Source organism: Lactuca serriola, chromosome 6, assembly GCF_051521515.1.
Source record: "Lactuca serriola cultivar US96UC23 chromosome 6, Lser_US96UC23_V15, whole genome shotgun sequence".
NCBI classification, from domain to species: domain Eukaryota; kingdom Viridiplantae; phylum Streptophyta; class Magnoliopsida; order Asterales; family Asteraceae; genus Lactuca; species Lactuca serriola.
In genome coordinates, this window is record NC_136413.1 from 151,262,018 (window position 1) to 151,328,736 (window position 66,719).

At 31.5% G+C, this 66,719-nt stretch overlaps 7 protein-coding genes and 3 non-coding genes across 13 annotated transcripts; 3 read left to right on the top strand and 7 right to left on the bottom strand.

Annotated features, from left to right (window-relative positions):
- Positions 1-1,294: 1,294 nt before the first annotated feature.
- Positions 1,295-3,207, bottom strand: LOC145057092 (Haloacid dehalogenase-like hydrolase (HAD) superfamily protein). The gene is made up of 5 exons (XM_079004860.1): positions 3,050-3,207; positions 2,260-2,374; positions 2,027-2,178; positions 1,692-1,953; positions 1,295-1,604 (listed from the first exon to the last, which is right to left on the bottom strand). Exons 1-5 carry the CDS (start codon positions 3,082-3,084, stop codon positions 1,422-1,424), a joined length of 747 nt encoding a protein of 248 aa, XP_078860986.1. The 5' UTR covers positions 3,085-3,207; the 3' UTR covers positions 1,295-1,421.
- A 4,829-nt stretch (positions 3,208-8,036) lies between these two features.
- Positions 8,037-9,717, bottom strand: LOC145058815 (protein PLANT CADMIUM RESISTANCE 11-like). The gene is made up of 4 exons (XM_079006703.1): positions 9,309-9,717; positions 9,148-9,219; positions 8,566-8,874; positions 8,037-8,265 (listed from the first exon to the last, which is right to left on the bottom strand). The coding sequence occupies exons 1-4, from the start codon at positions 9,592-9,594 to the stop codon at positions 8,180-8,182; spliced, it is 753 nt and encodes a 250-aa protein (XP_078862829.1). The 5' UTR covers positions 9,595-9,717; the 3' UTR covers positions 8,037-8,179.
- Positions 9,718-12,573: 2,856 nt separating this feature from the next.
- Positions 12,574-14,375, top strand: LOC145060265 (uncharacterized). The gene is made up of 5 exons (XM_079007960.1): positions 12,574-12,706; positions 12,773-13,239; positions 13,327-13,696; positions 13,883-14,171; positions 14,216-14,375. Exons 1-5 carry the CDS (start codon positions 12,574-12,576, stop codon positions 14,373-14,375), a joined length of 1,419 nt encoding a protein of 472 aa, XP_078864086.1.
- Positions 14,376-15,225: 850 nt separating this feature from the next.
- On the bottom strand, positions 15,226-17,954 carry LOC145057093 (tobamovirus multiplication protein 2A-like). Of its 2 annotated transcripts, none has more exons than XM_079004861.1 (7): positions 17,798-17,954; positions 16,799-17,080; positions 16,422-16,521; positions 16,101-16,181; positions 15,917-16,021; positions 15,622-15,831; positions 15,226-15,505 (listed from the first exon to the last, which is right to left on the bottom strand). In XM_079004861.1, exons 2-7 carry the CDS (start codon positions 17,023-17,025, stop codon positions 15,398-15,400), a joined length of 831 nt encoding a protein of 276 aa, XP_078860987.1. In that variant the 5' UTR covers positions 17,026-17,080; positions 17,798-17,954; the 3' UTR covers positions 15,226-15,397. The 2 variants fall into 2 exon arrangements, with proteins under 2 accessions (XP_078860987.1, XP_078860988.1); XM_079004862.1 differs by lacking the exon at positions 17,798-17,954 and adding an exon at positions 17,396-17,717.
- A 16,792-nt stretch (positions 17,955-34,746) lies between these two features.
- Positions 34,747-39,892, bottom strand: LOC145057094 (putative methyltransferase PMT14). Of its 3 annotated transcripts, XM_079004864.1 has the most exons (8): positions 39,616-39,892; positions 38,885-39,019; positions 38,021-38,681; positions 37,689-37,899; positions 37,321-37,603; positions 36,350-36,736; positions 35,760-35,837; positions 34,747-35,190 (listed from the first exon to the last, which is right to left on the bottom strand). In XM_079004864.1, the coding sequence occupies exons 3-8, from the start codon at positions 38,657-38,659 to the stop codon at positions 34,953-34,955; spliced, it is 1,836 nt and encodes a 611-aa protein (XP_078860990.1). In that variant the 5' UTR covers positions 38,660-38,681; positions 38,885-39,019; positions 39,616-39,892; the 3' UTR covers positions 34,747-34,952. The 3 variants fall into 3 exon arrangements, with proteins under 3 accessions (XP_078860990.1, XP_078860991.1, XP_078860989.1); XM_079004865.1 differs by lacking the exon at positions 38,885-39,019 and having other exon boundaries at positions 38,021-38,698; XM_079004863.1 differs by lacking the exon at positions 38,885-39,019 and having other exon boundaries at positions 39,616-39,891.
- A 2,656-nt stretch (positions 39,893-42,548) lies between these two features.
- On the top strand, positions 42,549-45,023 carry LOC145058780 (Peroxidase superfamily protein). The gene is made up of 4 exons (XM_079006681.1): positions 42,549-42,764; positions 43,383-43,574; positions 43,854-44,019; positions 44,366-45,023. Exons 1-4 carry the CDS (start codon positions 42,549-42,551, stop codon positions 44,791-44,793), a joined length of 1,002 nt encoding a protein of 333 aa, XP_078862807.1. The 3' UTR covers positions 44,794-45,023.
- A 661-nt stretch (positions 45,024-45,684) lies between these two features.
- LOC145057095 (S-norcoclaurine synthase 1-like) lies at positions 45,685-47,457 on the top strand. Its single transcript, XM_079004866.1, has 4 exons — positions 45,685-46,312; positions 46,397-46,641; positions 46,806-47,130; positions 47,208-47,457. The coding sequence occupies exons 1-4, from the start codon at positions 46,043-46,045 to the stop codon at positions 47,445-47,447; spliced, it is 1,080 nt and encodes a 359-aa protein (XP_078860992.1). The 5' UTR covers positions 45,685-46,042; the 3' UTR covers positions 47,448-47,457.
- Positions 47,458-50,531: 3,074 nt separating this feature from the next.
- LOC145060655 (small nucleolar RNA Z101) lies at positions 50,532-50,626 on the bottom strand. The gene has a single exon (XR_013686870.1). It is a non-coding gene; the product is annotated as a small nucleolar RNA Z101 (small nucleolar RNA).
- Positions 50,627-50,696: 70 nt separating this feature from the next.
- Positions 50,697-50,785, bottom strand: LOC145060665 (small nucleolar RNA snoR14). Its single transcript, XR_013686879.1, has one exon. It is a non-coding gene; the product is annotated as a small nucleolar RNA snoR14 (small nucleolar RNA).
- A 104-nt stretch (positions 50,786-50,889) lies between these two features.
- LOC145060666 (small nucleolar RNA snoR14) lies at positions 50,890-50,978 on the bottom strand. The gene has a single exon (XR_013686880.1). It is a non-coding gene; the product is annotated as a small nucleolar RNA snoR14 (small nucleolar RNA).
- Positions 50,979-66,719: the final 15,741 nt, after the last annotated feature.

The window sequence follows — 66,719 nt, forward strand, 5'->3', positions numbered from 1 at the left end:
TAACTTTATTAAATGAATTAACAGATTTACCCCTGTGTTACATTTAATTCCATCGTATGTGAACTAATAATGAGGGGTATTTTAGTAAAAGTGATATTTATTTTTAGAAAGTAAACTATTATTTTGGGACAAACCAAAAAGGAAACATGAAATATTAATATGGGACAGAGAAAGTAATAACTAACAATATTAGTTTCAAATAGTTTTTTTTACTTAATGAGCTTAATATGTTAAGTAGTTGATCTATACAACTTTTTTACTTGACCCGTACATAATGACTTGTTGAGTTAACTGAGAAAAAAAAAACTTAATATATTAAGACACTAACCGTTTACTCATTTCTCTATCCTTACAACTCAATTCACATTGAAATTGATGAATATTGTGACAACAAAGTTGGCACGAAATGGGAAAATGGTCATTTAGTCTTAGTCAAACAATTTACTCGATATAGGTAAAGAAAAGAATCTTTATGTATAAAATATTTTATCCAAATAGACGTTATTACTTGGTTAACCATGCCAATATTGGACTTAATGTATGGAGAAAAAAAACCACCTAAGTCTTGTTTAGTATTTGAATATCCTAAAGAGAAGAGCTAGGGGATGATACATCACTTTCTTCATTTCACATCTCTTGATTGCCAAAAAGGTTTCACTTGCCGTATGCCATAAGTTGAAACAAATAGGTCCCATGGATAACACCAGTAATGTTTTTCTTTTGTTTACATAGAAAAGACTAAATTATATTCTCATTTATGTTTCTTTAAAACAAGAAATGACCCAAATATTATACTTAACAACTATGTCTTTGTCATCAACACCGTGTAAATGATACAAAATTTGCAACTTTTGTCCATAAAAAAATAAAACAACACAGGACAAAAAAACTCATTATTGATCTCTTGTCTGTACAAAAAAGACGTAAACGTCTTCATCATACAACAGTTATATCTAAAAATATAGACACAAATATAATTATACCAACTCGATTCAGTCTTTTTTAACGGAAGAGTTTAGAACTATTACGATACCAAGATTGTCAAGTTAGAGTTAATCAACGGTCATTTACATGTTTTTTGTTAATAAGACAAAACAAGTTGTTTTGCATTTGTCAGTGTATGTCAGTATCCTGAATTGATGTCAATGAGACAAAAGTTGCACTTATTTGTCCACCAATAAAAAAAAAAAAGAAATAAGGCAGGACACGGACTCGCCTCTCGCTGTTGATTTCTCGTCTATATAAAAGACGTAAATACCCTCCTCATACAATTTGTAAAATACCCGAATCGGTCTTTGCTAAGGGAAAAGTTTGGGATTATTATGAATAAGGTAGCCTTTTCCAATTTAGGCGAACAATGATGTTGTTTGATTCTAGATATACGAATGTGTTTTTTTCAATGATCGATATTTTAAGCTATTTTAAGCGCCACTTGTCTTTTTTCTATCAATTTCTTCTAAAGCTGCCCATAGTTGTGGATCTTCATAATTTTTTATGAGAAGTGTCGGGTTTGCAGTCATGAGCATGTGTTCCGGATTTCTAGTTGATAACCCGACAACTGGCATTCCAGCCGCCACACCAGCTTTTATCCCAGAAACCGAGTCCTATAACAACAATGTAGTTTCAGTTATCATTGTAGGGGTAAATCTGACAAAAAGAATTTTCCAAGAAAAAGGGAAATTAAATAATACCTCACAAATGAAAGTATGGGCTTTTGATACATTGAGAAGTTGAAGAGCTTTTAAGTAAGGATCAGGTGCTGGTTTTGGGTGCTCACATTCATCACCAATGACAAGACAATGGAAGAAATCAGTAAGACCAAGAGTTGAAATCATGAGCTCAGCATTTGGCCTTGGGGCATTAGTAACAGCTGCTCTTTTCAATCCATGATCTTCAATCCATTTTGTTAGTTTGTATAAACCCTTTATAGGCTCCACTTTTTCCTTCACCAATCTGTATACAGAAAACAAAATCAAACACACAGATAGAAACATATACAAAGTGTCAACAAGAGAAGAGGGCTTACTTCCTAAAATAAGCCTCTTTGTCTTCACAGAATTTTAATCCCCTTTGGATATCATCAGGGAAAAGGACAGCTGCAATGTCATCGTTATGTTTTCCAGCAATGTTCTTAATAAAGAAATCTTCGTCTATTGGAACCCCACCATTGAAACCGATCTGGTATCATGAAACATTTATCAAGATGAAAGTATTGTAATGGGGCTTATGAAGGGAGAAAAAGGTAGATGTAAATGTGACCTCTTGAAGCATTTCTTGAAAAGCAATGTGGTGGATTGGATCTGAATCACAAAGAGTTCCATCAACATCGAATAATACTGCTTCGAGTGGAGCAAGTGCCACAATTGTAGCTTTGCTGTTGTGAAGAACCAAAGAATGGAGTCAGTAAGTGTAATTCTTATTTTGTTTCTTTCATATGGATGCATTATGCATATACAGATTGCAGATAAACCGAATTGTATAGATTTCACTTGATTAAAGCCAAAATCGAGTAGGTAAAGTTATAATTGTCTCATTAGTCAGTTTTGGTATTGGAGTATTGGTTACTGAAAACGTAATTATTCAGAGCCATATAATCGTGTGTATGCAAACACCCCCAAATTGGAACCACAACACGAAAAATGTGAAAACATTCTCTCTGTTCAAATCTAGTAAAGCCTAGGAGCATTGTTACACATGGAAGAAGGTTTCATCAGCTAAATTCGATTCAATTATAAGTATTAAATCGCTCAATATGAGAGGGAAAAATTGGATGCTAGTCTTGAATTCACGATGTTATTAGATGAATCATGAACATGATTACATCATCATATAAAGTGAATCGGACCTAACAATCGAACACACTTCTCATGTTAATTAATCACAAATCAATCAGCGATTCCTCGATTCAAAATGAAAATTACGTACAAAAGGAATCGTGTTAGTGAGCATCGGCAAGGTATATTTAGAGCAATCAGATCAAATTATCAAACAACTACGTAAACGAACTCTAGAACTGATTTACAGAGCGATCATAAGTGGAATTGTTTACCCGTTCTCTGAAATATCACTAGCAGACGCCGTCATCGTTCTGAAAGGTGTGGAAGAACAAATCTGAAATCTGAAATGTGAAATCAGTAAACCACTCGAAATGAATCGAAATGGAATCTTGAAACGAATGTGCTTCGAAGTGTCTGTCTATGGTAGTCTTAAAAGAAGTTCCAAAACGTGACATTTGTATGGTGGCTCTTATTCTTCCACGAAATTCTCGGTAAATAATAAGAAGTTAACTTTTATTTTAAATAATATGTTTTATTTTTTTTAGTTTATTTAATATCAACTTCTTAATATATTCCATAAACAGTAGCTTGTTGCCGTTTGTCTATGGAACTATCATATTTTTAATTGCAATTTCTTTCCTTTAACCACTATCCGGTTAATGAGATGAAAGTCAATATTATAGGAAGAAATTTTCATTATAATCTACTATTTTTTACTATAATAAATGAAGGTTTTTTTGCCACATGTCATCTTTTCATTCATTTGGACACATGTCATTTTCTAAAATTTTTAAATTTTCTATTTTCCACTTGTCATTTTATTGTATTTTTCATTTTATTAAATTAAAATTCCATATTTAATATGTAAGGTAATATATATGTAAAGTATTTATTAGAAATGGTTTATATATATGTAATGTATTCAATATATTAAAGTCTTACTAATTTTAATAATTTAAATTTTTTCTCATTTTTCTTATAAATTCAAACTTTTTCAAATTGTTAAAATTTCATATTTATTTTTTTTAGTTAAACCCATGTAATATATGGGTCTCACACCTAGTTTTAATATATAATTATGGTTTAGTGTCTTCTATGAATAACATGAATTTTCATTTACATGACATTCTATCCATTCTATGAAATAATATCTTATTTTCTATAATAATGGATTCATTTATTTAGGAATTACATGTGATGTCATATGTGATGTCATGTATGTTACTAAAATTCATATCAATTTTAACACAGTTCATACCGAAAATAAGAGACACGGTGGTTACACTGCAAATTTCTTTGAAAAACAAATGATTTTAATTAACCAAAATAAAATAGCTGTTTAAACCGCAAAATGACCAAAATGTAATGACTTTGTTATATTGTCATTTTTTTAACAACCCATATTTTTTACCCAATCATTGTTTTTATTTCATGTTTTGGGTAATTAGGAATTAATTGTTTCTATTAAGAATGTTTCTTTGTATGTTATATATTATAAGTTTTTTTTTATAAAAGACCGTTTTTTTTCCGTTTTAGACTTTTTTTTTTTGTAAAAAAACAAACTTTTACCTATTACTTGTTATTTCAGCCCCGAGTAGGTTATCAACAAGTAAATTTTTTTTTTATAAAAGACCATACATTTTTGCATTTTTTTTCGTTTTAGACCTAATTTTTTGAACTTAACTTTAACATATTTGTTTATTATTTCATTAGTGGAGACGGTTACCAAAAGGTAACTTTATATCCCTAATTCATGTGTGTCCTAAGCATCGATAACCTAAAAGACTAACTGATTCCAAAACCATATGTCATGTTTCTGGTTGTTCTTCTTCTTGTACACCATATAGGGTCCCCCCTGAAATGGTTTCTTCAAGCTAGGAACATAAACTTAGTAGAGAATACTGAAATAAAATTTTGTTATTGTGAGGATGAAATTCATCTTTTTACCTCTTGTCCCAAAGCAATTTTCACAATATTTAGTTTGTTTGCAAATGTTGTCCCGACATTATTTTCACAATGTTTGATGATATAGTAACTGTGACATTTTTTCAAGTAATTTGTTATTTTTTTACCTATAAGGTCATTTTGTCTCAAGTATTTATCAATATTTTACAATGAGTATTAAATTTATCTGACATCATATATATGGAGGATCATAGACATAAGCTATTTTTTATTTTTTGTAACCTCCAACATGAAATTACATCGCTTTGGCATTCACATTAGTTTCATGTTGAATGTTACCAAGGTAAAAAAAATAGCTAATATACGAGATCCTCCATACATACATGTCGAATAAATTTGGTACTCATTGTAAAACATTGATAAATACATGAGACAAAATAGACATAAAGGTAACAAAAATGTCAACTTACTTGCAAAATTGTCCATTTATACTGCCAAAAAAATTACTATAAGACATTTTGAAAATAATCTTGGGACAACATTGAAAACATACTCAATCTTGTGAAAACAACATTGAGACATGAGGTAAATAGATGAGCCTCATCCTCACTAAAATAATTTTATTTCAGTATTTCTTACTAAGTTTATGTTCTTAGTTTGAAGAAGAAATCATTTCAGGGACCTTATATGGTATACAAAAAGAAGAGGAAGAAACATAAACATGACATTTTAGGTGATCAATGCTTAGGATACATGTAACTTAGGAGGATATAGGTTTACATGTTGGAAATTGACTCCATTAACAAAACAATAATGAATAGGTTAAAATTTGGTTTGTTTTGAAAAAAAATAGATTTAAAACAGGAAAAAAAAAATACAAAATATAGTCTTTTATAGAAAAAAAAAATCAAATTACTTGTGAGGGTTGAAATAATAAATAATATGTCAAAATTGGGTTTTAAAAATATAGGTGTAAAAGAAAAAAAAAAATGAAAATATAAGGTATTTAAAGGAAAAACTCTATTATACTGTGTAACAACTATATGATCTGCAAACGCTGCCTTAAGTTGTGCCAAGGTAAATTTGGTTTTATAATAGATAATGAGTAAATCATGCTATTATTTATGTTAAAAGTATATTATCGATAAGTATGAGTCTTGCATAAAACATGTTTTTCCTTTTTGTTTATTGACATTAAAATGTTTTTATCAATTAGAGACAAAATTGTAAAAATGGTCTCTGTGGTGTACATTTTTTTGGAGTATTGGTCCAAACCCCGATTTTTTTAGATTGGTGGTCCTTTTGAGCTAATTTCGTTGCGGATTTGGTCATCCGATAAACCGAAATGACTGTAATGCCCTTCTGATTTATTTTTTATGTTTTTTTCTATTTAATTTAAATGAAAAAGAAAATAATTAATTAATTTGGGCCGACATCTCTCTCTCTCTCTCTCTCTCTCTCTCTCTCTCTCTCTCTCTCTCTCTCTCTCTCTCTCTCTCTCTCTCTCTCTCTCTCTCTCTCTCTCGCGCGCGCGCGCGCGCGCGCGCTAAGAAAAAACCTACATATCTTCTTCTCCTCAACTCACATATAACTCAAAGCCATTAAAAATCAGATTAGCAAAAAGGATGATACGAAAGTAACGAAATTGGTGGTGTGTTGGGTTTATAAAAAGGAAAGAGAAATGTTTTAGGACTCGATTCGGTGTTTTTTATTGATAGAGCTAAAGGGGAGATGGAGATCTGTGTGATCTGCAGGTGACGAAAGAAAGTACAGAGGGTTCTTGATGGGTGATTTCAGAAGGAGATGGTGAGAGGGGATGTAAGTCCAAGATGAAGAACGGTATTACAACATCAGAGAGGATCATTGATTTGGACCTAGAAGACAAGAGAGATACGATTGATTCAGCCGCTTCATCTTCATCCAGTGGAAACCTCTCTTGCGAGATCTTAAAAGGTATTTTGGTGCTCTGCTCCGATTGATTCAGGGGTAAAAGGATAAATCAAGATGCACCTGTTATGTGTTCAAGAACTGATCATAACCTAAATCAAAAATCAAAGTTGCAGGTGGTTGAGGAAGATGATGATGGACCACGAAAAGAACCAAACCCACCAAAGCGTTGTGAAACCGAAGCCGAAGCCTTGTGAAGGGTTTCTGCAACAGGAGAATTTCTCAACGAAGATAATTGAGAGCATTTCGCCTGAGGATTTACAGCCGATTGTTAAGATCTGTGTGGATAGTCTGAGGTCGAGTTATGGAGGAATTAGAACGACAGGTTTCTTGTGAAGGAACAGACGTTGCTTCAATCGGATTGTTGGAAATACCCTTTAGCTCATATTTAGTTTATGTTTATGTGTGATTGAGTTATGATCGATGTTTATTTAGGGATTCAGAAAAGTGGATCCGGATCGATGGGAGAAAGAACAAATGAAGACGAGTGTGTTTATGATTAGAGAGAGAGAGAGAGAGGTGGACCCTTTTTTTTTAATAATTAAAATAACTATTAAATTTAAAAAATTGAAAAATAAATACCCTAAGGGTATTATAGTCATTTCACTATTTTGAGGGACAAAAAACGCAATAAAACTAGCTCAAAAGGACCATTCCCGAAATTCGTACAAAATTTGGTTATACATGTGTGTCTATACAATGTGATTATTTTTTGAGATTATCTTTATTTAAATAGCATTTCAGAATGGGGAAAAGCGATATCTTCTATCATATTACTTACTTGTGAACTAGTCAAATCATTGTGTAATATACAATGAGTGATAATCAACTTTTATTTTTTAGTTTGCTCATTAAAACTTGAAACTATGAAAAATGACGAAATAGTTAAAAAAAAAATTTGTTTTATTTAAAATGAGTGGTCAATGGCAAGATTTTATTTTAGAGTAGACCAAATAATATACAAAATATGAACAAGTGACAAAATTCTTTAATCTTAATTTCTTTTATTTAACAAAAATGTATATTATACATATAATATATATGTAACTTTACTTTTTTGTGGGTGGGCCAAGGCTCACTCTTGCCCTATATTGACTACACCCGGTTGATTTTTTTTTTCTTTCTAACTATGGTTGGTATAAATGATTTTTCTTTTTTTGAATGTTCAAAGATCTTTGTTAATGATTTTCAAAATTAAGTGACTAAATGAAAAAGTAAACCATAGTTGTTTTTGCATTATCTAGAAATCAATCTATACAAAATAAAACCCAAATATTGGTATATGACATATATGACCAAACTAGTGCAAAGTGTCCATATAAAACTTTGTAAATAAGATCTAAGTTTTACTACTCAACATGACTCTTGAAAAAATGACACTGCGTGTATTCAAGTTTTATCGAATACTATACACTAGCCTATTCACAAAACAAACTTCATGCCAAAAGCAAAAACAATACCTTTACAATGCTTTGTAAATCAAATATGATACAATATGTACATTGTTTTGTACCTAACCATTTCCTCTTTTTCATGCACTTGAGTTTTCTTTATCTGGACATCTCTTGTACCATAGGAGGTGCTTGTCGATACATTGTAGTTTCTTGCCTATACCTTTCCCTGTTTCTCTCCCATCCTATAAAAACCAAAAAATATAAACCATATACATGTATGTATAAACTATACATTGTGTTTGTTACGCATGACATAACTGTATTGGGTTGGACTCGATAAGTTTTCTAAGGCTTAGATAATAAGGATGAGATGAAGATTAATGTCTTTTTCATAAATGAGATTAAAAGCAAACCCATGTCCACTTTTTGGAGTGGGATATAATCATACAAAAATGCAATTTGTGTCCTATTAACATTAGAATTAGTTCTAATCCAATGCATGTCAAATGATATCTTATTCTCCATAATATGAAAAAGGGTACCTTGGAAAACTATAAATCCTTGATGTTCGAGTTGACGATATTGTTGACATAGTGCACACTGATGACACCATAGATGAAGACAATAGTCACTAGACAAACTTCCCTTTAGATTCCATTGTCTTCTCATTTTGGTGCGATATAAACCATTATAAAATGTAGCTAAAATAAAACCAACAATCCACCCTTGATAACCCATGGCACCGAAACATTTATGTTTGAATAGTATAAGCCATATATAATCAAGAATTTCCATAAACCCTATTTGGACCACATATAAAAAACAATAAAGTGATCCCGGTTCAGTCCAACCTACAACATTTCAAGTAAATAATAAATTAGATGTTGCAACTTTTAAACGGTTAAAATGTCATAAATATGTAGTAAATCATTTTTTCAGTAATTGTTATAAAATGATATATTCGAACATAAGCAGCTCAAACTTTTTACTTTTTATATGATTTTTAATAGTATTTTGTAAACAAGACCGTTGAAAAAACAATGGTTTTCAATATGGGTTGTTATAAATATATGACATAATACAATTTTATGTAGAGATTTTTTTTTTTCTTTCAGAATGCTGACTTGTTTCTCCTTCGTTAACAATTTCTGCAATCTTCCCAAATGCAACACATGGACAAAGAAGTACCAAAACACCTGAAAATTGTGGAAGAAATTGAAATTAACTCAATAAATAGGTTAGAATATTAATAAATTGTTGAAAATAATATGTATTGAATTCATACTTATTTTGAAGTCGGAAAAGCAATCGTAAAGACCAACTGCCCAACTATTTGGTGGGTTAGGATAATAAATTGGTTCTTGGCCGGCGGCAAGAGGTGTAGGAAGAGGAAACGGCGGAGGAATGCCACCGGAATTTGGCCAAAACATCGGCATCATTTGGTTGCCATTTTGCACGTTTGATGATCGTGGTGATGTAAATTGGCTGTTGATGGTTGTTGTTGGTTGCATAAATGGCGGTGGCGGTGGATTCCGGTGGTGGATTTGAGATTGATTTGGGGTTTGCTTCATTGTTTTTTATTTGAAGAAAGGAAAGAAAATAACGTATTGATAGGGAACAAATGTTCTTATGAGATGAATTAATCTTTTTTCTGAAAGTTATACATGAAAATTTGATGATTGTTTTTGCTTTTGTTTGGAAAGAAACAGACGTGATTTTGGAGATTTTTGAATGATTATCTAAAAGCTAACAATGTATTTGGACAAAATCTCTAATTTTAGGCTCTTCAAAATACTCTTATACCCTATAATCTTTATTACTTTATTATAATAGTAGTAATAACTAAGTACAATATTTTAATATTATTAAAAAAAAACTCAATGTATTATTTTCTAATGCTAAAATAAACTATTATATTATTAGGGTTATATTATAACCCGTGTGTTACACGATGATTAATAGTATAACTTTTATGTTATAAAAAAAAAAAACAAATTATTTGATTATACAATCGCAAACAAATTTTATTTTACTCTTCATCACCATCTATCATTTTGTTCCCCAACTCTAACTCTTTCTGTTTTATCTTTTAAACTTACTATGAATTTTGTCATTTCTTCTTTCAACTTCAATGTTTCACTTTTTCCTCTTCGCCTTCTCGCAACTACTTTCCAACTTTTAAAATGTTTCAATGCGACATGACACAACATATTTACAACATCTAAATTTTAAAGTGAAACCCAACACAAAAATAAACAGATTGATACAACACGATAATTAAAAGTGTCGGGTTAGGGTCAAACTCTCTCAACCCATGTAATGTCTTGACACAACATAACATGCTTGTCGGGTCTAATTTTAGGACCAACAATCCAGATTCTTTATTTTTATATTGTGATTAATCTTTAACTTTGACAAAAAAAAATTGTAAGATATTTGTACTCATAACGTGTGACCAGTGGCGAAGTATGTATGGGGCCAGGAGGGGCAGTGCCCCCCCCCCCCCCCCTAATTTTTAGGTTAGAAATAGGAAATATAGTTCAAAAAATTTAATTACAAGGCCTATTATCTTCAAACTTGAGCTTTGGCCCCTCCCGAATCAAACTCCAAGCAAGCATAGTCTGACCGAATCAGACTCCAGAAATCACGTTCGGTTCTTCCCCAATTTCGTTGAATCGCTGCTGCTTGATGTCGCTGCTGTCGCTGAATTGTTGCTCGCTGAGTCGCTGTTGGCCTGTTGGTCTCACACTCTCACTCTCGCTATCGCCCATCGCACCAAAAATCAGGTATGGAATCCCGAATTTTGTTCTTTCTTTTCCAGTTCACTTGTTCTTTGTTCTGAATTCTGATTGAATGTTGTGTTGCACGTCTGCACTGTTGCTGTTGTTGCCTGTTTGCAAGTTACTCCTCTTTTCTCTCAATCTCTCGGTCCAAACTCCAAATTAGGGGTTAGAATTTCTCCTGTCAATTTGTCAATTTGGTTTATCTGATTTGGTGTAGGAATTAGGATAGTAGGATTCTAGAATTTCTCCTGTCAATTTGTCAATTTCTCCTGTTTGCACTGTTGCCTTCTGTTTGCACTGTTGTTGTTGTTGCCTTCTGTTTGCACTGTTGTTGTTGTTGCCTTCTAGTATATTTATTCTAGACAGTGGACACCAAACTGGAAGTATGGAATAGAAAAAAAATTGATTTTGTTATGCTTCAAACAAAACTTATTAACTGAAAACAAAGATGGATGAAAACCTTAGACTATTTTTATAAAATTGATTTGGTTGTCAATTTGTGAATTTGATTTGGCTGTCAATTTGTCAATTTGATTTGGTTTTACTTTTCAGTTTTCACACACTGCTAATTGTTAAATGAGTTATTGGTTATTGTTCTAATTTTGATTTTGATTGAATCAGTTGTTCCTTCATTTTGATTTTTATAGATATAATCATGGGAAAGATGAAAACCTTAGACTATTTTTACAAAAGAAATGCAGATGATAAAGAAACTAATCATGAAAATGAAGAGAGTAAACATCAAAAAGCTTCAACAAGTGAGCCACAACCGCAAGAAACGGAAAATCAACAAGAGAATGAGCCACAACCGCAAGAAAAGGATAAACAACAAGAGAATGAGCCACAACCACAAAAAAAGGAAAATCCTAATGAAGTTGATTTGAAGAATCTAGAAAGAGATCCCGCTAAACGAAAGCAAATGTGGGATTATCCGGTTAATTTAAGAGAACAAGTGAGACGAGCTTATCTGAATTTAGGAGCTTTCCAAATACATCTTAAGGAGTATCAAGCTAAATGTTCAACAAAACATCCTCGTAGATTCAAATATTCTTGGTTCAACATTTTCCCTAATTGGCTAGAATATTCTCCAACAACACATGTTTCTTATTGTTTTATTTGTTATACTAGTTTATAATCCGTGAGAACTACGGTTATAAAATTAATTAAACTTTTATATTAAAAAATCAAAATTACTAATCAATTATTTTAAATAAATTATTACTTAAGAGATATTTTTTTTAGTTATATAGAATTATAATTGTTGATTTAAACAAATATGTAAAGTTATATCACATTATAATCTGTATTGATTTTATTTTATTTTTTAACTTAATGTTATTAATTTAATATAATTAGAATGAAAAATTTTAAAATTTGAAATTTAAAATGGAGAATCAATTATTAATTTAATGTAATTAGAGTGGAAATTTTAAAATTTGAAATTTGAAATTGATAATTAATAATTTGACAAGTGGCATGATATGTTACATATTGTTATTAATGAGAAATTCTAATAGTATGACATTTGTCAATAGGAGAATAAACCTATTCATTTATTAGAATAGGAAGAGGAAGATATTTAATGATAAACCAAGTGTGTGTCATTGTTACGATGCATTTACTGTTAAAGGATCTGACAATTGGAAAAAAGTTAATGACGGGAAAAATTGTGCATTCTTGAAACATATTGGTTGCTCACAACATAGAAATGCTGTTGCATTTGTTGAAAACTTGATGAACCAAGCAGCACACATTGAAAATATCATAATGAAGCAAAATGAAGCGCAAATATTGAAGAACCGTTTACGCTTAAAAGTGTCAATTGACACAGTTCTTTGGTTGACCTTCCAAGCTTGTGCTTTACGAGGACATGATGAAACTCTTGATTCCAAAAATCGTGGTAATTTTCTCTAACTTCTAAAACTTCTAGCATCGTATAATGATGAAGTTGCAAACGTTATATTAGAGAAAGCTCCTTATAATTCAAAGTATACTTCTGCGGACATTCAAAAAGAAATTCTTAGTATTATTGCAAATAAAGTTCAAAAGCATATTCGTAGTGAAGTGGGGGATTTATACTTTTGTGTCATGGTTGATGAGTCACGGGATGAGTCTAAAAAGGAGCAAATGGCGATAGTTTTGAGATTTGTTGATGTGGAAGGAATCATCCGGGAAAGGTTCTTGGATTTGGTTCATGTTAGGGATACGTTATCATTAACCTTGAAAACAAATATGTGGAGACAACTTTTACACTATCAATTTGATGTTAGTAAAATTCGTGGTCAAGGTTATGATGGTGCTAGTAATATGAGAGGGGAATGGAATGGATTACAAGCACTTGTTCTTGAGGATTGTCGTTATGCATATTATGTTCAATGCTTTGTTCACATATTGCAACTAGCCTTGGTGGCTGCTTCAAGGGAAATTATTCTGGTTCACTAGTTTTTCACAAACTTAATTTTTACAATTAACGTAGTTTGTGCTTCCAGTAAGCGTCATGATGAGTTACAAAAATAAAAGGCAACTGAGATTGAACAGTTATTGGAACTAGGTGAAATCGAATCAGGTAAAGGATTGAATCAAGTTGGGACATTAAGAAGAGCTGGTGATACACGTTGGGGTTCTCATTTTCGTTCTGTTTGTAGTTTGCTTAACATGTTTGCTTGTACTCGTGTTGTTCTCCAAGGAATAATTGATGACGTATCTGCTACTTATTCTCAACGCGGAGATGCTGATGCGGCTTACTGTTATCTGAAATCATTTGAGTTTGTGTTTATTCTTCACCTGATAAAGGAAGTAATAGGAAAAACCGAAATACTTTCTCAAGCTCTACAAAAGAAATCCCAAGATATTCTTAATGTCATGGAGTTAGTTTCAGCAACAAAGGAGGGTCTAAATAATTTTAGAAACAAAGGATGGAGGTCTTTACTTGCACAAGTAAAGTTTTTTTTTTGTGAAAAACATCAAATAAATATGCCAGATATGAATGCTCCATATACTTCTACTTGATACCGGCCTCGAAAAACAGACAATCATGTTACTTTTGAACATTTTTATCGAGTGGATTTGTTTACAGCCACATTGAACAAACAGTTACATGAGTTGAATAGTAGATTCAATGATCGGGCGATGGAGTTGTTGAGACTTAGTTCTACTTTAGTTTCTAAAGTGATTAACGTTGATCAAATTTGTCTTCTTGTTGAGAAGTATTATCCTGAAATTTTTACGGAGCAAGAGAGGATTCAATTACGATATCAATTGGAGATTTTTAATATTGATATCACAAAGAATCTCAGACTAAGTGGTGTATCAACTATTGCTGACCTATGCAAGTGTCTTGTGGAAACTCAGAAACGTAAGACATAGTATTTGCTTGATAGAGTGGTTCAGTTAATCTTGACACTTACAGTTTCTACCGCAACAACAGAGAGGGGATTTTCAGCATGTCGGATGATTTTCTCGCAAACAACTTGGTGATTTACATAGAAAGAGAAATTGTTGAAAACATTGATTCGAAGTCTGTAATTGATGAATTTAAAGACATTAAAGGTCGTCGGGCTGAGTTGTAATTCTTTTTCTAGGTGTTTTTGGTGTTTATTTGTTCAAAACAATTTGTTTTTTTAAGAACGTTAATTTCAATTTATAATACTTCCCCCCCCCCCCCCCTAGTTAATTGTTCAAGCTTCGCCACTGCGTATGACAATAAATTTAGAAAACCTTCAACAACATATCACTATTTTTTATAATATAAAATTTTAAAATAAAATGCTCAAAACTGAACTAGATAATATAAAAATTCTTAAATTCCTAGATTATTTGAGAATAATTAAGAAAATATCTATTATTTACTTACAAGAGAGTTGAAATGTATCGTTATTGCTTGTTGGTAATCAATTGTAATTTTGCAAGATAACAACAATTATGAAATATGTTTATTGTTGGTAATTAATTGCAACAATGCTATGAAGTGGAAAGGTTAGAACTTAGATTTTATTTTTTGGAGAATATATCATTATATATTTTTTTCAAAATAACAACATTTTTAAAAGCATTTATCAACTCTGAGTAATCACTACATGATTCACTTGTCATTGTATAATTCAATAAATATTTAATATACGATAGGTGAGAAAATATATATGGTTATCAATCAGTTCATGGTATCGATTTTAAACATGTAATCGTTGTATGTATTGTATTTAGCTATAAATTTTGCATAACTACCGAGAAAAAGTTAGAAGGATGACACAAGTGATTTTAATCAATTATATTAAAATATATAACAATATAAAAACCTGATTCACGATAGATTTTAGTCTTTAACTAGTTTAGAATCTAGAATCAAAACTGATTTTTCTTTATACTCATTTCAATCCAATTTTAAACCAATCCTAAAACTAAAGTCATGTCAAGTCAACATACACAAGATAATATGTTAACTTAGGATAAAAAAGCAAAATTACAAGAGTTAAATAAATAAATAAAGTAAAGCAAAGCAAACTCCTGAAACTGAGTTTTATACACACTCAACAAAAACATAATCAAACATAAATAAAACAAAAAATAGGTTTCAAAAAACACACACACATTCTCACATGATAGTGCATCGGCTTTTTTCCTCAGTTGGCTGCACGTTGACCTGTTGATACCTGTTTGACTCATTTGGGTTGTATGTGAACTCCGATGTATCAAGCCCATACTGTTCTCACACACACACACACACACACACACACAAAACCAAAAATAAATAAAATTAGCTATAAATACAACTAAACGAAATCAAAAGAAAAATGTTTTAGAATTTTAAACACGCACCTTTTCCCTCATTCGTGCACTCCATGCGTCATTTCTACTAGGGCGGCTGTCTAGGGTTCCGGGGACAGGGACACCGGCGGCAGGTGGTGGTTGTCTTCCAATCAACGGCTGTCGTTGCTGCCTGGGGCCCGCTATGTATTCATCATCACTATCATAATCTTCTGGACTATTTGCAGCTCTTACCATAAGCGCTAACAAGAACACAAGAACCTAAAAAGTCCACGTGTAATCATTATATAAATAGTAATAGCAATAAGGGCATTATGGTAATTTTCAAGATATTAGTGCCTTTTACCTGCAATACAACAGCTCCAAGAGCAACCCATCTGCATATATTCCAATTCTTCTCAATAAATCCATACATCATGTTGAAATCTCCCGTTTTGTCATCCGGAATTTTCTAAAAACACATTTGAATTTAAAAAATCAGATAAATTTTTAATACAAAATATTCAAAAAAATATTTAACGCAAACTCACGGATCTCCAGCTTTTGTCAAAGAAGATAAAAGCAGCACATCCCACTTCCACCATAATCAACAAGATCACAAGAACAGAGTACTAAATTCGATTAAAGAAATCAAATAATGACCGATTTACCCTTCTACATGTAACACTATAACTCCAAAATTATAGCGATCAGACTTTTTATTCTTTATCCATTAAGACAAGTTGTTATAGGCTTATCGATATTCAACCTTTATGGTTATTATCTCTTTTTTATCACGAGGGGTATTACAGTAAATTACATGTGTAATTATGTTAAAAATATGGATTTAATGAAGCTGTTAAGTAGGATACACAAGTTAGGCAACATCCACTTCGAGTTGCTGCTCCAATGCAACCAAAACAAGATATCACAAACAGAATTGCACCAACACCAACAAATAGATAAATAAACCTACATAAAAAAAATGTTAATTACTTTAATTAAAATGTTTTATTAGTTAAAATAACCATTTTGACATGATATAATTTGGAAAAATGTCTGAAACTATAATGGTTTGATTGGAAAAGAAACAAAGTCGTACTTTTTTCTGTAAAGTCGTACTTTTTGCAGTACGTCAAAAAAGAAAAACATCAGATTAAGTCCATTAAGTAAAAAAGAAACAAAGTCAAAAAAGAAGAAACATCAGATTAAGTCCATGAAGTAAAAAAGAAACAATAAAAAATCGTACCAAAGAGTAGGCAAATTATCAAAAATGTTGTTGGAAGACAATGTTATAGCCATTAACATAGGTCGACCAAGTTGTATTAATTCATCATGTTGTGGGCCCCAGTCATCTTTAGCATTTTTGTACATAATAAACATGTAAACACCATATCCCACCATTGCAAGACCAAGAAGTGTCAACAAGAAGTTTAGGAGCTTCAATAAACACTCCAAACACCCCTTACAACCCATATTTTGTGTTTGATTATCCTCAAGTTGATAAAACCACAATCGTATGACTTCAATCCTACATTATAAATAGCCAAAAGGGAATCGAATATAAGATTAGATATAAGAAAGAAGGTGAGGAAATACAAGTAGATATAAGAAACCTTAATTGATTGAAATTGAACATAAAAATGTTTGTTTAATGACCTAACTAGCATAGAAAATGTTAGTTTAGTCATCAAAATTAACAAAATAAGATAACTAGTTTCAATTAGGGCTTCTTAATTTTCTTTTAACAACTACTTCCATCATAAGGATATTCAAAATCAAGGGGGTGTTTACTTCTTTGCTTTTCTGGTAAGCATAGAGATTTGATCACTCATAAAAGTCATACCTTTAACTCAAAAGAATCAATTTTGATCACCTTTCGTAGTATATATATCCGGTTAGCTACAAGATTCTTCTGTCAATTTTTTCTCAAAATTATGCAGCTTAAGAACAACAATATGACCTAAAACCTAAATTTTCCACAGGCTAAGACATGAATTTTCCGTGAAACCAAACAAGGTCTCGTGAATTTTACAAACATAATTCGACGCATTCAGAATCAGGGGTATGTAGATCATCGCAGGAAAACCCAATTGATTCATGACACCAACATTGGATTCATGATTCAAGGAAATTCAACCCGATCTTAAAAAGTAAAAAGAAACAAGAATTGCAATAACCCAGTTGAGAATTTTGATCGAGAAGAAGAAATGAACCTAAATTGCGGATGATCGGATGAAGTACTTACACATATAGGCAGCAAAAATGGCTGAATTTTCAGATTTCGAACTGGAAGACGAGAGGAAAAGGGTGTGGGAATAAACTGAAACCAGATGTCAAAAATCAAAAATTGGTTTTTTTTAAGAAGATTTTTATCCCAAAAATGTTATTCAATTGCTGGCCCCAATTGTTTTTCTTTGTGGACCAGGGAAATGAGACACCACAAACCGGCGACCACCAATAAGAAACTTTACAACCAAAAGTAAATTATTTAATTAATCAATAACCTAGATTTCATGATTATCTTAACGGGTAATACACATAAAAAAGTTCATTCTACTACATGAAGTTATTGAAAAAGTCATTACATTAAAATAATTTAGCAAAGGGTTTATGTCATAATATTTAATAAATTATCTAAAATATTTTTAAAATATCATTAAACTAAATAAGTTGTTAAAAGATAATGCACTTTTATTATTGTTTTTAAAAGACTATTGTAATTGACATTTATATGTTTTATAATGGTCTTTTAAAAACAAAAAACAAATGTTTGTTACATTCTAATAGCATTTATAGTTCAATAATATTTTCGTCATCATTGGTATATTATTATTTGGGAAAATTTCATATACACCCTAAATAAAGAAGGAAATATCATGTTTGCCCTATTTAATTTCTAAATATCGTATATACCCTAAATAAGCATCTATAATATCATATTTGCCCTAAATGTTTTTTTTAAATATTTTATAATCATTTTAAATCATTATTTTTATACATCGACTATTATACTCCTTTTATAAAACTATATTTAAAATTTCATATATACTCTGGATTTGTCAAAATATCATATTTACCCAAAATTATCATTTTATGACTTAGTATAAACAAAAGTGTTTTAATCGATTAAGATCTTATTTTATATGTTTATTATTAAAAAAAAAATTATCGATTATATTTGTCATTAGAAAGATAAATAATAAAGATGATAAATGATAAGGTAGGGTATTATATCATCTCACCATTGGACACAACACTCCAACGTAACAATCTTTTACTCACTCATTAATATGTCCTACTTTATGGTTTATAAGTTTTTGTTTGAAAATTTCGTACTTTCGTTTTTGTAGTGTTAATGCAAATCTATATAGGGTATTAGTAAAGGAGCTAGCACAGATATTGGAAAGGCTCAGCATATAGGTGTATAATCACATAAAACACACTTCATGCATGTATAAGCAAGAACCAGAGATGAAATCACTAGAGATATGAATGACGTATTACCTGGTGTCGAAGCCGCTAATATTAGAATGGCTAATCGGCTATGATCAGTCGAGGTTTTCTGGAGTAGATAACGACGGGGCAAGAATGATGAAGGCGACGATTGCATCTTTCATCAACGTAGGGATTTGGTAATTTGTTTGGAAAGGGGTATTATGGTCAATTTGTTTATTTTTTATAATTAAAATGATTTTAAATAATAATTACTAATTATAAAAGTATTAAAATTTAAAATTAGGGCAAATATGATATTATGGTTGTTTATTTAGGTTATATATGATATTTAGATATTAGTTAGGGTAAATATGATATTTCCTTCTTTATTTAGGGTATATATGAAATTTACCCTTATTATTTTTTCCTTTCAAAAGCTTAAGGTTGTCACGTAACCGATTTTAAGATGTAACCATCTAATGAAATTGAGCATATCTTTAATTTGAACAAATAGATTAGTATTTCGTTAGTAGCATATAGAAAATTTAAGTATCTATTTAATTTGAGTCCATACGTGAAAGGATAATTATATGAGTATATCCATGTTTATGTGTGTGTGTGTGGTGGTGGGTGCGTGGAGGGGGGAAGGAAGGAGGGAAGGAGGAGGAGGGGAGGGAGGGGTTGTTTGTGTGAAGCAATAGTGTAATGGGTTTAGATCCAACACGAGACTATTGCTTTAGAACGACAATGCACACCTCTAATCTACTCGTATACTACTTTTTAAATTCACTTATGTCACATACGGAATTTAAACCCTCGTTATCATGAAATGATGACATCTACCATATTGTAGATTTCAACAAGAGATTGTTAACATCTGTTTGTATAGATTAATGGAGTATGGAAGGTTTTGGCTACTTACTAACATTTTCAGTGAGAATATATTGACATAATGTAACGCCCCAAAATACCAACAAAAATTTTCATTTTTAAACCATCAAATCCATACAAACGTTTGTTCCAAAACCAATCAGAGTAAAATGTATCTTTCAAACATCAGAGTAAAACAATAATAATCAGTTCGAAAAAGCCATCAGTGGATGTTGTGCGGTGAAGTCCGGCCCTTCCCTTTGAAACTGGATGTACCTGAAAATATTAAACTATAAGCATAAAGTTTAGTGAGTCCCCTAAAATACCGTAAGCATAAAGCTTACGGATGCTAGAATGTGAGCATACGAGTTGTCGACCGGGCTAAGGTATCCTCTTGTTATGTTATTATGTAATCATATTTTATAGCGTAATTATGAACAGTTGTTGGAACCCGAGTTAGTTATAAGAATACATAATATGATGCTATTATGAACTCTGTAGTAGATCTAACATGTGGATTCCACATATTGGTTAATGTGGGTTATAAACCCTAACTTGTGGAATTGTTAGAAATATGAGATTTAGTTAATAACTTATGGTGTTAAGTTACTTAGCACTTGTATTGTGGAGTTTAATTAATTTGGTGACAAATGGTCACGAAGTTTAGCTTGTAGTAGATTGTGACAAGTTCTAAGGAACTTGTTATTTTTTGATTAGGTGTTAGTAAAATGGCAAGCCGAGAATAGAAGAAGCTAGAGACCAAAGCAAAAGTTATTATTACTAACTATCCAGATGAGTAACTATACTCTAATAACTAATGTTCTTGATATGTGTTGTTACACAATATGTAAATTTATATTGTTGTTGTTAATAAATTGTATATTATTGTGGTCGGTGAATATTATTATGATGTAGAGATACACATATCAAGTGGCAATTAATATATAAACTAGATGGTGAATATGATGTTATTATATAGAGCGATAACGAATTTTATAATTACTTTGGGCAAAATACGTGCAAAGTAGTGTATTACAACATGGGTGATTATCAGTTAGCCTCATCGATGTTTCAAGGCAACAACTGTTGGTGTAAAATGTTGTTTAAAGTCTTATATGGTTTCATAAGACAATAACTTAGATTGAGTACTTGTTGGTGTAAAATGTTGTTTAAAGTCTTATATGGTGTCATAAAACAATAACTTAGATTGAGTTGTAACATATCAAATTATAACAGGGTAGGATAAGAAGAAATATGTGTGTTGTTCTAAAAAGATATCTAATTGTAAAGTTTTATTTTGAAATGGCAAATTAATTTACTCATAATTATCATCACCTAAGTCTTAAGCTAGACTTGAACTCATGATCTCTCAAATGAGAGAGTCACTCATTACCGTTACACCAAAAACATTTTGGTAAGTTGAAGAGTTGTGGTAATTTTAAAATAAGATAAGGGATAGGATATCTCTATTATAATTTAAAAGTATTATCTATAGGAAATAAACTTGTTGAGACTTAAGAATACAATTAAGATACTCTTTAACAAAGGGAAACTCAAATTATTACAAATCAAAATTAATATTACAAATATATCTATCAACAACTTCAATTGGTATTATTTTTATTGGAAAAAATATCTACAAATACAATTGGACAAAAGGGGTTCGTCAAGTGAAGACATATATTAGTATATTACATAAGCTCTCCATCAAGTCAACAACCACTCCCACAAAACCCATCTTATCAAAGATGGGATAACATTATACAAAGTTTAATGTACAATGAAGATATTTTTTTTAATCAGCATATGATTTCAAAGTTGAAATTTGTTGGATTCAAAAAAATACTTCATTTTAAATGTGTTTATTCTGAGTTATCATCATTAGACCATTTTGATGATTATCTACTTTAATAAATGAAAAAGTTTTTGCCAAATGTTATGTTCTCATTTAGTTTGACACATGTCATTTTGTAGGATTTTTTGATTTTTTCTTTTTCCACTTGGCATTTTCTTGTGCTTTCAATTTTCTTAAATACAAAAGTAATTCCATATTTTATGCGAGTTTATTTATGTTATGTAAAATCATTAAATTAAATTTCAATAATCATACCAAAATAAAATACCTACAACTACAGATTAGGAAATAATCAATTAGGCAACAATCAATTATTTCATAATTTAATATTTATACATCATAATTTTCACTTATACAATAACTTCTTCAAAACAAAAAATATTATGAAATACAATCATAAACAAAGAAAATAATTTCCACTTATTAGGGTAGATATATTGAAAAACTTGATGCTCAATATTTTATATTCAATATTTTTTTAATAAATCCGTGAATTACACGGGTTTCACACCTAGTAACTAAAATTTTAACTAATATCTAAGAGACATATATATATATATATATATATATATATATATATATATATATATATATATATATATATATATATGTAACATTTTATCTCATTAAAAAGTGGAATAATGTGTGGGTTGATCAAGTCTTTTATAATTCTATTTTGAGTATAAATGTGAATTTAGAAAATCAATATAAGTTTTCTTGAAAGATCTTTGGGTAAAATAACTTGGTGAAGGAAGGAAAAAAAAACAAGTTATTGAATAAATTTCCTTGAAACGTAGTTTTGTTGACTAAAGTTGTAAAATTACTTAGTTTTTTTTTCATAATGAATATATTTTACACATTTATTCTATTAACAACTAATAAAAATGTTTGTTTTTTTAAATAATATGTAAAAAAACTATATAAAACTTTAATCTACAAATCTTATTTTTCTAATTTTATAAGATATAAATATAAAAAAGTTAGAAGCATTTTTGTAATGAAATATCATTTATTATATATTAATTAAGTTTTATTTATTTTAATTTGTTGCCTTTTAGAAAAAAAAAAATTGTGTATATATAATATTCTCTATTTTAAATTAATATCAAATATGTATATTTATATAAAGAATAAGTAAATTTAAATCAGAACATATATATATATATATATATATATATATATATATATATATATATATATATATATATATGGGGTGAGTTTCAATAGAAAACCATAATTAACCAAAGAACCAAAAAATCAATCGTGAGCGTCGGAAATCATAACGATCAATGGCCAAGGAAATAGATGTACACTTTTAGATTAGACGCACTCACACCGGATTATACCAAAAAATTCATCCTTTACAAAAAAAAAAAAACTCACCATTTTTTTTCGTTCAAAATTTTTTTATGCCATGTTTTTTATCGAAAAAAAAACGAATATATCTTTGTTCAAGATTTTTTCGTCGTCTTTCCATAGAGATCCATGATGATATATAAAAAACGAACTTTTTTCAAAAAAAAAAAAACTCACTTCATTTTCTTTGATGAAAAAAAATTAAGATAAATTTTTATCGAAAAAAAATTAATAAATATATCAAAATTCATATTTTTTATACTTTTTAAACATAGATTCATATTCATATTAAAAAAACGATATTTCAGTTCATATTCACATTGTGAACCTATTCAGATTCATATTGTAGATCTGTTCAGATTCACATTGTGAACCTTCTCAAATTCACAATGTGCATAATAATAAGTCAGATTCACTGTAAATCTGAATTGGATGGAGCTTTTTCATATTGTGAATGTTAAAATTTGAAATATTTACAGTTTGGATCCACACTGTGAATCTACACTGATCGAGGTTTTTTTTTTGTGAACATTCTCAAATTTACAGTGTGCATAATAGTAATTCAGATTTACAATGTGAATCTGAACTGTTCGAGATTTTTCATATTTGAATGTTAAAAATTGAAATATTTACAGTTTAGATTCACACTGTGAATCTACACTGTTCGAGGTTTTTTTTTAATCGGTGTTGATGTTTATTAATAGAGTACAAAAAAAATTTAATATTTTTGGTATAATTAGTTTTTTTTTGTACATGTACGTCCATTTTAAAAATTTACAACCCTTCATTTTGACGTTGATCGTTTTAAATTCCGACGTATAATGGTTATCTATTGAACTTTTCCATTATATATATATATATATATATATATATATATATATATATATATATATATATATATATATATATTAATTTTTGTTCAATGATATACAAATTATTAAGTTATTTAAGCTTAATGTACCATGAAGTACGTAAAAAAAAGTTGAAAAAGTCTTTTATTTTATTGTGGATGCTTAAAGCTTATAATGAGTTTATAGTATAAACTTGTCTCGAACTCTTTTTGTTTTTTAGGGCCGTATTTATGGCGTTTAATATTTACGTATTTGAATATCAGATTTCAATTATCCAGAAGGATCATATGTAAAATACATATCAACAAATCCATTCATACACCTCTTAACTTAAAATTTCGATCCAAGAAGACATTATTATATTTGAATAGATACATCTTGTACATTTAAATATTTAATACTTTATAACAATATATAAAAAGTAAAATTTGAATTTCCAAATTACTTCACACCCTACTCAAAAGGATTCGTGATATTTTGGCCTTTTCCTTTTGGCACACCTTGATACACCATAATGATAATGGCATCATGGGCTGGTCTTGCTTTATTCATTTTCGTAACAAATAGATTTGACAAAGTTAACCCATTTATTTAAACACAGATTGATTTTGAGTTGTATTATGCTTAAATTTTTAAAGGTTCATAAATGAAAGATTTATAATCTTCAACAAGAATAAATGGATCATCAACTATGTACTCGGATGCTTACATTTAGAGATGAACAAAACAGTAAAAAGCTAAACCGGTTCTCGACTTATATGAAATCTGTTAGAACTATAACATGAATTAAGACAGGCCCTAATGTAGTTTTTCCATTAAAAATTTACTAAAAGAATTGCAATCATAATTTAATGGAATTTTAACTGCTCGGTAAATTCTAGACAAAAATATAAGGAATTTTATAACATTTTATAACAATTTTCTATAAACCAACAAAAATTTTCTACATCCACATGACTAATTACTAAAGCAACATTACAACCGTATTTCCAAACAATGTGAGTATATTCCTTCAACGAAACCAGTCCTATAAATGATGTTATCTTGCCAATTATATACCAACATTTTCTTCTAAAGTTCTAACCTTTCCACTCTCATTTATATAAGGTTCTTGCAGTTAATTACCAACAATAAATATCTTTACTAACTCTTGTTATCTTACAAATTTACTATTGGTTACCAACAACCAACGACATTCTTTCAAGGGGATTCGCTAAAAAGATATCTCATTTTACCATATAAACACGCTAATTAATTTTTGAAATATTTTTATCAGTTGAAATTATATTGTTTTCCTAAAAATTTGATTATAAATTGACTTTTTATAAAAATGATAATAGGGTGTCTAAGGAGTGTTTTATTAGCAACACACATGTTCAAGCCTCCAACGACCGTTTGAGTGTGTGTGTGTGTGTGTGTGTGTATATATATATATATATATATATATATATATATATATACATACATATTAAATTGTATTATTAGTTATTATGTAATAAAAAATTATCACTTTTAAATAAAATAGTTTTCAAACATGTTTCATACCAGAGTTTTCCCAAAATTATAAAACAAAACACGAGGAGGTGCGCGATCACGCCTTTGTCTTCCTGCGATCATCTGAGGTACCTAAAACATAACCCTAAACTGTAAGCCCAAAGCTTAGTGAGTTCCCCCAAAATACAAACACATCACAAAATCATAACAATAACAGCAAACAACATGCATACGGAGCCTTCAGTTTGATGGGAACGCCACACAGGCCTACAGTCTACCCGGTACGCTCACAGAACCTACAACATGATTGGTACGCCACATCGGGCCTTCATCCTATCTGGAACGTTCTCCGGGCCTTCGGCATGACTGGTACGCCCCGTTGGCCTTCATTCTACCTGGGACGCCCTAGGTCTGTTGGTCTTCAGCACAAAGCAGGACCGCCTTAACCCAACCACACACAAAACGTGTCGACATACATATATAACAAACAATCACACAATAACCAGCCAATAAGCAAACAGGCAGATCTTATAGATCACTAAGCATAGCATAATCCTATCTACCAGGATACAAATCTAACAGATCACTACACTACACAATCATACGATAAACTAGGATAGCAATCCAAAGGGTCGGTCTTGGTGCCTTCGACCCATAAGTAGTATGAGGAAAACTCACCTCACAAATTGAGCAAAACTGATGAGGCCCGACTCTGAATCTCAGCTCTCTAAACAATACTTATTTCCACCAAATGACCGATTCCATTAGAATCCCAAAATACCCTCAAGATCAAACTTGGTCAAAGTAAACTAACCCACTAAGTCAATCGAGTCAACCCAGCCGAGTCAACTCAACAAGGCAAAGCCATGCGAGTACGCAGGGCGTACTCCGGAGGTACGCTTAGCGTACGTGAAGCCTCGCATTGACCATCATCCGGTTGGTTGACCGAGTACAAGGGGTGTACTCCCATCTACGCGGGGCGCACCCTCGCAACCCCAAAAACTTCATTAAGTGCTTAATGGATTAAGCACTCAAATCTATACTTCAGATCCACAGTCGAAATGCACTCTAGAGTCATAAAGTTTCCAACTTTATGACTTTACAAGTCCACAAAGTGCTTAACACAAGGTCTTAATCCATTAAGACCTTCTACAAGATGCATGAAACAATTCTAGTAATTGGGACCTCATTTTTATGGCTTAGGACCCTTCTTAGGGTCTGGAAGGGCAACTCAAAATGACAATAGCCAACCATGCAAAACATGGGACTTTTGGGACAAGAAAAGCAACATAAAACACCCAAAATGGGATCTAACAACCAAGACATCAAGGTATAAACTTTATACCTTCTGGAGCTTCTCAAGAAGGTAAGAATCCCAGATCCACAAGCTTATTTCCACTTCAAGGCTCCTTGATGAAAGTTCTTCTTCCTTTAACACACCAAAAACACACTCTTGAGCTCAAAACACACACTGAGGGGGCTAAGGTTTTCAAAAACGTCTCAAATGATGTGGAGGTTGAAAAAATGGGGAGAAATGAGCCATAATGTTGCTTAAATACCATTCAAACCCTAAAAATCAGGGTTTCTTCCTGACATCAGTACGCCCCGCATACATAAGTGTACGTGTAACATCCGGATTTTCAGAGGTATTATGGTGTAGTTTAATCTTGTGATTAAAGGAGACTCGGCGAGTTAAGGGTCCAACTCGCCGAGTCGAGTCGGGTTTCTCTCGTGGATTTAATGAGTGGACTCGACGAGTCCGAGGAAGGACTCACCGAGTAGGTGTTGGGCAGAGAAACCCTAATCTCCAGGGTTTGGGACCTATTTAAAGGCACGTATAGCCTCCTTGGCCCCTTCCCAACAGTGTCTTCGTCCCTTGAGAGAAACCCTAGAGTTATTTATGAGCTAGAGATGAAAGAGGCTTCTTGGAGGACACTTCTTTGAGAAGAAAATCAAGGGAGTTGCAAGGATCTCAGAGGAGAGTTGGTGAATCAGTCTCGTCTTCATTTCAAGCTTTGGATTTGGTACAACTCTTGCCTCCATTGTGTTTGAGTATATTTCCTTGGTTGTAAAGTTGGGCTTGTATCCATATTGATGGGGTTTTGGGTGCATCCAAACCCTTTTTCGAGTCAATTGTAGATCTGGACCTTGTGAGGTCTAGAGATCCAAAAAGTAGGTAGGCATGAGTGAGTAACCTTGGAGCTTTGAAGCTATGGAGCTTCAATGGAGTCAAAATGGTGTATAGAGCAAAATACACCATGCATGAGCCTTAAGTTCGGACCTTTGCGTGACTTTTGGGTAGTAGGAGGTTAGATCTATGAGTTTGGGTTGCAAATCTGACCTCAAATGGCTGAATGAGAAATCTGTGGGAGCCAACTCGCCGAGTCCATGGGTAACTCGATGAGTCATAGCGGGTTTGACCGAGTAGTCTTAACCGAGTGTTGGTTCGCCGAGTTGGGAGTCAACTCGACGAGCTGAGTGAGTTCTAGGTAGAGTTCAATTGATGCGAGGGGACTTGACGAGTCGCATGGGTGCGCTCGACGAGTAGGGTCAAATGTGGACTGTTGACTTGAGCTTGACTTCTGTTGACTTTGGGGTTTTGGTCAACATAAGTAATAGAGGCCTTGGAAGGGTAAAATGGCCTTTTACCCACTTTAGAGAGTTAGCAAGAGAAGGAACCGCCTTCGATTATCCGAATCGTGAAAAAGATTTATTATAAGAGATATTCATCCTACGTGTTAGGCGGTGGCGAGTTCGAGATTCAAGTGTGAGGATAGCTGCTTTATGCTTGCCAGGTGAGTCTTCTCACTATACTTTACCTAGAGTGGTAATTAGAGTTATGTGACAGAGTATTTTGTATGGTATTTATGTGATGTGATGCACTGCATTATTTCTATATGATTTATGTTGTGTGTGTGTGTTCCAGAGTATACAGAGTTATGACCGGAAGGTCCACAGAGTTAGGACCAGAGGGTCCATAGAGTTATAGCCTCGAGTGGCTAATATGTGTTTTATGTGGATCTTGGGGAACTCACTAAGCTTCGTGCTTACTGTGTTATGTGTTATGTGTTTCAGGTTCTCAGGATCGTGGGACGGCACTGGTTGATTGTTCACACCAGAGAAAGAGTTATGTAACGCCCGTAGATTAGGGCTAGTAAATTTAGAGACGATAAGCGTCAAAAATGAATTTTTGATAGAAGATTATTTAGAATGAATAATCTTAACTAAATTGTTGTATATGTTACAAGGATTCCGTACATATAAAGAACGTTGAAATCCGAGTTAAAACGAAGAAGTTATATCCTATCGAAGTTTCGCGACAGAACTGGCACGACGCTGAATGACGTAAAAAGTGAATTTACGTTAGAAGGATATTTAGCCTTCGTGATCTAAACGAAATTCGTAGAGTTCGTTAAACCGAGAGCATGCATAAAAAGAATGCCCAAATCTTACTTCGTATGAGGAAGTTATGATTTTTCTAAGTTTCAGCTTAGCAGTGTGCAGCCCGAAGTTCGATTATGAGATCGAGTGAATTCTAGATGAAGCAATCTAAACGAGAATCGGAGATCTCGTTATTAGTAGTGCAATGGTGAAAAGACAGGTGAAAACGGACGTCGGAGGAAGAAGTTATGAATTTTTAACGGACATTTCCTGTCCCGGCCTGTTAAAAATATAATAATAAAAATAAACTCAAAATTAGCCAATGGAGTCTAAATGAAAGTTGTAGAGCTTAGTCTCACCTACGTGTGGATATAAAGAACGTCAAAAACGGAGCTCGTATGCAAAAGTTATGCAAGTTTGAAGTCTGCTTAATCGAGTACGCCCAGCGTAATTTTGGAGTACGCCCAACGTACTCGGAACCGCCTCAGCTACGCATGCAATGACGTCGTGTACACCCAGCGTAAGGCTTAGTACGCCCAGCGTAATCCCAGATTCAGCACCCTTTAAATAGAATGCGTGACTGCCTTATTCCTTTGTTCATTTTCTCTTCTCTCTCTCCCGTTTTACCTCGATTTTCGTGCAAGAAATATCCCGAAGTCCCGGTATCATTCCCAAGACCCGAAGCAAGTCCCGAAGTCCCGAAGATCCCAAGGAGTAAAGTTTCCGAGCCGAAGCTTTGCCCGCGATAAGCCAATTTTTGTGAAGATCTTCCAGATCTACCGAAGAATACTACTTCTACAAGTCGTAACACTGTTTGATCATCTTCTAATCAAGTGAGTGTGTAGTCACTTTCTTCGAACACATAAATATTAAGTATTTGCTATGAAATACGTGCTATGTGTATAATATATTGTTGTTTATTTGAGATGATTGTGGAATGGATTAATTATATAAGTTTTAATGAGTAAAACTATATATGTATTTTGTATCTAAAAATATGTTGGGTAGAACATGAGTAGATGAGGTTGTTGGTAGGTGATAAAGATGGGTTGGACCATGAGATAAAAGGATAGAAGATAAACTTGTTTTAGATCCGAGAGTATGGATCAGAGCAGGAGGTTAGTTTTAGATCCAAGAGTATGGATCAGAGCAGAAGGTTAGTTTTAGATCCGAGAGTATGGATCAGAGCAGGAGGTTAGTTTTAGATCCGAGAGTATGGATCAGATCAAGAGGTTAGTTTTAGATCCGGGAATATGGATTAGGTAATGAGGCAAATTTAAGATCCGGGAGTACGGATTATGTATTTTTCAACTACGTGTTCATTCAATAAGGTATCATGTGTATAGTTCCTTTTAGGAACGTGATTTAATACGAGTATTGATTAAAATATGAAATATACATATGTATGTGAATTATTTGTTATTATCTAAAATACGTGTTAGATATATTTGATGATATACAACGTGCGAATCAGATATGGTTCAATATGTGTTAAGATGTGTATATATGATATTATTACTTAAAACCTTGTGCTAAGTATACACTAGTTGGCATTGCCTAAACGGAGATAGTATCGAAAATTGATTTTAGGCATTGTAGGCTTGCCTAGTGATGGGTTAAGACTTAAATAGGGATGTTTAGTTCTATTAAGATTGGACTTTGGGTAGTCTCTTATTAAGAGTACGTGTGTTGTGAGATTGATGATTAGTGGAGTACGTCCTACGTACAGAAGTACATTTTATGTACGAAGTCCTTTTCAAAGCTCTGTGTTTTGGGTGTTGCTTATGTTCTCGGGTACGAGTCTCTCGCATACCAGAGTATTATAATGTGCCAGAAGTACTATCATGTACAAAGTCTTTTTGACCATTTTGTGTGTCGGTTACGGGAGTGTACGGGAGTACTCTAGTAGTATTTCCCCATACTTTTATTTTGAGAGAGCTTTGGAGTCAGCGTTTCTTTTATGAAGTGATCGACCGAGCTTCATATGTCAGCGTTTTCTTTCACGAAGTAATTAATGGAACTTCGTAGACTGCCTAATAAAGTGTGTCGGTAATAGACCACTGCTAGGTATGTCTGGTGTTATATTGCTGGATAGGGTGCGTCTGGGGGTGAAATACCTCATGTATTCAGGTCACTGCTAGGCAAAGTTCGATGTTGGGATAGGTAGAGTCTGGGGGTATAATACCTCACGATAGTCAGACCACGCCTAGACATTGTTATCTAGATAACTACCCCTGACTTAACTGTCTTGTGGTTCTTTCTTTTATGAACGAAGGTTCGTGGTGAGACTTATTCCATTCCCCTCATTTGATGTCTTTATTGATCCTCGTTTTCTGCAAGGGAATTTTCCGAAGCAGCTTCGTCGGTTTGTGGTTCATATCGATTCCTTAGGCTAGATCTCGTAAGATCATTGTATAGGGTCAGTATGTGGGGATCGACGGGATGGGATATATTGTTTTAGAAATATAATTTATATGTGTTTATAATATTAGTGGTTTTGCAGGATCGAGATATACTTTATTATCACGTTGTTTGAATTAAGAGCTTTCATACTCTGTGTTCCTTAGGTGATTGGGTTCACCAGGGATATTTGAACTGAGTGTTCATCAAGTGTTTGTGAACTAGGTGTTCATTGGGTAATATTTGAACTAAGTGTACATTAAGTGTTTGTGAACTAGGTGTTCATTGGGCAATATTGGAACTACGTGTTCATTAGGTGTTCTTGTACTAAGTGTTCATTAATTATTGTGAATTGCGTGTTCACCAGAGGTAATCTAAGAACCTTGGCAGCACTAGACTTTGTGACAGTTCCTTGGGACAATCCTTAGGAATGAATGGGAGAAGGGTAATCGGTTCTTAGGATAAATCTTTAAGAAATAAATGGAGATAATGGGGGTGGGTATTTGAATTAATTGTTTGATAATTGAATATAATAATTATATTATTGTGGGTTGAAAACCCTATATGCTCACCAGGCTCCCAAGTCTGACCCACTCAGTTTTCTTTGTATCACAGGTATCGATACGAAGATATATTTCAAGGAGAGATTAAAAGAGATGTAAAATCTTTAGTGTAAATAATGTAAGTTCTGTTTATGCTTATGTGTCTGTATCAGAACATGACATCCCAAGATTTTGTTATATAATGAAAATACATTTCTTTAAAGAAATGCTTTGATAAATCTTTATCATATTTTTGGAACAAATTCTGCAACTGTATTCTTTAAAAGATTACTCTGATCTTAAAAACAAAGCATAAACAAATCGGTCTTTTCTGACCGTGAAATTGGGGATGTCACAAGTTATGAGGATCCTGGATTAGTAATTACTAAAACATGGAGTTATGTTTTGTGAATTGAACAAATGAGATTTTAATAAAATGTGTCATGAGGATTTTATATGATTTTAAATGAAAATTTTCTTTTGAAAAATTTACGTTGTTACAGTACGCCCAGGGTACTAGGGTACGCCCTAGTATGCTCAGCGTACCCACATGTACGCTTGGCGTACTCCTCCTGCCCAAATTATGAAATTGCGACTAAGGCTTCAAAGCATAATCCATGGACTTAGGGACCAATTTGACATGAAATAGAATTATAGGGATGAATTTAGAAGTAACTGAACTTTGGGATGTTACAAAATGACTAATATGTTTTATAATATAGTATAAAATATTTAGTATATTAATTATTTGTACAACAATTAAAGGTACTGATAGATTAATCCAACCACATGACCTTTTACAAATTGTTTAAAGTTATCTCAAAAAAAAATTAATGTGGAAAATAAAGTGTTAAAACAACATTCTAACGAGTTTAAGAGTGTGAATTTGTTTACAACAGTCATGGCAATAGTAAAAGTGCTAACTATTACAATTTTAACACAAATGTATTTTAAATTTGTTAGAATTAGAAAGTATAATGAGTATTTTTGGAAGTCAAAATCTTCAAGGGGATTGGAGAAGGGCAATACTCCGATCCTAAAATCAACACTACAAAAAATAGTTTAAAAACCTTGAACTCTTTAAATTCAACAAGAAAAATAAGATAATAACACTTAAACATTTCAACTTTTAACATCATAATAGTACAACCTTAAAAAGTAACAATCCACATGCAGACAATTCTATTTTCCGATAAAAGTCTTTTTCTTGCAAGGGGAATGATGGTGGATTAAGGTTTAATCAAAGACTTGACTTGTCTTACTAATTTCATTAATTTGGAATCATGTGACCATCACACATGAGACCATGGAGTAGGTTTGTAAAGTTTAACCCCTCGATTACGACATTTCTAAAATGTCAAACACAAAACAAACATCTCTCACTTGCATGACACATTGTACCAACTCTTTAGTTCGACTTTTAGGTGTTCGGAGCTTCACTCAAGTCATAATGCATCATACATGGATGCAATGGTTATGATCAACTCTTTAATACACCAATTAACTCTTACTCTTTTAAGACTTATTAAAATAAACATTGACATGTTTATTCTTTATGACACTTTCAGAAAACAATATACTTGTATTCTTTGGGAACTATTTAAATATGGTTATGACCCTTTTAAAATGTGTTTCATGAATATTGATATATCATACTATATATAAATATTGCATAAACGAACGACATTCAATAAAGTCATACTCCATAAATATAAGTTTATGGACATGTGTTCATGATAGTAACTCACATTAGCACTTTTAAACACTTGTCTTCACTCCAAGTGTAGTATGAACACTTATTAACCATCAACAATTAAGTCAATTATCAATGAATTAATCCCTAAAAATCCTCATAAACACGATTTCTAGTCCTAACTATCATAATTCAACCATACCATAACATATAAAAAGTGATCAGGAATTTATGGAAGAAGTTTGATCTTAATCGGAATAAGTAAAAAAATTTAGTTATGTCCAAGAGGTTACTCTTGAATGAGTCCACCCATGCCTTGGCATATACTCAACCGAGTCCCTACTACACATCTCAATTTCGAGCAAAATTAAATGATGTCCAAACTTATTCCAAACACTTTAAAACTACACTTTATGGATTTGATCATACTCTAACATCTCAACACCATCTTATAACCATCAAAACCCATTAATTACACCTTGATCTATGAATCTAATATGATGATTCAATGTTCTAAACTCTCCAAAAAAACTTGATTATGAACAATAAGCATCACTCGAACCTCATCATTCACCTCTCATTAGATCATCAATGGTAGTGAATTCAAATAACAAGTTAATTTTGTTAGACTTTTGTCCTCTTTCGGGAAGAAAAAAAAGTTAGATTTATGGCATTTCAATTGTTTTGAAACGATTGAATTAAGAATTCATGTCATAAATTCAACTCAAACCTCCATTGAAGCTCTCAAGCACAATGACAACTTCAATTAGATCCTAACATGTCAAACTTTAGTTATGATGGATTCTCTAACCGGGAATGAGTTAGAAAACTTAAACGAAGGTTACATTCATCATCAGTTTCATAAAATACATCTCCATTTAGAATTCATCAATGTTAATGTTTCAAAGCTTCAAAACACATCCAAACTCCAAATCAAGCAAAACAAAGGAGGGTCGAGTGCAAATTGAAGAATAGGAACCTTCTAAACTCCTATGTGAAGTCCTTAGCTTCAATTTCCCAACTAATCTTCAAGCTTCACTTCTAGATGTGATAGATAATATTAACAATAATACCGTTATAGATTATTTCCAAAATATGAAAACCCGTTTGAACAATTGTAAGACATTAAATGATATTTTTTAAATTATGTTTTTTGATATTTGGTATTAAAACTTGCATTACATAGTATTATGACAACCCGGCCTAATAACCAAAAAATTTCAACATATTTATGTTGTCACTTCAATTATCATGCACACCCATTGTATGCCTTATGCAAAACCTATCAACCATGCAATACTTTTAAGCTAAATAACCTAAAAATAACAACATTAAAAGGTTTTTACGAATAGTTAAAACAATCTACATCAACACACCCACATCGAAATGCATATAACCAACGCAAATCTTGATTTTCCTCTTATGAAATCTTGATTTTCCTCTTATGGAAAAAATCCGTTTGGGTCGTGGGATAATACAAAATACTACTTTTTTTTAAAAAAAAAACTAAAACGTTTTGTTAATCACTCACTTGATGATGTATCATTCCCTTTGTTTCCAACCCAATATTGTTTATACGCGACAAATATCTTTTTTGGAACAAAAGGCCCCTCTTCATGATCGAGCAATTTAACATCCCATCTCATGCCAGCTGTAATTTTCATGACTTTGGTCAACACATCTACTTCATCTCGAAGGATCACTAACCCTTCGGGCCTCAAAATTCGATCCATTTCTAAGAGGATATCTTCTAGATCACATCTGTTTAAGCAATTCAACAATTTAATCTCCATTTTTTGTTATAGCATATTGCAATTTCAAAACTCTATTGCTACCTTTAAAATTATAACAAATAATTTCATAGTACAATGTTTTACTCTAAAGTGGAGAAAAGTGACCATCTTCCCATATTATCATTAAAAAAAAAACATTAACTTTTATGATGATAAACTTTTTTCCAACTTTTGACTATATAAAGTCACATTTTTAAAATTTGTGGTCACTCATCTTAAAGTTTTGTCTTTATATAATCCCTTACGTCTTAAAAACTGGTCCCTATAAAAAAGACGTCATATTTAAAGTTTAGTACATCATGAAATCCTCAAACTTCTAAAAGGACAAAAAAGAAAAAAAAAATCATGTTTTTACAATGTGTAGTAAGAAAAATATTTTGTCATGCTTTAAAGATGTTTGCTACAAAGAAATCGACACGTCTTGTTACAAAATCTGATGTAGTATTATTTTTTTTTAAAAAAAATCACCATTACAATGTTGCAAAGGTATTAATTTTTTTTTAAAAGATATGTATTCACAAATATCAAGAGACTTACTTGTTCTCATACAAGCTGAATAGACCATTTCCATGAATAAGATCATATGTTCTTGGGTAAGTAGAGAAGCCTTCACACCTGAAAGACAACATTTGGAGAATAAATTATGCAATAATAATTAATAAAAGGGTTTAGGTCATTTTTGGTCACTTAACTTTTGGTTTTGTGCTCATTTGGTCACTTAACTTTTTTTAAGTTTTAAAAGGTCATCAAACTTTTGCCTTTATGCTCATTTAGTCACTTAACTTTTGGTTTAGTCACATTTAGTCACCTAACTTTTAAAATTGTGCTCATTTGGTCACTAAACTTTTAAATTTTTGTAAAAGTTTGGTGACTAAATGAGCAAAATTTTAAAAGTTAGGTGACCAAATGAGCACAAATCTAAAAGTTAAGTGACTAAATGTGACCAAAACAAAAGTTAAATGACTAAATGAGCATAAAGTCAAAAGTTTGATGACCTTTTAAAACTTAAAAATAGTTAAGTGACCAAATGAGCACAAAACCAAAAGTTAAGTGACCAAAAATGACCTAAACCCTTAATAAAAACCTTTGTTTATTATATCCAAATTTATAAAAATGATGGAACTCACCAGTCATGATATATACCAATAAGACCTCGCTCAAAAACAACAGACAATGTGTTTGGAGCAATAGTAGGCACAACATTCATCACCCATAATTTATTAGACTCAATTGCTGCAGCAAAACCTCCATAACCAGCATTCATATCCATTATATTTCTATATCTTGAAGTGCCGATTAACCGATTTGCCCTTTTGTAAGTAGCAACATATGTCTTCCAAATTTTACTATCTTCTTGATAAGATTCAATAGAAACTTCTGGAACTAGTCCCTTGGATATGACAGGTGGCACTGCCTGTAGCCTTGCTGGAAACTTTTTCAACTCCCCTCCTGCCACTTCATTCCCAGTCTTTACTATAGGGTATGGAGTTACACATGTTTCCATTTTCTTGTACCTATCATAAATAAAGCAACCATTTTTTTTATCACAAAATATATTAAGTTTTAATAAAACTATAAAATTATATGCATATAAAATGTATGGACATGATATGACAAGTTGTCCTAATGTTTAGGACTCATAATCGATTTAGTCCTTATCTTTTTTTTAGTCAATTAAGTCCCAAAAACCGGAAATTATATTCATTTTGACCATTTTATCCGGTTAACAGGTCATCCAACTTTCTAAAATTACACTTTTGGCCCCGATTTTAAATTTTATTACAAATTTGGTCCGAAATTTACACTTTTGGCCTAGATTTCAAAATTTTGTTACAAATTCATCCTAAATTTAGTTTTTTACATCTTTTTTTTTTTTGAAAATTTTGTTTCGAATATGTTTTATTTTGCTTTATAAAATCATACCCATACAAAAAAAAACAAGTTATACTGGCATGACATGACATGACATGTTGTGATGACAAGACTGACAGGTTGTACTCACACAAGTTGTACAGCAGAACAGTCTGTCCAGACATGACAGAATAGGTTGTACTGTGTTTGGTGGGACCAAGACTTTGTTTTAAAGAAGAGGACTCACCAGACATTATCGGTATCAGTTGATTTACAAAAATTTGTAGGATTGATTTTGCAAGATTTGGGATTAACTTTCTTTCTCCAAATAGCAATATCTCCTTTCTCGTATTTCTTCTCCCAACAAAGAGATTCAGCAAGTTTTTCAATCTTTCTTTGTTCAGCTCTCAAATCCTCCTTTGACCTTTTCCATGTCTGATAGTATGTCTTCCAGTTAATCGGAGGACCAGATAAAATCCAAAATCCACCAGGCCTAAGAACTCGATCAACCTCCATTAGATACTTCCCATCTACACATAATTTTCAATGTTTCCTATTACACCATTAACTTTACAAAATCTACCAATTTGGAGAAAATATAGTTTAGTGACTCACCATTCTCACCCCATGGTATGAGGCATCGTGAGCATTGAGCCATATCAAAAGCTCTTGAAGGAAAAGGAAGTTTTATTGATCCAAGAACACCAATAATAGCAGGGACACCTCGCTCTAAAGCAAACTGAACTTGTGCTTCATGATTATCCCTTGGTGCAAATGACATGGCTAAAACATTTCTCTTCATTAGATATGCACCCCAGCTTGCAACCTATGCCAATATGTTAAAATCAATCCCATCAGAATGGTATTATTGTATACTTCGAAAATTGTTTTGTATTAGGATATGATAATGTTGTAATACAAAGGAAGAGGCTGATAAGAAAACCTACCCCACAACCAGTATCAAGAGCAGTTCTAACAGATCCATCAGCAATTGGAATCACTGATGAAAGTTCATCAATATATGCATCAGCTCCTTGAGGAAACATAGTTCCACCACCTGGAAACTTGAAGACATTGCCTTGATACTCAACCCAATGTTGATTCGCCTTCTCAACAGTTAAATGTTTGAAAGGGACATTAGCATAATGGACATAATCACGACCTTTTGGCCATGGAAATGGAGTTGAATACCCTTTTGGAGCTGGGATAAGACATTTTAACTTTTCTTCTTGAGGGGGACAATGTCTTTCTCTATAGACCATGTTTTCTCTTGGGAACCTCATGGCTCTGTCTTGTTCATGGCAGGGGGTGTAATCGGTGTATTTGACATCACATGGTTTGAAGGTTTTGGATTTTGGTTTGGAAGAATCAGGAATTGGAATATTGTGATGAGGGTGGAAATCAAGGGTGGAAAAGTCTTCCTCACATTCTGTTTTCTTGGTTATGTCCATTGCTATACTATCTCCCTTTCCAAAACCACTTTTCTGCCATGTTCCTAGTAAGTAGAAGAAACAACACAGCCCAAACACAATGATTATAGATAATGGACTTCTTCTTCTATTTGCTGGATTGTTCTTAGACCCCATATTGTGCTTCAGAACCTTGGGCCTGAAAGTTGAAACTTACTTCAAACGGGTTTTTTTCAGCCATAAAATGATCAAAATGGTCAAAAGACACAAATGGAAACATAATTTAATGAAACATAGGAGATCAAGATAAGTTTCTAACAAGACAAGTAATTGCATATTTGGTAATGGAAACAGTAATGATTTAGACTTTAGGATGCAAGAAATTGGAAATCTTAATGATACCTCTCTATAGGAATGTTGCTGTTGGTTAAATATCCAAGATCCCTTTTGATCTTAACAAAATTGAGAAAGCTTGAGGACCAAAATCAATTGAGTTTTTGGTTTGTAACGATTAGTAATTTGGATTTCCACTCTTACCTAAAACAAAACATTTCATTCAATTTGGTAAACCCTAAAGTGCATTTAATTTGGGAGCAGAAGGCGTAAAATTTTGGCTTATTAAATTTCTCACGCACTTCGCTTTACTGCGTGCTAGACAAAATCAGAGATCCAGGCGATAACCTAGGAGGAAAAGCTATCGGTTTAGTAGATCAAGATGGGGGAAATAAGTCGCTTTGGATTTCCAGAAAAAAGCATCTTAAGTGTAGAGAACTTATCCCAAACTAGTAAAAACGACTAACTAATTCAGATCAGAACAAGCATGCAGATCAAGCTATAGCACCAGTTAATCAGTTCCTAATTAAACTTTTATATCACAAACCGACATTGCTGCTCTAATACAAATCATTAAACAAAAAAGGCATATAACGACAAGAACATCAATTCATCAATCATTTTCACGAAATCTAAAAGAAATCCGAGCAGGTTATAACGAAGAACCATAATATAACAAATGCAACGAGTTCACATAGTAAATCAACAAAGTTCAAATCAAAATACAAACAGAAGAAATCAGAAGTAGTAGAATTGAAATTGAGCGGATACGATTGATTCCGCAGCAAAGCAAAAAGTACCTGATTGATTAAAACGCAGATCTACTCTCGTCTCTAACTTTCCCTCGCTAACTTTGGCATTCAGAAAAGATAGTTTCAGACTTTCAGAGAGAAGGAGTGGAGCAATAGTAGCTTTAGTAGGAGTGTGAAAGAATTGCCTTATATTGTTTATATAATTGATAGATTCATTATATAATATTTTGAGGAAGAAAGTGGCGGAGTTGACGATCGCCGACGACGGCGGTCGGTGACGGTGGAGATCTGGTGGACAGGCTGGACAAATATTCAACTTTATAGTTTATATATAGATGACGTTTTTATCGCGGCCGTTGTAACTATTTTATCCAAAATTCCAAATGAACTGAAAAATACAAAAAGAAAAAGAGAGTGAAAAAAAAAATCTAAATTTGGGGATATCTTATTTTTGAAAAGTAAATATAGAAAATACAATTTTTTTTTCTCTAAGGCTGTGTTTGGCGTGCCACAGCTAGCTGTAGCTTATTTTTCGAGCTTTTTTATGTTGTCGTATTTGGTAAGCCAAAAAGTAGCTGATAAGCTGACTTATAAGCTAGCTTTTTGAAAAGCTACTTTAGACTAGCTTTTTAGGACTTTTTTTTAAATTTTCCAATTACACCCCTTAATTAATTATAGAAACACATATTCTTACATGTCTTTTTATGTAATTTTATATATTTCAGCTAGCTTTTCAGCTAGTTTTACCAAACGTTATTTTTTATCAGCTAGCTTTTTATTTAACAGCTAGCTTTTCAGCCATCAGCTAGGTTTTCAGCTAGTCCGCCAAACATAGCCTAAAATACATATTCTAGATTACTAATTCATTACCAAATTGATAAATTCTATAGAAAAAACGACAACCGATTCAAATATATCTGAATCATGGTGGCTATTGATCTAAATGGTTAAGGGTTTACTGTATGTATTACTATAATTTATGAGAATACAGAAAATATGTATCGTCCTTCCAAAAAACTAATAATTAAACTCAAAATAATTTAATAAAAATGACCAAAAATACGTATACTATATTCCATTTTAATAACATTTTAAAAAGAATTAAATAAAAAAGCTTAAAAGTCTTTAGAAATAACATTTTTCTTTGCCGATATAATGGGTGTGGGACATATTGAACATCAATGCCCACGATTGAATTTATTAGGTACCCACCATTCACATAAAACCACTGTATTTCCTCTTTTTATTGATTGCACATACCTTTCATGAAAATATAAAATCATACAGAAAAACCTTGACTTATCTTTGATTTAATGATAAAACAAATCTTTATAACCTTCAAGTGATGAATAGTGATACGAGCTCTTTATTAGTGGATGAGTTTGTTTGATCATTTAAATATCATGATTGAAATTTAGAGTTATTTGGTTGGATTTAAAAAAAAACGTAACGTATATGTATTATATGAATACGTATATCGTTTTTATGTTGTTTAATATTTGATTATAATTGAAGGAATTTAATTATTAATAATATTAATCTTAGAAAAGTATTTACATAACGAATAATGGTTAAATTGATATTCGTGCAACAACTTCTTGTTTTTTTCAAGTAATGCATGTAACAAAATTGACTTATAACCGATATATACAACAGTATTTCAGTATATATAACAAAGTTGACATTTTAATAATTTATGTATCAAAAAAATTATGAATTGTTAATAACAAATGATGAGTTGTATAATTTGTGTTGTAAATATTTGTTGCATAAATTGGTAAGCGATAAAATGTGGTTACATGAACATACATTAAACCCATATATCATACGTATACATTGTTATCTTTTAGGTAAATTGTTTTTTAATGTAAAATATAATATATTTGGTTTGGGCTGAATTTGTTAAGAGAAGACACCTTAAAACAAAATGGTTGGCCTATTTCTTAAATCAAGTCATTGTGGTTCAAAATAAATAATGTTTGGTGGTTTTATCATAATGAGCAAATATCATATGATAATTTCAGTCTTAAACAACAAAAATACATTTAAACAATTCAACTGCAAAATGTAATGTTGACAACCATTTATTTCTTTGATTTGATGCATTAGTTTCAATGCATAACTTCCTTTCATACGAGTTATGAAAATAAGAAATTGATTTTCTTGTTGTTTTGATATCACTATTATATTCATCGTTAAATAATTGATAATCCCTGAATAAAAATATTATAATATCCTTCGGAATTCAATTATATGCAATTTTCTTCATTCCACGTCAAGATATTCAAGTGGTCAAACTTATTTTTGTTTATTAAAAAAATATGAGGGCAACAAAACATTCATATAATCATGTGAAAGTCAATCGATTTATGCGTTTGAATCCTTTTAAGGTGAATCATGTGATTGTAGTAAAAATCTGCAACAAACTTCTATATTTACTATTCTTATGAAAATGGAACTAAGATAACAATGCATGTATTAAACTTAGAAGAACCAAAAAGGTAGTAGTTGGGAGTTGTTTAAATCTTAGGTATAAAGTAATTGCTTTTTCATTGGTTTTAAGGATGGGAATTCCTATATATCACACAAATGACAACTGCATTGAATACTTTTAGCATACTTCAACCGATGATGCAGTAAGACTACAAAAATAGAGCCGACAAAGTACATTTTCACCTCTGATTTACTCAAGCTTTAATATAGGATCATGTCTAGGATCAAAATTGTAGCTAAAATGAAGAGTCAAATGCCTTTAAATCAGGTGTATCTGCTTTGACTATATGATCATGATCAAACAAAGAATTGTTGAAAAGGGTAAGTTGTTTAGAAAACGTAAGAAAAAGACATGTAAAACAGTTGCAGGAGTCAAAAGCATCATTTTTTTAGAATTCTCCATACGTTAAAATTTTGCTTAAATAGTTGAAAAGATTAACACCCATGATAGATTTACATTCTCGTTTCATTTGTCTTTTTCTTGAATGATGAACAACATTATTACATTTTTGTTACTAGTCATTGCATTATTGCAAACCAAATTAAGTTTGTGTGATAACGAACCTCTTGTTCTTAGGTACTACAAAGAAACATGTCCCTTGTTGGAAGAGATTGTTCATCATCAAGTAGAAATTGCGGTTCTAAAAGAGCCTCGAATGGCTGCTTCACTTCTTCGCTTGCATTTCCATGATTGTTTTGTGTTGGTAAACCTTCATTCATCTTTTTATTTTTCATATTATTTTGTGGGTCTGATACTTTTGTAACACCCTAAGCCCATAGCCCCATTGTAGACTAGCCCAATAACCTCAACATCAACGTAAAACCATGGCCCACAACTTAGGGTTTATAAGGGGCTCACAATTCTTGCTTTCTAGTTTCTATCCATGTGGGAAATGGTCATTACATAAGTTGTTGCATTTATTGGTAGTGTTTGGTACGATGGAATTAGAGAAGGAATGGAATGGTATATTCCATAGGAATAAAAAAGAACCTGTTTGTGTCTACCTAATGGAATGTATCTGACAGGAGCATTCATGAAGGAATGTTAATTTTCATTCTTAGTTACGGGTGCTTGTTTCATTAATAAGGGAGTTGAATGAAAAATTGCAATATGACCTGTTTTTGTTATAAATTTATAATTTAAATAATATACAAAATGTAGCAAAAATCATATTTTGTATTTACACATAATATAAAATCCATATGCAAGTTCGTTTAATGACGAAATAATTGAAGGGATGGGGTAATGTGTTCATAATTCAAAGCATGCAAATGGGACCTACAAAATGGAATGATAATTTTTTGTTGATAAATTGATGTAGGGTTGCGATGGTTCGGTTCTTTTGGATGATTTTGAAGGTGTAGAAAGTGAAAAGAAAGCCGGACCTAACTTGAACTCTTTAAGGGGATTTGAAGTCATTGATGAAATCAAATACCTTGTTGAAGAAGCATGTCCTTGTATTGTGTCTTGTGCTGATCTTCTAGCTATTGTTGCTCGGGATGTCGTAGCTTTGGTACATATACTTCTCTTTCACTACATTTTTCAAAAAAACAATCAAAATAGGACAAGGGCATTCTCGTCTTTTTGCAGATATGCAAGACCGAGAGAAAGTCCTCCAAATTTGTTCCATTGTTTTAAATAAGACCAAAAATTACAATTTTTGTCTCATCAACATTAGTCTCAATTATAGTTCAATACATGTCAAATGCAGTATTAACATTTCGGTTCTGACACATAAACTTTTTGGATTCTTGTGTTAACTTGATACATACTTTTTTTTTTTGGTGAAAAGAGAGGTGGGCCCAAGTGGAATGTGTATTTAGGAAGAAGAGACTCGATGATATCAAGCATGAATGGTGCAAATAAATTTATTCCTTCTCCAAATTCTTCTTTGGAAACCCTAATCGCCAACTTTCGATCTCAGGGTCTTGGCATTCAAGAATTGGTTGCTCTTTCAGGTAGGTTAACGGGTCGGGTCGTGTTGCCAAAAATTTATTGTTTTGTTAAAAAAAAGGTTAAATGTTTGTTTATGCAACGATGTTTCATATTTTTTCCAACTCTTAAAACGAAATATGCAACTTTTATGTTTAAACCTATTGGTTGAAACGTGGTGCATAAATTGGTAAAAAAAAGTAACATGGTTTCATATAAGATGGTGAAAAAACAAAACATATTTGATTCTTTAGAACCTGAATCAATTATTTTAAGATAAATAAACAAAAATAAAATTACACTCTCGAATCAAAATCTTTAACGTTACTTCGATAATAGATTTTTGTAACTTCTGTTTTGGCTACGAAACAGGTAGCCACACAATTGGGAAGGCAAAGTGTAAGAGCTTTAGACAAAGAATCTATGACTACAAAGATTCTATGTCAAGCTCATACAATCACCACCCAAAAGACGAAGAGTTCCAGAAGGTTCTAGAATCAATATGCCCGACATCCGGAAGAGACGACGCATTGGCCCCACTAGATTTCATGACCCCAACAAGATTCGACAATCAATATTTTCACAACATTAAAAGTGGCAATGGTCTCCTAATTTCAGACAATGTGTTATTGTATGATGGCGTGGAAGGAGAAATAAGAGACCTTGTTTGGGCTTTTGCCTTGGATGAAGAATATTTCTTTGGGTTGTTTGCGCATTCGATGATAAAAATGGGGAATATACATGTACTTACGGGGAAACAAGGAGAAATAAGAAAGAATTGTAGGTTCATTAACACCTAAACGTAAGATTTAAATTTTAAAATTGTTTGTTTGGAACATGTTAAACATTGTGTTATTGTTAGATTTTCTTTAGGTTATGCAAAGTTGAAGCTTGTGGGATTCTAATCTCGACTATATCTTTTGGAGTGTTTAATTCTCAATCAATCATTGATAAATGTTCATCTAAGTTGAGGATTAATTGGGGTAATGAGAATATGTGATTATAAGCAAAATTTATATATGTATGTATGTGGTGGCAATGGTGGTTTAGAAATTGTATATGATTATGTGTCAAGAAACTTGTATAAGTATTTGTCCAACATCACTTACACTAAGACGAGGACAATAAGAATTACCATTGGCTTATGTCTAAACCAAGTATGTTATATATGTATTAGAGTTTAGAATGTGGACTTTGGTCATAGCTAAAGCTTAAGTTGATTTTTAGAAAATGGTAAACCGCATATCGTCTATGCTTAATTTGTGTAAGGGTGCATCACGTGGAATGTCAATTTTGAAGCACTAGAAATGTTTTGGGCGTGCGATTTGAATCCTAAGCGTAATATATGTAGAATTTTGTTTTTCAACCATTAGATACTCATTGCGGGGAGAAATGTTACTTTAGTATTTAGAATATTGAAATCTAAGAAATTAAGCCTCATATATATGCTTAGGCTTGATGGGTATGTTAGTGCAAGTAAATGTTATGGAAATTGATAAACATACACTTGATTGATGATTATTACTATGATATTATCAAGACAAATGAAGCTAAAAGAAGCTTTTATGTCAAAATGGGTTTTTGATAGATATTATTTATACGTTTATATGCTATTTTGATCAAAGAGAAAGTATTAATAGTTATATTTTGATCAAAGAAATGAAAAAAAAAAAAAAAAAAAAAAAAAAAAAAAAAAAAAAAAAAAAAAAACTCTCTTTCCTATGCAACCGATTAGCTTGACGGCCATAGTGTGTTTATGTCAATTGATACCTTTCGCCGGCGCCGGCGCAAAATACATTCGTAACAACGTTACACACACACGCCTATGAAGCCAAGTGATAAAGCTCGGTCGATCCGGCGGCCGGCCGAGGAAGCATCTCTTGTTGAATGTTTAAAACAACGTCACAGCTATAAAACAATCGATAAATAATTCCAAGGACAACAATACATAAAGCAATGGATTCGATTACAAATCGGTGAACTCGGCAAACTTATATACAAGTTTCAAATCGAAGAAACCATGTGAATCGTACAGGTTAAGCAACGACGATGGAAGAAAATACCGACGAGGTGATGAACAGATCTGAGTATGGTGGTTCGATTCCTGTTGATAATGTACAAGCGCTTGCTTCCAAGGACTTGAAAGACATTCCGATTCGGTATATTCGACCGGAAATTGAGTCGGAAGAGGTTTTAACTGATGAATCGCTGCAAATTCCGGTGATCGACATTAGCAAACTTGCCGTCGCAGGAAAACCTGGCTACGATGATGAATTGGATAAACTTCATCTTGCTTGTAAGAATTGGGGCTTCTTCCAGGTGATTAATTCATGCATACACACACATGTATATGTACATATGGTGAATTTAGTTATTGATCGAGAGCTTTACTAATGCAAACAGCTGATAAATCACGGGATAACGGAAAGCATAGATGCAATGAAGAAGGTTACAGAGGAGTTCTTCAAGCTGCCATTAGAGGAGAAGATGAACTGTGCACAAATTCCGAGTTCCATTGAAGGTTATGGTCAAGCATTTGTGGTTTCTGAGGATCAAAAACTTGATTGGGGTGACATGCTCTTCATCTTACCCTTGCCAATCCCCCAACGAAACATGAGATTTTGGCCTCAAACTCCCCCTTCATTCAGGTAATTTCTATGTCTTTGTTTCTTAAACGATCAAATTCAATCTGAATAAAGCAAAAAAAAAAGTTCATGCATCTGTAATTATGTATTCAAAGTTCATAAATTTCAACTCAATTCATCATTTGTTTTGAACAAAACATGATCTCATTTGAACTATTATGATCCAGGACTACTTTAGATGAATACTCAAAGGCGTTACAAGGTGTATCAATGGAATTGTTCAAGTTAATGTCTATAAACCTCGGAATCAAACCTGCAACACTTAGCAACATGTATGAAAACTGCACACAAGGTATCAGAATGAACTACTATCCTCCATGTTATGAAGCAGACAAGGTTTTAGGGTTAGCACCACACTCAGATGCAACAGGGATAACCCTCTTAGTTCAAATCAATGAAGTTCAAGGTCTACAAATCAAGAAGAATTCAAAATGGGTGCCCATAAAACCCATTCCAGGATCAATTATTGTCAACATCGGTGATGTCATGGAGGTAATCAATTAATCTTTTAGAATATTAAGCCATTTTAAACAAATGAATGAAAATATGTTGCCTACTTTTTGAAACAGATAATGAGTAATGGAGAGTATACTAGTATTGAGCATAGGGCTATGGTCAACTTTGAAAGAGAGAGGATTTCCATTGCTGCTTTTCATAGTCCAGGAGTCAAAGCTATGATTGGGCCATTGATGGAGCTTGTTAAAGATAAGACACCAAAATATAAGACAATTGATTCAGAAGATTATGTGAGATTGGTTGTTAATAGCAAACTTGATGGCAAATCGTTAATTGATCATATGAGGATTTGATTTAATAGCATTTTGTTAGCATCTTAATATTTCAAAAGCCTTTAAATTCAGACATGAAATTGCATTTGAAAAACAAAAAAAAAGTGTGTGCTCCTATTTTGCCTTAAACAACATCTCTCCTCTTTTCTATTTCATACGTTGACCCATTTTCTCACTTCCACGATCTAGTCAGGTGTCTCCACCTTCGTTCCAGTTCCAGTTCCATCGTTAGGTGCCTCCACCTCCGCGAGGCACCACCATCATTGCCCTCGAGTTTCGTCAATCTAGTCACATCATATATGGTTCACTCATTCTTCTATGGTTTTCTACCGCATTGAAATGTATTTCGTTCCAAAAAAAATTAATGATTCAAACTAGGTTAAAACCTATGTAATATTGTAATACAAGGTTGATAACATAAAATACTGTAAATAATATATATTAAGTGATTGGCTATATGAGTTGATTAAAAAAATTAAATACGAATTAGTAACATTAAAGGTTTATAAAATGATATTTGAAATGAGAAATAAATAATATTTTGAGTGCAAGATGTCATTGTCTATTTCTTGTTGGCATGTCTTGAAAATGCATCAATATCAATAAATGCTTTGATGTATTTTTTAATCCAAAATAACAATACTTAGACTTTTTCAACGCATAATAACAATGTATTTATGTTTTGTTACCTATAATAGCAATATATAACTTGTGAAACTTATAAAATGCTTAAAAGTTTCATATAGCATATTGATATTACTGAGACGCAAGTGTCTTGCTCTAATGGGTATGTAATTGTAGTATTATGTTTATAGAAATGCAAAGTATGGTGCTATTATAAGAAAATAAAGTACATTTTACAATTTTCCTATTAGTAAGTTACAGTTACATGGCATTATTATCCGTAAAAGATGTAAGGGATTATGCATAAAATTTAAAGTACAATGCCTATATTGGTACAAAAAGTTTTAACTTAATGAAAGACATCATTTTGTCAACTTTCTCAAATAAGTCGTTCTTTTATGTAATAAATAAACACCCGATATATAGCTTACAAGATTAAGTTATATCACTTGCCATATCGATTGTGACCTCTACAAACTGTGTTTTGTCAACCTAAACCCTTCAAAATATGAAACGTAAAACTTCTACAGAAAGCCTCATTTTCTACATCTTTTATGGTTGCACTTATAACACGCAAACAAATAGCCATAAATTCAATTTCAAAGAACAAACTTATATAAAAATGAATCTATATATATATATATATATATATATATAATCATTGTACGTAATACTTTTATTGAATTATTAGAAGACAGATATTGAATTTAGAGATAGATGTAGAACACCTTAAACACTAACAAGTGGCAAAGTAAAGATATAGAAAAAAGTCATGTGGCATGTATAGGATTTAGAGATAGATAAATTATTAGAAGACAATATTAAATTTTAATAATTCTAGTTTTCTTGATGCTTATACAACTATCCTATTATCATTGTACTTAATACTTTTATTCATTATCACTAATGATACTTGTGTTGCATATGATAATCCTTGTGTTGTGTATTTTGATAAGTACTATTTGTTGTATTTTAGAAATTCTATTCTATAAGAGGTTATGTGGAGTTGTACCTTGAGAATTCTATTATTGTATAAGAGGTTATGTGTGGTATTGGGGTTGTATCTTGAGAATTCTATTCTATAACAGGTTACCAGGTTATGGAGTTTTTGTCCATAATAGTATAACCGGAAAAACTATTTTATGGTTCCAAAAATATTTACCATATTAGTATTACGCTAATTTAAAAACTAATTGGTTTTTGTCTATAATAAGGTGATTTGAAAAACTATTTCCTATTCTAATGTGGTTTCAAAAGTATTTACCATACTTGTATTTCTTTTTATTTTTCTTTACTTTTCAGTTTTTTATTTTAAATAGGGAAATCTTCATAAAAGTCCCAATATTTACGAAAAAGTTACACTTTAGTCCCAATATTTTTTTTTGAAAGAAAAAGTCCCGAAACCCGTAAAAATTTACAGTTTGACCCTTTTTGACCGGTACCAAATTAATTTGGGACTATTTCGTAAACTAATCTAAAATATTAGGATTTTTCTATAAACAAAATATATTAGGACTTTTCTGTAAACAAAAAATATTAGGACTTTTCTGTAAACAAAAATATTAGGATTTTTCTACAAACAGAACCATTATTATTATTATTATTATTATTATTAAAAAAAATATCAATAAGAATACTATTTTTTGAACTTGTTATTATTAATATTGTTACTAATACATATAAATGCATTTAAGTGAAAAAAAAAATATTAATGACATTGTTTAAGGGTGAATGTGGAGGAGATGTTATTGTTTTCAATTCAGAATAATAATATGTAACAATTTAAAAGAAGTTCAATATTTGTAAAATTATTTATAAATAGTTTAAGCTAGAAGGATTTCTCACTTTGTATATAAAAATATTTAAGGTGGAAGGATTATTTTTCAAATTCAACAGATCCACTACAAACATCTACAATATCTTGTTTAATAAAAAGTAATAGGACATGTTTTTTGGATTAATACTTTTGAATTTTGATTAATACTTTTGAATTATTCCTATTACTTTTTATTAAAAAAAATATTGTAATTAATACTTTTGAATTTTGATATGGGTTACCAGATGTTTGTAGTGAGTTTTGTATTTGTAAAGATTCAAGTTAAATCAATTAATTATAGTCCTACTCGCAGATATTTGTAAAGAAAAATAACGAAATATAAAAACTTCAAACACTTAAAAAAAATAAATTCAACAAATTTTAACTAAGTATCAATAAAATATTTTAATAGAACTTTAATATTAAATTCGAATTCTAAAAATTATGTGTAAACTTCTTCAATTTTTGTTTTAAATCAAGTAAATCATTTTGACATCATACTTCTTTACAATTAACAAATTGTTGCTTAAAATTTGTATGTAAAGAAATTCAAAGAATAAGAATTATATTTACAAAAAGTTTTATTAACTATCGAACAAATGTAAATTTATAACTAAAAATATTGAAAATAAAAAGAAAATGAAATCGATTCGCTTATAAAAAATTGTTGGCATCAGTTCTCCAAGGTGATGTAGCATCAAAAAAAAGCTTTCAGTCGCAAATTACCCATTTGTTAATTGAGATTCATCATATGCCAAAATGTATTACAATAAACACAGATAAGCGATTATATTTGCTTTTTTTAAACATAATTAAAAAAAATATGATAAGCGATCAGAACCTGTCGAGATTCAAAGTTTAACATCAATCAAAGTTTGTCAGAGGATTGACAGAGCATTGAATTTTATCGTCACTTCGCTTTATAAAAAAAGATTAAAAGTACTAATATTTAAAAAACACAAAAATTGATTAGATTAAATCCTTTGTATTCGTATATAATGGAATAAAAAATTAAAATGAAAAGCGATCAGAACCTGTCGAGATTCAAAGTTTAACATCAATCAAAATTTGTCAGAGGATTGACAGAGCATTGAATTATATCGTCACTTCGCTTTATACAAAAAAAAAAAGATCGAATTTACATGAAATTGTAAAAAATATCGAAACGATTAAAACTGATGATTGCTCAGAACTTCTTAGAGGTGCTGCCATCATCGACAAGATTAACTCATGTTTCTGGAGCAATTACGATTTCCTCATAGCAAAATCAAATCAAAAAAATCTAAACAGAAATCTAATTTTAAAACCTGAAAACAGATTAAAATTAAAAGAAAAGATAACGAGCGATTAAATTTCATCGAAGAGAAAACAGAACTCCCTGAATAATTCCCCGAAGATCGCAGACGAAGGATATGATAAAAAACAAGCGATGTGAAATATAAATAGAGGCGGATGCGCTGAAAACCCTAACTTCAGTGTTATGGGCCGTATTAGAGCTCACGGCCCAGTCAAACTTTGACTTGTTAATATTATTCTCGACATTTACTAAATATGGTTTTTACTTTTTTCTTTTAAAATAGATTTAGAAAATCACTTTAATAAACCACGGGTTATAGAAAATTAGAAATAGAACTTTTATTAATTTATACTTAACACAATTAATCTAAACAATATTTTGTTTAATAGTTAAACAAAGGTTTATAAAAAAGTCAAAACCGATTCCTTACTTTGATTCTATATGAAATCTTTGACAATGCTTCACAATTTAGTTGCTAACAACATCCTAGCATAATACTTCTCCATTTTCATGGATTTAACAAAAAAAATAAAAAATACTGTATTGCTAGATTGGATTTATTTTCTTTTTTTAATGTATGTTGTACTATTGGTTTGTGTTTTGGCAAGAATAATTGCAATTGTTAGATGTAATTGCAAATTGTAACTAACAGTTATAGTAGTTCTTGAGAATAATAGTTACTTCCAGAAACTATGACATAGAATGGCAAACATATAAAAAAAAGTTCAAGTGGTATTTACACGGTTAATTAAATCACAAAAATGTAGTCGATTTAGATATAAATAAATCCTTCTTAATAAATGAAAGTTTTTTTTGCCACATGTCAATCTCTCATGAGTTTTGACACTTGTCATTTTATGGTATTTTGAAATAAATATTATCCACTTGTCAATTTTTGATTTGTTTCAATTTTAAAAATTAAAGTCATATATACTTATATATGTAAAGTATTAAATATCATATATATGATATTAATTTGCAATAAATATGTTTCGTCTTTTCTTATTTTAAAGTTGTACATTAAAAAATATTTTATATTTACACTTTAATTTAATGTTTAATTTTTTTTTAAATCAGCCCGTGTAATACACGGGTCTCACACCTAGTGTAACATTATATAACGACCAAAACACATCATTTTTATATAAAAACTTTACACAATTTAATCATTTTACATACGGGCTTGCGATATTCATTACATCTTCATGAAATCCAAGACCGCTCAATTTAATTATTGTCATATTATTGATTATAGGGCCCATCTAGGTTATAACAAAACGAAAACATGTAACGTAATGCTTCCACATTAATAACAAGCTAGATGACACACATGTCATACTAGAATATACAACAAACAGATAAAACACGTTGTACCTATAAAATTATAGCCACAATGTCTTTGGGAAAATGCTAAGGTAAAACATACATCATATACTTATATCAAATCTATAAAGTTAGATCTAAAGATTGATAACAAAAACTAAAGAAAAAACACGAAGGATGCCACATTTGTCATAGTGGTGCGGTTAGCAACATATCCATATACAAGATCTTTTTATGATTATTTGTTTTCCATATACAAGGCCAAAACACAATTTGCATAGATATGCCATGACTTTCTAGTCACCAATTAAACAATGTTAGGTTTCACATGATGCAAAACTATTACATAAATATAAGAAAAAAATACACATATGGGACTGAAAGCACAAACAAAGAAATCATATAAAGGACCGTACAAAAACCTATAGCATTACCATATAATGTTTATAAGGTTAATGACCTAAAAAGGTAACGAACTTTGGTCTTTGTCCACATTTCGGTGACCATGTTTTTTTCGTTCATATTTGACCATTGAACTTGTTTCACCTGTTCAAAATAGGGTAATATGACTGGTGATTACGTTAATATTACCCAATTATGAACATGTCAAACAAGTTTACTGGTCAAATGTGTAAGGAAAAAAAAAACATGTTTACCCAAATATGGAAAAAAACCAAAGTTTCGTATCCGTTTTGGTAATATTGGACAAGAACCGTCTCAGGGACTGTGCCCTGGGATTAGGCTCCGACAGTCAGTGAACAATTAGGTTAGGCTTGGTCTAACCCAGTTCCGTCTCAGCTAGTCATGGGCAAGGTTGTGTTGTTATGTCTTTAAAGCACATACAACCTAGCCATTTAAGCGTATACAACCTAGCCCCTAACTAGCTGGGCCTAAACTAGGTTGTCCCAAGACCTGACCATCTCCTCATACACAAAGACGAACAACTCAATTCCATGTCACATCAATGGGTCTTATGACTACTTACATTTAACATAAATAACTTAATATTACCAAAATAGGTAAGAAACTTTGGTTTTTGACCATATTTAGGTAACCATGTTTTTTTCATGCATATTTGACTAATAAACTTCTTTGTCTGTTCATAATAGGGTAATATTACCGCTAATTATCAGTCATATTACCTTATTTTGAACAGGTCAAACAAGTTCAATGGTCAAATGTGTACGAAAAAAACATGGTTGCCTTAATGTGAATAAAAATCCATGTTTATATAACATTTTACATCGAGTTGTTTTGCTAACTATAACATGGTTGTGTATCCACATATTGCAAAGTAACCAAAATATACTTCGTTAATAAGTATTCGCACCTAAGCAAAATCAACATTCAACAATTGAGTGGTTGCTCACTTGATGAATTACATACAACATCATTGTGTGTGAACCCTAAAACACCATTGTCAACGATGTTATGAAACCAAGTATTGTCACCTCACATTCCAACATGTTATAACATGAAGTGGGGGTGGTGTTCCTAGGGGTGGATCCAATGTAGAGCTTGGGGTAGCTCGGGATGCCCTTCATTTTTTTTTTAGTAATACAATTTTTTTCCGAAAATTTTGTTTTATGTTGCGGTGATACCCTGGAAAAAACTTGGGCTACCCTAAAAAAATGTATGCTACCCTTTATGTTGACCTTAGCTCCACCAATTCCCCATGTGTATAACATGGTGTTAAGAGAGAAAGAGAGGGGGGAGAGAATTTGATTGGGTGTTGCCTCCCGTTCTTGTTATGTAACGCCCGTGTTCCTGGGCTAAGCATTAATGATAATGTAATAGTCTAGGTCAACCATTCTAACTCGTTTTAAGGTAATAAAGATGAATTACTTGAATATTATGTGAATTATGTGCTTTTGTGTGCTTCTTATTTGTTTATAATAATATAATAAATAAAGGATAAAAATAAACGTCAAAAATAAAATGTTAGATAAACCTGATATCTACGAAGAAAAGTTGTAGTGGTCGTGACAAAGATTCTGAAGATATAAAGAATGTCGAAATCCGAGTTATAACGAAGAAGTTATGGCTTGTCAAAGTTTCGCGACAGAACCAGCATGACACTACGTGACGTAAATATTGAATTTACGATAGAGGATTTTTTAGCCCTGACGATCTAAATGAAAGTCGTAGTGTGCATAAAAAGAGCGTCCAAATCTGACTTCGTATGAGGAAGTTATGATTTTTCTAAAGTTTCGTATTGGCAATGCACAGCCCGAAGTTCGAATTTTAGATCGAGGGATTTTTAGCCGACACAACCTAAATGAGAAGTGAAGATCTCATTAATAGGAGTTCAACGATAAAAAGACAGTCGAAAACGGAGTTCGTATGTAGAAGTTATGAATTATACACGATCGTTTAGTGGTGTAATCTTCTCATACTATTAAATTTAAAATCGGTGGGGAATTAGCCAATGGAGTATAAGTAAAAGTTGTAGAGCATGTTCCTGCCTACGTGTGGATATAAAGAATGTCGAAAACGGAGCTCGTATGCAAAAGTTATGACCTTCCAAAGAAACATTTGTCTGAGAACATGACACGTGTCAGAAACCCTAATCTGACTGGACTCGCGACGTGAGCATAGATTCTCACGACGTGAGAAGTCAAATCGTCACTTTTTTAGGCCTAGAATGCATATGACAAGTCTACGGAGTGATAGGTCAAAAGCTCACGATGTGAGCATGGATTCTCACGACGTGAGAGAGCCCAAAACTGCCTATAAATAGCAACTTCGACCATTTCATTCCTTACACCTTTCTTTCACTCTATACTCTCCATCTAGCCTTCCAAAACACCCCCGAAGCCTAGGAAACCTCCCTAACACTAGAAGAAAGCCCCGGATCACCTGAAGGCTTCAAGAAAAGAGTTTTTCGGTTTGAAACTTTCCCCGCACAGAGCCCGATTTTCAAGCAAACCTCCCGGTTTCGTAAAAACATATTATTTTAAGAAGCAAAGTGTTGTCTGAATCACTCCTTATCAGGTGAGTGCATGGTCACTTTCATCTTACACATAGATATGAAATATTTTATATAAATTACGTGCTTTGTGTATATATATTACCTGCTTACCTGAGATGTATGATGGATTAAGATCTATACTTCTTTCTTTTCAGATATGAACTTTATCTTTCATATCTAAACTTTTTCTCTTGGATCTGAAACTTTTCCCTTCATATCTAAACTTTTTAGATCTAAACTATATATATATATATATATATATATATATATATATATATATATATATATATATATTGTACTTGAGATATGTGTTGGATGAAAGATCTAAGCTTTTTTCTTTTCAGATCTGAACTTTTTCTTCATATTTAAACTGTATATATATTTTATGCTTTGAAAGTTATGTTGGATGAAAGATTTAAACTTTGTTTTTCAAATCTGAACCGTATATGTATTTTCTTTACAGATCTAAACTTTTTCTTCAGATCTGAACTGTATATGTGTTGTATATCTACTAATATGTTGGGTAGAACATGGGTAGATGAAATAGTTGGTGCGTGATGAAAGATGAGTTGGAAGATGAGATGAAAAGTGATATGGAACATGAGATGAGAGTGAGAGGTGAAAAAATGAGAGAATCCTTTACCCAAGTGTTGGCCCCATCATCTAGTAGAGTATGGATGACAACCATGGACTATTCTAGACGGTTCGTGGAACACTAGCAGACTCACAACCTGTATGTGTTGTGAACGATATATTCACCTGGTGTACTCTAAAAACCTTGGCAGTTATGGACTTAGTGACTGTTGTATAAACCCGGGCAGCGATGGACTTCGTGCATATTCCTTAGGAAAATCCTTAGGAATGAGTTATAGATTATTCTTATGGTAGATCCTTAAGAAATAAAGAAGATAATGGGGATAGCTAATTGGGTTAATTGTTTGATGATAAAACATAATAACTTTATTATTGTGGGTTGAAAACCCTATGTACTCACCAGGTTTCCCAACTTGACTCACTCAGTTTATTTGTATCACATGTGTCGATATAAAACTACACTACACCGAAAGATTAAAGAGATATAGATCACTAGTGTAAATGAATGTAAGTTTTGTTTATGCTTATGTTTTTGTATTGACGATAACATCCCAAAGTTTTAAAATGAATATAATAAATTTCTTCGGAAATGCTTTGATAACATATTTATCATGTTTTTCTAGGAACAAATTTCGCGACACTTTTCTATAAAAAGTTACTATGATTTGAAAATAAAGCATAAACAAATCGGTATTTTCTAGTCGTGAAAAATAGGGATGTCACATGTTACCACATCTCATAACGCAAGGTTGGGATGGTGTTTCGGCCGTTACCACCATGTTGAGGTGCTTCCACATAGGCAGAAACGCCTCTCAATAGGTTCGTACTGAGTAGTCTAATATTTTATCTCAATAGAATAGGAGGAAAATTATGATCTCTAAAACATTTTGCATTGGGCCAACCTTTGTGAGGCACACTCTCCAAGTGACCAAGTGTTAGCCTTCAAGAGTCAAGACCGTAACCATTTAACCCTTTATGCATCCTCTTACTCATTACAATGCCTTATAATGTGTTTGTAATTAATATAATTGTTTGACTAATTATTTGAGTTTTGAGATCCAATAGGTTCATACAACTTTGACAACAATATTAGCTCGTTATGTTATAGATAGATGTTAGTTTTTGATCAAAATAGGATTGTTAAAAAAAATAATTATCAATCTATTATAGTTTCAAAAATATTTACTAAACTAGTATTTTTTTTTTCATTTTCTCTCAATTTTTTTAATTTTCTTAACGTGTTTTAATTTTAAATATAGTTTTATTATTTTTGTCTTTAAAAATATACATTTAACATATATATATATATATATATATATATATATATATATATATATATATATTAGTTTAAAACACGTGGGAACCACGGTTGTGAAATTAATTACATTTTCATACTAAAATGTCGTAATTATTAATCAAATAATATAACTAAATTATTAATGAATAGCTATTTTATATAGTTATGTAAAATTAAAATGTAAGGCCATGACAATGGCCACCATTAGTTGTTGTCAACTGTGAGATTGAATCATCTGGAACCAAAATATATATATAACTTTATTTTCAAAGCATAAAAAGAGAAATTGGTAAATTAGTTATTTTTTAACTAATGAAAATCGAAGTATTAAAGGATTTAATAAATAAACTAATAATCTTAATCTTATTAAAAAAAACAAACCAATTATAAAAGTTTAATAAAACAAATACAAAACAAACAATAATAATTATATAGCATATACTTTGTATGATATTAAAGTTCATTGTTTTGTATCACATAAAAGCTATCAGAAGCACTTGTCTTCAAGAACGTAGAATACAATCAAAGTAAGTGATGAAATGATTTTCAAAAGCAAAAAAAGACATGGTACCAACGAACAGTCGTGTAGCCGTGGCATATGAGATTTGGAGATAGTCCAAGAAGGTAGTGACGCCGTATGAGTCTACCGGCGGAACTTAATTGTAGGATGACAGACAGAGGTAAAAAGTGTAGGCGATTACAAGACGTATTTCACTCGGTTAGTCAGCGAGAGCAGACAGCTGAAGAAGAGGGTGAAAACAGAGAGTCGGGACTGAAAACGGAGAGGGATTAGAGCGTCATCAACGTATTTTAGCAAAAGGTTTTTAGCTTTTTTAGATCTAGGATTTTAACTTTTCTTTGAATACTTGTCTATTTTTAAAAAATTTCACTCCTCACAGGATGATTTTCGTAAAAGTGAAGGCAAATGGAAGATGTCCAAGTCAGACGTGATTGATTTTAAAGTAAAAAAAAATAAGTAATTGATTTCTCTATATATGGTTTGCGAAATTGAAGCCTAACAATGGGGATTGATTGAAACTAATTGATTTGAAATGATACTTCAAATAAAATTGGAATATGAAAGAAATGGTTTTTTTATTCTGAATTGAAGCTTGATGAAAACACCTAGGTTTGCCACTTGTTCTTTCCTAACAACACTTTACTTAGGTCATATCCCAGAAACTGCTCCAAATCACATACTTATGCAATATTGGTTAGGTTAAAAATAAAACAAAACGCCAAAAGACAGAAACTTATAATAGTGGATTATGGATATAGGGTATTTTTGGAAACTTACAACCATGCACGGCATGAACCGACCATAACAGCTAACATCACATCTGATCCTATATCTAAGTTTATTTTGTAGCATACAATTATAACTATCATATATCTCCATTGTTCATCTACTTCATGTCAAGTGCTATTTATAACGATCTCAGAGCCATCAAGACTATTAGATTATGATCATAAATCCCATTAGCCTCTCCATACCTTGTGCTGAAACAGGTTGCTTCTGTCTTACACATATTAACATTCTCCTGTCTCCTGTTCTTGTAGCCAAGGCACTGAGTTTGTCCTGGAAGGAAGACATAATGTAGATAAATGGTGGATTTCAGATTTTCGAATGAAGGGAAATGCTCTGGTACTTTCACCTCACTTATTTTCACAACGATGTTAAAAGTTATGATATTTAATTTATCTCATTGTTTATTGTTTCCATGTTGGCCCATTATTGACAGATTTTACCTATATTTGTACATGAAGCTATTCGTATGGACATGCTAAAAAAGAAGAAACAGAGGGCTAGATAAAGTAATTGATCTTATTATAACCGAATGTAAGTAAGCATTTCTGTTGTTTCAACCAATTCTAGTACTTTCATGCTTGTCTTTTTACTTAATTTGGTCTTTTTGACGTTACAGGGAGATGGATTTTGATGGGTCATTGTTCTAGAATCTTGGTCAAGATGGGCTGCATATGGTGTCTTGCATGATCCACACATGCAAAAACTGGTTGGTAAACTTTTTATAGTAAAAAAGTTAATAGAAGAAGTATTATTAGTGTTGAGTTTGCATTATTAGCTGTCTGCCAACCATGACCAATACACATCACAACTTAATCTACTTTCTTTCATCTATTTTTTTTTAAATAAAAAAGAAAAAAGAAAAATATATGTGTACCTCACCCCTTGTTCATATCTTTTGACAGTGATTGAGTTTGACTTGGTCATACTGGGATCCCGTTTGCGTGTTGATTCGTTTGGATGAAATTTACTTGTAAAAGAGTGGCATGGAGGTTTCTCAAGTTTCTCATTTGTTTAGAAGGTATTAGCAATTAGAGACATTAAAATTGTTATTTTAGTCTTTGATTTTTGGTTATAAGTCTTATCTATCTTATAACAGTAGGTTGTTGCATGTTGGTGTTATATGTTTACATTTGTTATGTATTTGTACTTCTTTAGAACCTTACCAGGTCTTTTTTTTATCTTGACACATAATTACTCTTTTGTCCCCAGAAAGCTAGAAATCAGAGGGGCAACTGAGTTGGCATCAAAAGGCCAGGGTATTTCGTTTCAGGTGTCATCATTAATAATAATACAACATTCAAGGAGGAAGTTGAAGATAGTTATTATAATGAAAAAGTTGAATTGGTTGAACATCACTGCAAGCAGATTGAATGATAAAGGTTTGTACTTTTTATCATCCCATCCCTTCTCCTTTATAAGTTTTTATTGCTCACATGTCTATAACTATTGCTTTATGTTAATTTTTCATATTTCAAATTTTTTGATGGATCAACTCATTTATAAAGTTCCATGTGCTCTATTGTAGTTTCTGAAACTTTGAATCTTGTAAATCCTTCAAACTTAAGCAAAAAGTATATTAATTTTTGTGGTTAAGGTTCATTTCTCAATGTCAATGATACACGCCCTCTCTCCTATTGAAATGCACAAGAATTCTACACCTTACAAAGGATTCTAGTTCAACATTCGGATGACTCCTTTATTGTTTAAATTGTTCAAATCATTAATAAAAACTATTGTTTCATATTACAATTCTTCATTTTTAAATCAGTGGCATGATTGTTATTTTTTAGAGTGTATCTTAAATTTTTTTATCCGTAATGTATAAGTAATTCAACACCTTTCAAAGGATTAAGAATTCAAGCTTTGGATGAGTCCTTTATTGTTTAAATCAATAAAAACCATTCTTTCATATTCCAATTCTTTATTTTTAAATCGGTTTTTGATATTTGAATAGGCGTTTAAAAGATATAAATAAACAACATGTAATATACATAAAATGGCAGAATAATTTCAAAGTATGTCGCCCTTTAATGTATATTACTTGATCTTTTATAGAAATTGTCCTTATATTCTATATTTCTGTATTTATATTTTGAGGTTGACCATTTGTATTAAAGCTTAAAAAATCAACGATATACTACAAAAATATTTACATAGATGACAGTAATGTACATATAAAGTTTTTTATTTACCCAAACATCTGTTATGAATGTTTTTTTTAAAGTAGTGTCATAGATTGACCTTTATGATTATTGTGTCAGAAAAAAAAAAAAAGAGGATGGAAGTGAAGAGTCTTGTATATTTACCTGATGGATTGAAATGTATGAATGTAGATGCAGGTATGCGGAAGAATTATACTCTGAAAGCTTTGAAGACAAAAGTGAAGAAAAGAATTGTAGGGATCGATCATTATACGTATTTATAGGTATAATCATAAAGTAATTGAAATTTGAATAGTTGATTTTCAGGGATATCATATCTCGATATCTCTATAATATCTCTATCTTTCTATAATTTTTAATGTATAAAAGGAAAACGTAAATTGAATGTTTTAAATTGACGTATTTGTGGCAGTGAATCGTGGAATTAAAGAGCTTTAAGAGGTGTAAATTGGAATATCAATAGCTGTTTTTTAGGGATATTATATTTGTAGTCTTCTGTTTTCTGTATTTTTAAAATTTAAATGCAACTAAATTTAGAGCATTAAAATTGATTTACTGATTTGTAGGACCTGATTTTTTTATGAAATAAAATTGCAGCTAAATTTTGACGTATTTGACATAGAATGTTGGAAGTTTAAGAGGCTAACACGTGGCGACACATGGCAGCATGATATTGAAGTTATTTATTTATTAGAAAGGGAGAGGATATATATATATATATATATATATATATATATATATATATATATATATATATATATATATATATATATATATATATATATATATATTTCTTGACGTATTGTTTTAACATAAATATCTACAAACAAGAAAAAACATTACAAAAAAACTGTACTCTTTTTTCATATGATTTTTATTCACCAATATCTATATTTCTTAAGGTATTATTTTTTGTCGGCAAGGACTTTACGTTCTCGGAATAAATCTAACACATTGGAGATAATTTACTCTACACTAGAAAATTTCCATCATATAAATATCATATATTAACTGTAACGTTTTTGAGTTTGCTTCAAACAAAGATGTTGATAATGTTTTTTTTAAACAAACAATGTTAGGAGTATTTTTACCTTAAAAAGATGTTTAATGTTGGAGTTTATGTGTAATGGTACTTTTAATTTAAGATTGCTAAAATTTGATGTTCAAAATTGTTTTTATAATTTATATAAATAACGTCAAAACATCTATGTTAAACGTATATTAAAAAAAACTGAAATAAAGAAAATAAAAGAATGATGTTTTAGAAAAAGACAATAAAAAATCGTAATAATAGAGAAAAAAAATTGATATTTAAAACAAAAACACATTGAAAAATATTGAAAACATAGAAAAATAGAAAAAATAGAAAAAAAATATTAATTTGATAAATATTTTTTAAACTATGCAAGATTAGTAAATATTTTTTTCAATAACACTATTTTAATTAAAAACTCCATAAATACATTCATTATCAATAACATCGAGGAATGAAGTACAAACTTAAAATATATGTTATTTGATTTATCATAAATCAATACAAATCTCGAAAATTATAACTAAATAATACAAGCTATAGGCAATATCTACATCGAAAAAAACTATACCCATAATAAAAGTAGATTTAATCCCGAATGTAATGTATTAAGGAACTCTAAACTTGAAGGTAAAAACTAAAGTAGATTTAATCCTAATGGCAACTAAACTAGAAGGTCTAAACTAAAGATTATGGAGTATAGACTTAGATTAATTATTGTGTTATTGTATATATAAATGTGGGCCAAACAAATTTATTTATTTTAAGAAAGTGATTAATATATATTATTGAATTAAATATAAATGAAAAATATCATCTAATTTAATTACAAGGGTATTTTAGTCAATTAATATACATTTAATAAAGGAAAATTGCATATTTTAAGGGATCATAGATTCTATTAATTTTAAAAATCCGATTTTACGAATTATAATTCTTTTAATTCGGACATTCTGATAGAATATGTTTATGAGTATATTCAAAAATAAAAATATTTTTGAACCATAAATAATAAAAATTTTCTTCAACCTATTTCTTGATCGTGACTTTAAAAATTTCTTGTAGAATAATAAATTTTTAAACAATCAATTGAAAATAAAAACAAAAAATACATTATTTCTTATAGAATACATGTAACAATTGTTAAGAATTACATTTGTTGTTAAATAATAAAACTAAAAAAACTTTCAAAACGGGAAAGAAAACATCAAAATCCAACAACAACACTAATACATTCTAAAAGAATAATGTTGCTTAAAATCACTTTCAATTTTGTGGTCCGTTCTTCAAGCATCAACTTTTGTGAAAACAAAACCAAATTGTAGTTTAGATTTCAATAATGTATTATCAAATGAAAAATAAAAAACTAAATTCCTTTGGAAAAATATGTGGACTTGTGAATTGCACAAAAACCAATAACCAAGAATTGTAGAACATGCATAAATCAATGAGAAAATATTCATACTTCATTCCAACAGAATTAGAATTCACGATTCCATTCAAACAGAACTGGAATTTGTGATTCTATTCCAAAAGAATTGGAATCGCACCAATATAATCCATTGAATCATTTACAGAAACAAATTGCTTTTTTTTATCATATAATAAGAAGTAAATTTGATATGAAAATAGTGGCAAACTACCTTCACATTGTACTTTACATATAAGAAGAATGTGACAACTCGAAATTTTCATCTTATAACAAACCCTGCATTTAATCAAAATCAAGCTTACTTTTGCTAACTTTTAGCAGTTTTGGAGTCAGTCTGGGTGTTTTAATCATAAATACATCAGAGGTAATTATAGGAAGTACACTCTAGAGTTAATTGTACAACACTTAAGTCTCAAAACTCCAAGAGTTTGGAGTTTACGGCCATAACATGGAGTTTACGACCGTAAACTCTAGAGTATAAATATGACACTTAGTCATTTTATGTCATTTTTACCATTTTCAAGCCTACAACTCATTCTCTCTCAAGTATCATACGAATTTTTCCCTAGATCTTCAACTTAGTAAGTGTTTCCTTCCTTGTTTAGTTGGTATACTTCAATATCTAGTGTTTGTGCATGATTTCATCCGTGAAATCTCTTCATTTGATAGATTTTCAAGTGTTCTTCATTTCACCAAGAACACATACTAGTGTTTTTGAGCCTTAAACACCCTTACAAGCTTCTATATTGTAAGTACTCTTGTCTTAGCTTGTACTATACTTGAATCAACTAGTTTACACCTATAAAACATCAAGAAAACAAGATCAAAAGGGTGTTTACGGCCAAGGAACCTCCTTGGGCTGTAAACCTTAATTAAGGGTGCAAATGAACCCTAATTCCTTCCAAAGCCTTGGGACCAAGTCTAGAACACTTCCAACTTGAGCTAAGGACCTTAAACTTTGAAATGGTACAAAATACCATGAGTTTACGGCCGTAAACTCATGGAGAAATGGTCCCTAGGCCGTAAACTCTAGTTAGTGGTGCAATGGTGCCACCATTCCTTCCTAAGGCTTAGACTTGATCATAGGTCACTTCATTATGAATTGTAAGACCTTATAGCACAACTGGGAACGTAAACTCATGGAGAAATGGTCCTTAGGCCGTAAACTCTAGTTAGTGGTGCAATGGTGCCACCATTCCTTCCTAAGGCTTAGACTTGATCATAGGACACTTCATTATGAATTGTAAGACCTTATAGCACAACTGGGTACTTAATACCATGAGTTTACGGCCGTAAACTCATGGGGAAATTACCCCTTGGCCGTAAACTCATGTGGTTATTACTATATGGGCCATAAACTCCAATGAGAGGCCCTACACCCCTTATATGTAACCCTATGTGGTTTAACACTTCAGTGCAAGTGTTTTCTAGCCCCTAAGGTTGTTCCATTACATAATTAGTTGTTATAAACACTAATTGTAAGTATATGTGTGTCACTATATGTTAAATAGGATCCGTGTGTGCTCAAGTCTTCACTTGACGCTTAGCATCCTTTACCGATCTTACATTCACATCACTCACTTCAGGTGAGTTCATACCCCTTAATCTATCCTTTTAAATGACTTTAAATGCTTTTAGGGGGGGGGGGGGGAATACAAGTAGAAAACACATAGTTATATAATCAATCACATGTGATTTATAACTATGTTTCAAACAATAGAATTTCATATACTTAAAAACTGTCTTATCAAACAACTGTTTTGGAAACAGTTTTATAAATTGACATCAAGTCATCAATATTTATTATTAAAATCTTCAATTGTTTTACAAATCTTCTTTTAAAACTTATATTTTCATCAATCACTTAACCCTTTGTACAAGTTGAGCAATGGGTTTACATTCATACTCAGAAGCAATTCAAGACGTACATATAAATTATAATATGTATAATTTATGATCCATAGAACATTATTTCACGATTCAAGTATACTAGAGTACATAGTTATTCAATAACACAGTTTTAATTCAAAACTACTCCAGAGTATACATTTTCCATAACAAGTTAAGAATACTAGTAAAGAACATACTATCAATCATTCAATCTAGAATGATTGGGTTTTCACAACTAAAATACATGTAACGTTTATATACTTTCTATGAGACCTTGGATTCAGGTTGTTTACTTCATTTTAAACAATATAGTTAAGTCCTGATATTATAACCAGAATTTACGGCAGGGGATCGAAACAATGTGTGTGTAGATCTATATTGGGATTGACAATCCCACACTCAGGCTGCTAGCTACAGTTAGGCATACACGCCTACGAGTGACAATTGTTATCAACAGTTTTCAATGCATTCATAGCGTTGGGTCAGACCATATAGTCAGTATGGTTATAATAACTCATATAAAAGATGTTACAAATACGTTAGTGTATAATTAGCCAAGCATAAGTACAATTTCAGATCATTGAATTACAAACAGGACGAGTTTATGCAAAAGCAACTACTTTTCATGTACTACATAAAAGTATAGGATTTTCTGGGAAACATTCATCTATTCAAAGAAACAAGAAGCATTCTTTTAACATAAATACTTATGAACTCACCAACTTAAATGCTGATCTACGCTTTCAAAATAACTTGTATTCTCAGTTCATCAGTAGACAGGTACTGATGACAGGTTTTGAGAAGACGGAGCACAATCAAGACTCGTCTTTTATTTTGATCATTCATTTTTGGTGTCTATTACATTACAAAGAACACACATATATTAAAACTTTACTATTAATGCAATGGATGATGTTGTTGATTGTTTACTACTTTGCATTGTTATGATACTTTACATGACGTCCTCCATCCTCGAACGTTTTCCGCCGTTCCGGTTTTGGGGTGTGACAAAGAAGGTCATTGACACAGCCTATCTTACACTATACCTACTTACAACTACAATTACACTTACAGATCGCCACTGGCTTAAACCCTCTCCTAAAACTATACACAAATAAAACCCTAGAAATCAAGACCGGTTCAATTTATGTTAAAAAAGTTTCATTTACATTGAATCGTCTGGAATAATCAATTCACGCACACAAATACAAGCATATACTTGAATTTTGAGTGATAGAAGAATCAGCATATAAAAAGGACAGAAAAGGTGGGAGTGGAGTGACGATGAAGCCAGAACCACCGCTGCCCGATAAGAGGAAGCAAACGATGATGATTTTGAATTTGAGGAAACGCTTCCTCCACCGATTGCTGCCATTGCCGGCAGACTCCTCACTATGTAGAACTGTTGAACAAGAAGGGGATTTTCAAACGTATCCCGACCTTTTTCCTCATTTGCTCCTAATTACTCATGTCTTCAACGAACGCCTTCTCTTTTTCTCTGGATCGAGATCCTCTGGTGTATCGGCAATAGAGAAATTGATGTTT

Coding starts and splice junctions, on each gene's coding strand:
- LOC145058815 (XM_079006703.1), bottom strand. CDS start 9,594: ATGAAGCAAACCCCAAATCAATCTCAAATCCACCACCGGAATCCACCG. Junction 9,220..9,308: donor CTTTTCCGACTTCAAAATAA/GTATGAATTCAA, acceptor CACAATTTTCAG/GTGTTTTGGTACTTCTTTGT. Junction 8,875..9,147: donor TGTTAACGAAGGAGAAACAA/GTCAGCATTCTG, acceptor GAAATGTTGTAG/GTTGGACTGAACCGGGATCA.
- LOC145057095 (XM_079004866.1), top strand. CDS start 46,043: ATGGAAGAAAATACCGACGAGGTGATGAACAGATCTGAGTATGGTGGT. Junction 46,313..46,396: donor AGAATTGGGGCTTCTTCCAG/GTGATTAATTCA, acceptor TAATGCAAACAG/CTGATAAATCACGGGATAAC. Junction 46,642..46,805: donor CAAACTCCCCCTTCATTCAG/GTAATTTCTATG, acceptor ATTATGATCCAG/GACTACTTTAGATGAATACT.
- LOC145057094 (XM_079004865.1), bottom strand. CDS start 38,659: ATGGGGTCTAAGAACAATCCAGCAAATAGAAGAAGAAGTCCATTATCT. Junction 37,900..38,020: donor CTCTTGATACTGGTTGTGGG/GTAGGTTTTCTT, acceptor ATATTGGCATAG/GTTGCAAGCTGGGGTGCATA. Junction 37,604..37,688: donor CATACCATGGGGTGAGAATG/GTGAGTCACTAA, acceptor AATTATGTGTAG/ATGGGAAGTATCTAATGGAG.
- LOC145057092 (XM_079004860.1), bottom strand. CDS start 3,084: ATGACGGCGTCTGCTAGTGATATTTCAGAGAACGG. Junction 2,179..2,259: donor TTCAAGAAATGCTTCAAGAG/GTCACATTTACA, acceptor TCATGATACCAG/ATCGGTTTCAATGGTGGGGT. Junction 1,605..1,691: donor CCCATACTTTCATTTGTGAG/GTATTATTTAAT, acceptor TTGTTGTTATAG/GACTCGGTTTCTGGGATAAA.
- LOC145057093 (XM_079004861.1), bottom strand. CDS start 17,025: ATGGGTTGTAAGGGGTGTTTGGAGTGTTTATTGAAGCTCCTAAACTTC. Junction 16,182..16,421: donor GTGGATGTTGCCTAACTTGT/GTATCCTACTTA, acceptor AATCGAATTTAG/TACTCTGTTCTTGTGATCTT. Junction 16,022..16,100: donor TTGACAAAAGCTGGAGATCC/GTGAGTTTGCGT, acceptor ATGTGTTTTTAG/AAAATTCCGGATGACAAAAC.
- LOC145058780 (XM_079006681.1), top strand. CDS start 42,549: ATGAACAACATTATTACATTTTTGTTACTAGTCATTGCATTATTGCAA. Junction 42,765..43,382: donor TCCATGATTGTTTTGTGTTG/GTAAACCTTCAT, acceptor AAATTGATGTAG/GGTTGCGATGGTTCGGTTCT. Junction 43,575..43,853: donor CTCGGGATGTCGTAGCTTTG/GTACATATACTT, acceptor TTTGGTGAAAAG/AGAGGTGGGCCCAAGTGGAA.
- LOC145060265 (XM_079007960.1), top strand. CDS start 12,574: ATGAAGCAAAATGAAGCGCAAATATTGAAGAACCGTTTACGCTTAAAA. Junction 12,707..12,772: donor TCTTGATTCCAAAAATCGTG/GTAATTTTCTCT, acceptor ACGTTATATTAG/AGAAAGCTCCTTATAATTCA. Junction 13,240..13,326: donor CTTCAAGGGAAATTATTCTG/GTTCACTAGTTT, acceptor CAAAAATAAAAG/GCAACTGAGATTGAACAGTT.